This window comes from Pelodiscus sinensis, chromosome 5, assembly GCF_052426305.1.
Source record: "Pelodiscus sinensis isolate ZL-2025 chromosome 5, ASM5242630v1, whole genome shotgun sequence".
Classification (NCBI taxonomy): domain Eukaryota; kingdom Metazoa; phylum Chordata; order Testudines; family Trionychidae; genus Pelodiscus; species Pelodiscus sinensis.
The window spans coordinates 18,095,369-18,156,316 of NC_143056.1; the positions used below are offsets into that span (position 1 = coordinate 18,095,369).

The following is a 60,948-nucleotide window of genomic DNA, read 5'->3' on the forward strand; positions in this document are numbered from 1 at the left end:
ATCCATAATTTTGCAAAACTGTGAACAGATAAATCTGTACAAGTTGGAAAAATGCTTAAAAGTCAACATCAATATTATGCATCAAAATTTAAAAAAAACCCATTGAATTCTCTCAATCCTAATTATGGCCTGTTAACCTTAATTAGTTAACATGTTTAAAAAACCCATGAAAGTTACATATTCAGCAATTATTTGATTGCAAGTGCTAAAACAAAGGCTTTGTCTACATTAACCTCCCCTTTCCCCCCACATGCATCATTCTAATCTATGCAACTTCAGCTATGCTAACAGCATTGCTGAAGTTGACATATTTACCATGCGTGGTGTCTTCTGTGCAGTAAAGTCAGCGGGGGGCTGCTCTCCTGTTGACTCCAGCTACTCTTCTTGTCTTGGTGGAGTACCAGTCTCGACATGAGAGCACTCAGAGATCAATTTATTGCATCTAAGCAGATGCAATAAATTGATTGCCGATAGATCGAATGCTGCAACATTGATCCACTGAGTAGCGAAGACAATGGTGATTTAGACACCATCTTACTATTCATATCGATTTGGTAACATATTGCCTGATTCTGATCTTATTTGCACAAGTTTTACACCAGATTTACACCACTGTAATGATATCAGAATTTTGAACTATACATTTAAAAAATCATGGATGATTTCTTATTAATTCTGAGGAACACATCCATGTACATAAATTGCCTGTGGTATAAGCATATAGTAAATTTTTGTAGGTTTCTTTTGTAAATGTGTTTTGTGGTTCACAGTAAATTATTTCTCCTTGTAATATTTAAAGGATTTCAGTAGCCAGTAAGGGCTTTCAGAAGTACACTATACCCACTTGTCCAGAGGCAGGATACAAAATACTGAAAAGATATCTCTGGGAAACCTAACACTGGTAGAGGACAGATTGTACTGAGGCATGCAACATAAACCATAGTGCATCTGTGAAAACAAGGTTCTATTAAAAACAAGGGCATAACCTCTCTGAACTGCAAATACATTACAAATAGACAATTATAATTTTTCAAGGGAACAAGGAAGCAGGTTGACAGACATTTGGTGAGTCATTTTAAAAAGACATTTTATTTCTACCTTGTGAAAAATGTGTCTGCTGGCCAAAAGTTGCTGCATAAACGTAAACTATGCACTATATATGCTCATGAAAAGTCTTAAGTTTACTGTTATTTATTGCTTATTGGTGGACTCTAAGAGGTGGAGGGCAAATACTTAATTCAGAGTGTCTCAATTTATTTGTAAAAATGAACATCTATAGTTACTAATAACAAAACAGGTATTTTTGAGCTACCTTGAATTTCTTATAAATATAGCGGATCAGAAGTAATCATTATGGGTCAAATAATTCCACCCCTACGAGAGAAGAGTGAGTAGCTGACTTATCTAATTCTCTTGAGTAATTCCTGAATTCATAATTTGGGCCATAAATTAGGGCCCAGTTGCCTCACTCACCCTGCAGTAAAACCAATGTGAAGAAGAGAGGGTATGTCTACACTACCACCCTAGTTCGAACTAGGGTGGTAATGTAGGCAACCGGAGTTGCAAATGAAGCCCGGGATTTGAATTTCCCAGGCTTCATTTGCATATTGCCGGGCGCCGCCATTTTAAAATGTCCGCTAGTTCGGACTCCGTGCCCCGCGGCTACACGTGGCACGAACTAGGTAGTTCGGACTAGGCTTCCTATTCTGAACTACCGTTACTCCTCGTTCCATGGGGCACGGAGTCCGAACTAGCGGACATTTAAAAATGGCGGCGCCCGGCAATATGCAAATGAAGCCCGGGAAATTCAAATCCCGGACTTCATTTGCAACTCCGGTTGCCTACATTACCACCCTAGTTCGAACTAGGGTGGTAGTGTAGACATACCCAGAATTATCCCAGTTTATTCTGTTGAGGGGAGAGAGAGTCTATCCATTTCACCCTATATATATCAGGCTGCAGTGTCAATCTGCAAAACTGGAAGTCCCTCAAGGTCCAATGGTGGCCAGAGCTTTTTCTGTGGAGTCTCAGTGTCTTTGACACTCCTGTTTCTTGGCATTAGAGCTTTACTGGAGCCATGCAACCCATCCCTCTGCCTGGAGAACTACTTTAATGGAGTGCCTACATAGAGGAGAGCTTTTAGAAAGATAACACAGTTGGAAACTATCTTTTCTTTCCATCCTGATTCCTATGGGATCCACTGGGGAGGAGAGGGATTCATGATGTGCCAGTCCACCCACTCTGTAGCTTCTCAGATGCAGAGTGATCTCTGAAAGGCGGTGGCCCTTCCCTTGCCTGGCAGGAGCACAAAGGGGAGAATGTTGGTATAGAGAGGGGATGAGGATGCCCCACTTCCCCAAGGAAGGGATGTGATTGGTGCATACAGTACCACATGTATGTGGATCAGGGTCTCTGTACGGATAAGTAGGACCTGTGAGATTTGGCCCGCATATACAGTCATTAGTGTTAGAAAACAGTTAGGATCAGGAATGCCCTTTATTCAGTATGTTTCTATGAAGTAAAAATTGTTACCAAGTTTCCATGTAATATTTGTTATTATGCCTCCCTCCTTTCTAGTTCCTCAGTCTGAACCAAGATTGGGGTGGAATATTCTCCACTCCCCAGCTGGACCAATCACAAAACAGAATTTTCCCTAAAGAAGGGCTCCTGACTGGGAGCTTCAGCACACAACTCTATTCTGCCTGAGGCAACTCCAGACACACCAGTGCCTAATGGACTGGGCCTTGCTTAAATCAGTTTCTTAGAGGGCACAAATATCGTGAAAATACCACCACACTGTGAATGTTAGTCAATTCTAAGGATGGAATGAATTATACCAGTTAATGATAGTCAATTTCAAGGCTAGAATACACTTTAGTGGTAAAGCTGATTAAATTAGCTTGTAAAATTAATTCTATGCAAACTCAGTGAAATTCAATTCCTAGCCATTTGCATAGTCATCAATTTTTTTTTAAATTGTGATTTACATAAGTCCCTACTTTTGGGGTCTGATGAAACTTCTTTGGAAGCCAGTTACCAGTCAAAACTCATTCCACTAAGAGTTTCATCATACGCCTGGGTAGAATGTGTCAGGGGGTAGCCAAGTTAGTCTGTATTGGAAAAACTTAAAAAGCGACAAATAGTCTGGTAGCAACCTTTGTAGACAAGATCTATCAACTTGCAACAAAAATCTCCCCCATCCCGTTTCAGATATCACCTTTAGTAGATGTACTTACCCGGTCTCTCACTCATCGGATATGGACACTGTAGTAAAAAATCCATTGGTTTTTAAGATATAAAGAGCAATAGAGATTTTCTGGCCTGTAAATCAGGATCCTGAAAGTTCCTAACTCCGTGAGTATGAAGGCCGTATCTTAGAGATTGGCCTTGGTTATAGTAAGTGAGATAATTTTTTCCTTTCTTTTCCCAATAGTGTGCTGTGGATGGATTTCTAATGGTAAAGAACTGTAGAAAGTTAATTGCTCAAGTTTCTTTAAGCAATTTATCATGGAAAGAACTCATTGAGTCAGTCATGAGATGTTCAGTGGGAAAAGTTCCACTTCATGAGAGAAGTGTTTTGTTCAGTCAGGTAGGAATTGCTAGCCACAGGACCCCAGACTAGTGGAGGTAATGGCAGAATCCACACCTGATTTATAACAGGAAAATCACCCTAGCCACTCCTAAGAATATACAAATGAAATACCAATAGTAAATATCTGCTACTCATGGCTAGAAAGATAATACCCAGTTCTCATGCAAAACTGCTTGATAATTGTTCTAAAAGCATTAGGAAACACTCGACTGGTTTTAGGTTTGAAAGTAATGATTTTTGTTAAAAAAAATCTAGAAATATTATTTTAAAGTGAATTTAAATGAGTCTTTGAGGGTAAAATAATAGAATGAGATTTCAAAGTTTTTCTGCAAAATCTACATAGGTGTGTAGGTTTCTATATATACATTTTGCACATTACTTTGAAAACTCTTCACTTTATTGATTTCAATTTATAAAATTCAGCTGGTCAGTGTTGGAAGAGCATATATAGGTCAGTTAAAATATAAGAAAACCACCAAAAAAACTAGCGTATGGTAGAAAGTGTACAATACACCTAATTATAAAGGCCACAATGTGATAGCAAGTCTGACAAAACCTGTCAAATACACGTTTTACCTGAAGGATTTGGTAACTTTTTTTTTTACCACAATCCATCCAACATAATATACTATATTAGTAGACAATTCTCCTTATTCTTCTACCAATACATGTAACAACATGATACAGGAACAAATTTCAATAATTAAAAGAAAAAAACATACAAAGAAAAATTAAATTAGCCACAGTGATTATTACAATGAAATTCCAAGCAGAGGTTCCAATCTAAACTAGTCTGCCACAGGAAACACTGACGATAAATGTATAGTTTACATCAAACACATTTCTGTTACATGTTTGTGTCATCACATAGCCTGTTAAAGACTTTTAGAAATAAAGGCCTGAACCTGTTCACAATGAACACGGTGGCAAAATTATCTGAATTCAGTGGGGGAAGAAACTTGATTTAAAAAAAATCTATGCAATTAAATTAAAGAGACAACAAGGAAACATAAGTGTCACAGGATAACAGTCTGCTGATGTGGTTAAAATTAAGGGCATGAGTGAGCTTGGATGAGGTCCTAAAGCAAAGGCAAAATAGAAAGGCATTTTATAGAAAATAAAGATCTAGATAAAGCAAGAGACATTCATCCTGTGACAATAATACATTTACAACAACTTCATTTTTAATGTACCAAAATGATTTATTTAGGGTTGCTTATTTAACCTGACAGCTGTGGGCACATTGTGAGTAACTGTTACTGTGGTCCTAATCCTATGAAACTGAACAAAACCCAAATAAAATGGCTTTGCACTAATGAAAATGTGCTGAAGACAATGAGCTGAGAGAAAGAATCAATCTGAACCATCTCATAGATGACTTACATGAGAAATGAAACTTGGAACTCCATTGGAAATGAAACTTGATTAGCTGTGCATTGCCAAGAGTGCTTGTGCTTAAACTAATAAAATGAGCTACATTTTACATTTCTCATAATACTTAGCACTTACAGAACACTTTTCAAAAGCACTTTACAGACATTACATAAGGTCTGAATCCTACAGTCCTTACACTGGCAGAACACCAACTATCAAAGGGGGTTTTGCCTAACAAAAGAGAAGAGTAAGTACCACAGGATTTGACCCAATCATAATTAATCCTCAAAAAAATCTATATGAGGTAGGTAAGTAAGTGTTATTATCTGCCATTTTACCAATGGCAAAACTGTGGCAAACAAGTTTAATGACTTGCCACAGGCCACTGAAGAAGTCAGAGTTAGGACTCAGAGGAGCTCTTGTGCTTAAATCACAGGACATAAAGGACTGGACGGTGGTATAAAGCCATAGGTGCCAGGTTATAAGGAATCATGGGGAAAGTAGGCCCAGCCCCGGCACCAGCCAGAGACATGACCAGAATTTTGCTAAGGGTGGCGTGTTGGCCAAATTTGAGTGGCATTGAGATTTAGTGAAGATACTCACCATCATACTCAAATGTGGCCCAGCTGCCCCTGTTATGCCGTGCCACGTCTTGCCTTACTAAGTGTAGGCAGCTCTGCTCCTCAGTCCCCCATCGAAGGCTTTTATCCTCTGACTTCTGGCTCCCTCCAAAATTTTACAAACCCAGTACCTATCCACAAAGCCACAGGCTGTGCTGGATGGGGGTATAAAGAGACTGTATTGCTGCCACAGGAAGGTTCAGAGGGACTGTACCACAAGCCCCAATGCATCTTTATACAATAATATACGTGGCTTGACTACTTCTTTATGTATGCTGCAGCTGTTCCTATATAATATTTACTTTAAAAAAATACAACAGACCATAAATGTTAAAATATACCTAGATAATTGTTAGGAATGGGACAATGTGGGGTAACTGAATCTGGAAGTGTTCAGAGGTCCATGGACAGGTCTTATTTTTCCCTATTCTGTACTAAAGGGTACCACCAAAAGTCAACGTGCTCTGAAAATTCCACAACTTTTGGAATAATTCAATTACTGCAGCATTCTCCCCTCTAACAGAGGGGCTTGGGCCATGCACAGGAGGCAAAGAGCACAGCCTTCTAACCATGCACAACCAGAGGATCCATGAGGAAATCCAGATCCATCCCTGGAAATTTTGGAACCCCTGCTGCACCTTCCTTGCTGCAACAGTTCAGCACTCCCATCAGACCTGCTGCCATATGTTCCCTCCTTTAGCACCAGGTTTCACCGCCTACATTTTTCTGAATGGGGTCAAAAGCTGGGAAAGAGAGTTATGGCTGCAAGTAGCAACATTAAATCATGCATAGGTTTATGCTTGGAAATCCACCAGATTAAAGGGTAGCATGCCACCATACAGCTGCTGCTCTCCAGCGCCTCACCACCCACGCTCCACAAAACCTGGTAGCTCCAGATGTATGGTGTTGGCATGGAGACACATCTCAAATTCAGGGAGAAGGTTCATCATGCTGCATTGGCTCCACTCCCTCCCACCCCCACCACTTTTGTGGCTTTAGGGCCCTTTTTGCTCTTCTTCACTCCTCTGATTTCCTTTATTTTGCACAAGTGAGGAGTATATCACCTCTGATAGCCTCCATGTGGGGTGCCTCTAGGTGAACAGGAGATCTGAAGGAACTACTTAGGTAGCTCAGCTATCTCCAGGTTGGCTCATCCCCAGAAGTTACCTCAATTACTGGCTTGCATCACTCTGTGATACAACCATAGTTGTTTCTCTCTCCCCAACCTCCTTTGCCTTTTTTAAAGCAGGTTGTAAAAAGATCTCAGGCTTCAAGCTAATTGAATTTGCTTTGCTTTGTGTAATCAAAAGGCTTACCTAATTTTACTTATTTTAGGGATTGAGAGGGTCTTCATAATCAGGAAAATTTTAAATGCAATGTATATGTAGTACTGCAGCCAACATACAGAAACAGGAACTGTAACATTTTCCTTTGAAGAACACACCTTCAACTTTTCTAATGCTCAGTAGCTACTGCAAAATGGTCAGTATTATCAGCCTGAAGAAATAATTCCATATGGACATAAAAGTGGCATGGCTCAAGTCGAAGAAAAAGAAATAAAAACACTGTTTTTTTCATTCCTGTTCTTATTCAATTACTGAATTCTTTATGCTTTTGCACATGTGTATAGGATAAAAAGATGATGGCTACCAAACAGATTTTTATCACTTACAATTTGCATTTACTGATAAAAGAAAGTTTACAATATATATATTTGTTTCTAATCGTTTCCTAGAATAATATTTTAGCTTTAAACAGCATTTCCATTTTAATTTAGAAGTAGTAAGAAACAGATGAACATTACATTGGCTTCTTATCACAAAAATTCTTTGTTTAAAATAGCTGGATCATTGACTCTCTTGATTTTCCAACTCCAACCCATTTTACTGGTGAGGAAGAGAAGATGGAGAGAAACAATTAGAACACACGAAGCATAAACAATATAATGAATTCACTTTCATAATTTTCATCTTTTAACATGAAATTTTGGTACAAAATTGCCAACAAAGATCTGAAAAAGTTTCTCTGTTAAATATTTTCTCCAGTTGTATTGCTGACACAGAGTATACTGGAGCACTGAAAGCATGGAGAATAGTGATAGAAATGTAGCCGTGTTAGTCTGGGGTAGTTGAAGCAAAATGCAGGACAATGTAGCACTTTAAAGACTAACAAGATGGTTTATTAGATGATGAGCTTTCGTGGGCCAGACCCACTTCCTCAGATCAAATAGTGGAAGAAAGTAGTCACAACCATATATACCAAAGGATACAATTTAAAAAAATGAACAAATATGAAAAGGACAAATCACATTGCAGAACAGAAGGAGGATGCGGGGGGGTGGGAAGGGGGAGGAAGGAAGGTAAGTGTCTGTGAATTGCTGATATTAAAGGTAGGGAGAGTGGGATGTTTGTGAGTTAATGGTATTACAGGTGATAATTGGGGAAACTGTCTTGATAATGGGTGAGAAAGTTCAAAGACTTGTTAAGTCCTTGTCGGTAAGTGTCGAATTTTAACATGAATGACAGTTCAGAGGATTCCCTTTCAAGTGCAGATGTAAAAGGTCTTTGTAGCAGAATGCAGGTGGCTAAGTCATTTAGAGAGTGTCCTTTCTGGTTAAAGTGGCAAGAAACTGTTTTCTCTTTGTGATCTTGTCTAATATCTGTTTTGTGGGCATTAATCCTTTGGCGAAGTGTCTGAGATGTTTGTCCAATGTACATAGCAGACGGACACTTTCGGCACATGATAGCGTAGATTATATTTCTGGATGCGCAGGAATATGTGTTCTTGATCTTATAACTCACTTGGTTAGGTCCAATAATGGTATCAGCAGAATGAATATGTGGACAAAGCTGGCAACGGGGTTTGTTGCAAGGGAAGGTACCAGGGTTGGTATTAGTGTGGTATGTCCTGTGGTGGTTGGTAAGAATCATCTTGAGGTTAGGTGGTTGTCTATAGGAGACTATGGGTCTGTCTCCCAGAGCCTCTTTGAGTATGGTATCCTGTTCCAATATAGGCTGTAGTTTCTTGATAATGTGTTGGACAGGTTTAAGTTGGGGGTTGTAGGTGATGACAAGTGGTGTTCTATTGTTGGTTTTCTTGGGTCTGTCTTGAAGTAGATGGTTTCTAGGTATTCGTCTGGCTCTTTCAATTTGCTTTTTTGTTTCTCTGGGTGGGTAGTTGAGATTTATAAATGCTTGGTAGAGATCCTGAAGCTTCTGGTCTCTGTCAGTGGGGTTAGAGCAGATGCGGTTGTATCGAAGGGCTTGGCTATAGACGATGGATCGTGTGGTGTGTTCTGGATGGGAGCTGGATGCATGTAGGTAACTGTATGAGTCAGTGGGTTTTCTGTAGAGAGTGGTGTCTAATTTTCCATTGTTGATTTGTACGGTGGTGTCCAGGAAGTGGATCTCTCGTGTAGAATGGTCCAGGCTGAGGTTGATGGTGGGGTGTAGGTTGTTGAAATCTCTGTGGAATATCTCCAGTGTTTCTTGACACATGGCCAAGAAACACTGGAGATATTCCACAGAGATTTCAACAACCTACACCCCACCATCAACCTCAGCCTGGACCATTCTACACGAGAGATCCACTTCCTGGACACCACCGTACAAATCAACAATGGAAAATTAGACACCACTCTCTACAGAAAACCCACTGACTCATACAGTTACCTACATGCATCCAGCTCCCATCCAGAACACACCACACGATCCATCGTCTATAGCCAAGCCCTTCGATACAACCGCATCTGCTCTAACCCCACTGACAGAGACCAGAAGCTTCAGGATCTCTACCAAGCATTTATAAATCTCAACTACCCACCCAGAGAAACAAAAAAGCAAATTGAAAGAGCCAGACGAATACCTAGAAACCATCTACTTCAAGACAGACCCAAGAAAACCAACAATAGAACACCACTTGTCATCACCTACAACCCCCAACTTAAACCTGTCCAACACATTATCAAGAAACTACAGCCTATATTGGAACAGGATACCATACTCAAAGAGGCTCTGGGAGACAGACCCATAGTCTCCTATAGACAACCACCTAACCTCAAGATGATTCTTACCAACCACCACAGGACATACCACACTAATACCAACCCTGGTACCTTCCCTTGCAACAAACCCCGTTGCCAGCTTTGTCCACATATTCATTCTGCTGATACCATTATTGGACCTAACCAAGTGAGTTATAAGATCAAGAACACATATTCCTGCGCATCCAGAAATATAATCTACGCTATCATGTGCCGAAAGTGTCCGTCTGCTATGTACATTGGACAAACATCTCAGACACTTCGCCAAAGGATTAATGCCCACAAAACAGATATTAGACAAGATCACAAAGAGAAAACAGTTTCTTGCCACTTTAACCAGAAAGGACACTCTCTAAATGACTTAGCCACCTGCATTCTGCTACAAAGACCTTTTACATCTGCACTTGAAAGGGAATCCTCTGAACTGTCATTCATGTTAAAATTCGACACTTACCGACAAGGACTTAACAAGTCTTTGAACTTTCTCACCCATTATCAAGACAGTTTCCCCAATTATCACCTGTAATACCATTAACTCACAAACATCCCACTCTCCCTACCTTTAATATCAGCAATTCACAGACACTTACCTTCCTTCCTCCCCCTTCCCACCCCCCCGCATCCTCCTTCTGTTCTGCAATGTGATTTGTCCTTTTCATATTTGTTCATTTTTTTAAATTGTATCCTTTGGTATATATGGTTGTGACTACTTTCTTCCACTATTTGATCTGAGGAAGTGGGTCTGGCCCACGAAAGCTCATCATCTAATAAACCATCTTGTTAGTCTTTAAAGTGCTACATTGTCCTGCATTTTGCTGAAAGCATGGAGTAATTATGCCATAAACACAAAGCACTGAAGTGTAAAGATCTAACTGAAGAGTGAGTAAGGCATGTCAGTTGCATATTCAACTGTTATTACCTTGGGTGATGGGATGTCTGGGTAAACCCAGGTAATCTAAAGCAAGAATTCTGTCAGACTACAGGTTGTGCCTCCCTTAACCAGGACTCTGGGGTCCGGCAACATCCATGGTCTGGCAGGCCCACAGATGTTCCTGGATCACAGAGTCCAGTTATAAGGAGGTCGGGCTGCAGGGCAGGAGCCGGGGCATGACTCAGCCAGGAGCACCATGTTGAGGGAGCAGGGTGCAGCAGGGAGTTCTGGCCCCCGCTGCCCAGTGGTAGTGGGGAGCTGGCAGTGGCTGCAGAGTCTGAGTAGCCACAGAGCCTCAGTCCCGGCAGCCAGAGCAGCCGCGGAGCCCCGGCAGACCCACAAGCCATGGCAGCTTCAGAGCCTGGCAGCTCCAGAAGCCACAGAGCTGCAGCCTGGGGAGCCATGGCTGGGCAGGCAACAGTGGGGCTTGGCTGGAGTCCTAGCAGGGGGCAGCGTGAGCCATGTTGGGAGGGACCTCCCCTTGTTCAGCAAATCCCCTTGTTCGGGACCAGTCAGATCCCGAGGGTGCTGGAAGAAGGAGGTCCAACCTGTGTAAAGTCATCTCGATGTGGACATAAAACCTACGAGACAAACACCATAGCATGGTTAAATATGGAGGCTGTCTCTTCATTTTAAAATGATTATGCAGATGGGATAATTATTCCAACTATCTGGCAGGGTTCACCCAGAGAAGTTCTCCAGGACTCAGGAGTCCCCAGCTGACCCTGGGTTCCAGAGAAGTGCCGCGTGGAACCCAGAGTCAGCTGGGGACTCCCCAGCTGATTCCGGATTTCAGGGAAATGTCGCAGGGAGCCCGGGATCAGCTGGGAATCCTCAGCTGACCCCAGGCTCCAGGGCTGCCCCTCTGAATCTACACAGAGGTGGAGTTTTAAAGGGGCAGCCCGCCACACAACTGATCCCAGGTGCAGCTGCTGCCTTGGGGTTTCAAAGTGCCCTCTGTTTCATAGAGGCCTCAAGGGGGGGCGGAGGAATGACTAGTCAACTAGTCAACATTATTATCCGATAAGCAAATGCTTACTGGATAGTCGACTAGTCTTTAACATCCTTACTTCAGGCCCCATCAAAGCTCTTTGCTGGCTAGCTGGTAAAGTATTCATTCACAGCCTTGTGTACGTGCAGTGGTCTCTCCACGAGCACAGGTGAAAAGACATTTACCTGCCACTCCAACATGGTTTTCCACACATCGAATATAATTCTGTGCTTTGGATGGGAGATCTTCCCATTTCCTTGCTCCAGTTGTGTCAGTCTTCCACCCTGGCATTGTTTCATACTCCACTTCCACCTTCTGCAGTATCTCCTGATTAGCTGCAAAAGCACAATTAGCAACAAGTAAGGATACAACAGCTCCACTTTAAAAATTCATGTCCGCGGAGTTTAAGCAGAAAAACGTTAATGAATATTTTTTAAAAATGAAAAAAATGACTTTGACAAAGGAACGTTTGTAATGTTGGGCTGTCAGTTCACTCTATTTACCAGTACTGTTGTTGACTGTATATCCCAAGACAAATGAAGAGCATGTTTACACTACAAACGTAAGTCGACCTATGTCCACACTACCCTCCTTCTGTCAGTGCTGCACATCCTCTCCAGGAGTGCTTCCACTGACTGCAGAGAGGCAGTCTGAGGGGCTGAGAGCCAGAACATACAGCTCCCTGCCAGGAGCCCAGCTGCCTCCTGGGCTTCTTATCACAGCAGGGAAAGAAGGGCAGCCGCACAGGGCTTATCGCCGCTGGCAGAGATATCCCCACCCAGAGTCAGGCTGGTTGCTGTGCTCCCAGCAGGGAGCTGGGACTGGGAGGTGGAAGGGACAGTAAGGCTCCCAGAAGCGAGTCTGGGTGGCAGCCCAGCGAGGAGTGGAGAGCTGACAGCAGCCTGGCTAGGGACAGCCAAGAGCTGATATAAGGAACATAACTACACCAACATAAGCCTATTGGAGTTATTATGGAATCATAGAATACTAGGACAAGAAGGGACCTCAAGAGGTCATCGAGTCCAGTCCCCTGCTCTCATGGCAGGACCAATTTGTTATTATGTTGGTGTAGTAGGGCACTTCGGGCAAGTCTATACTATATAGAAAAGATGATCTAAGCTATGCAATTTGAATTATATTAGTAGCGTAACTCAAGTTGACATAGCTTAGATCTACTTAACACAGAGCTCACGTGCTGGGTCAATGGGAGAAACTCTTTTATTAACTAAAATGTCTATTGTTGCTAATTATAATATTCTGCAAAGAGATCAAAGCTGTTTATGTTCATATCTCATCTTTTACAACACAATATGTTTTCCATTGTCCACCTTGAATTTGTTTACACTTGTACAAAGCTGTGCAAACTTTAAAATGCTACTATTCTGATTTGGTGGGAGCATTTTACACCACTTTGTTATTGTGAAAATTCCTACAAAGTGCTGGGCAACAGAGAACCAGGTGTGGTTTTTAAATATAAAAAACAGAAGAGAAAGAAGAAGTGATTATCAAGCCTTTAAAAAAAAACATACCTGGAAAATATGGAATTCTTTTTCCAGCTAGTTTGTAAGCAATACCAATTTTAATCTCATCAAGGACATCCAGAATATCCAGTTTTGTTAATGCCAGACTGTCCAGAAAAACAATGGATAAAGTTACGCATAAGTTGAATCCTTCTATCATCATTATCTTTAATCCCTTCCACCTGCTTTTTCTACTCTTGTCTGCATAGACCAAGCTCAGCCAACCCAGTGTAAAGGAAGACATATTAGAATCCGAACTTTATTCATTCAACTTATGTCTTTGTGATGACCAAATTACTGCACTTAACCTCCACATGTTTGCCTGCTCATATGAATAACAGTATATTCAATCACATCCTTTAATTATCAGGCCTGGCTCCTGTACTAATATACACATCTTACCTTAGTCATACTACTGTTTACTCAGGTTATCCCTGCAGAACCAACAAGGCTAAGAGAGAAAGAGCTGAATTCTATTTTGTTGTGCATTAAAAGAATTGTTTAATAAGTTCCAGTTACAGGGCCAATCACTTACCACTGTGTAAACCACGGATGGCATAATTTGGCCAACAGAACCTTTATTAATGCTGATGATATGCAATCAGGAAAGATCCCACCTTGACTTTCAGATTCCCAGTTTAGTTAGTTTATTGAATTGACAGCCTGGGTTCATGTAGAAATCTCCAAGAGATAAACAGTAGAATCTTATGATGCCATTTTTTGCAGTCACTTTTCAAAGCAGAACTGTACTTGAAAATAGTAGCCAAATATGTTAAAAAAATCATGCCTGAGCCCCAGCTGATATCTATAGGTTTTGTTCCACTGATCCTTGCATCAGTCATCTAATGATCTGGCCATATATATGCATGTTTTCAATGTCTGGGTAGATGGAAAAGTCATTAAAAAGTAAAGATTAGTGGAGAAACAATTTTTGAAAGAGATCCACATGGCTGCTGTTCTTTGCTTCATTCATGGTATATAGCAGTGGTTCCAACTTCTCAACCAGGAGTACACAGAGGTCTTTCAAGGGGTATATCAACTCATCTAGATATTTATCTAGTTTTACAACAGGCTATGTGAAAAGCTCTAGTGCATTTAGTACAAACTAAAATTTCATATAGAAAATGAGTTGTTTATACTGCTCTATATACTCTGAAATGTAAGTACTAAAGGGAGAAAATAAGGCATTTTCCACTAATAGTGGGCTGTGATGCTTTTATATATTTATGTCTGATTTTGCAAGCAAGTAGTTTTAAAATGAGGTGAAGTTTTGGGTATGCAAGACAAATCAGACTCCTGAAAGGGGTGCAGGAGACTGGAAAGATTGAGAGCCCTTGGCATATACCTCCCATTCTTGCTTACGTGTCAAGGGTACAGGTCATTGAAAGTATTCAGATATCTAGCTTTCACTGAAATCAATGGAAGTTAGAAGCACAAATTTCTTTGAGGATCTGGGCCAAAGTCTCTAGAATTGACATAGTTTAGTGGATGGGGGAAACAGTAATTACATGTAACTGAAAAGGAAACAGAATATAGTTCTTTAATGTCACTTCCACAGAGAATGGTAATGCACAGGTGAAAGCAACATAAGGCCTTGGATTAATAATAATGTTACAAAACTTTCATATTAGTTATTGCAGAAAGATTGTTTCATATGTTTGTTTCATAACTGATAAAATTCTCGATTTTCATTCCCCTCAGAACATGTCTACACTAGGAAACTATTTTGAAATAACTAAAATTGATTTAATAACTTCTGAAATTCCAAAATCAAAATAACATGTCCACACTATGGGGAAGCCTTGAAATTAGTCTGAGGCAAGCTCCATTAATGTGGACAGACTACCTCGACTTAAGAGCCCCAGGAAGCATTGGGGAGTAATTAGTTCGAATTACTCTGGGGAGTAGTTATTTCAAAATAGCAGTACTGGAGTGTCCACACTACTGCTATTTCGAAATAACTATTTCAAAATTAGCTTTATTCCCTGAGGAAAGCAGAAGTACAGATTTTGAAATAAGCAGCCCATTATTTTGAAGTAACGGGTTTGGTAGTGTGGACGCTCTGCTTATTAATTCAACTAAGGGGAGTTATTTCAAAATAAAACCCTAGTGTAGATTAGGGCTTTTAGAGACATAGTGAAGCTGACTTAAGCCCCAGTATATGCACTGCTATGTCAAAAGAAGAATTCTTCTGTTGAAACAGCTACCACCTTCTGGGGGTGAGGAGGTGGGATTTTCTACAGCATCAGAAAAACACCTTTTGTAACTATAGCGAGTGTCTACATTACCATGCTACAATGGTATAGCAGTAGCTATCTGGGGCAACATGAATGGATCATTAGGACAGTGATTCCCAATCTGTGGGTCACGAGCCCAAATGGGGTTGTATCACCAGCAGATTTCATTGTGGTGATCCCTAGTGTACGGAGGATGCCATTTTGTTCTTCAAAATGGTATCATTCATGCTTTCTGAGGTCCTAACAGGAAATACTTCATTAAAATGGGATTGTGCCAGCAAAAAGCTTTGGAAGTTCTGCATTAAGGACTGGCTGGGATCAACCCATATCAATGGAAGGCCCTAGAGAAGATTGAACAATTGACACTTAACCAGGAGACTCCCAGATTGACTGACTGGAGCACACATGAACTCAGCAGGAAGACAATGTGGTGAGGTGACCAGAAGGGGTTGATAAGAACTAAGAGATTCAGAATTCCCACCTGGGACCAAGGCTATGTCTACCTTACAGTGGCACAGCTGTATTGCTGCAGCTGTGCATTTGTAAGGTCTCCCATGTACCCACTCTAAGCTGACATAATTAAGCCACCCAATGAGCCGTGGTAGCTATGTCAGCAGGAGAGTGTCTCCTGCCAATATAGCAGTCTACACTGGTGCTTCTGTAGGTGAAACTTATGTCAGTCAGGGGTGTTTTTTTCATACCCCGACTGATAAAAGTGCTAGTGTAGGCATAGCCTGAGAAAAAGGGACTGAGATACAGATTGAGATAAAGGAAATTAAGATGGCTCAAGAGGGAGCCCTGGAATTGGCCAGTATGAACTATGCCTTAACATTTGTTTCACTGTGAAAACCTCAAGACCTCCCAATGCTGTGTTTCAAACCACGAATAAGCCCTACTCTGTTTTGAAAATACTACCTGGTGACACTGCAAATTCTCGAGGAGGTGCATTGATCCCTGAAGAGGGTGCAAGTCCCTGAACAAAAGTCTCTGGGACCACGACTGAATGGGCAGAGCACAAAATGAGAAGCTAGAGTGCGGGAGCCCAGAGGCTCCACCTTGGAACTGCTGAGGCCGTGAGGCCTACCCTTAAGGAAAAGTGGGACTTTTAGTGCCTGGCACACTGATGGGATACCTCCAAGGAACCATTTAAAAGCTGAGGCATTACATAGATCCTGTGGATTTTTGTCATGCACTCTACAATGTCTACTAGAGTCAATGGGCATCTTTCCGAATGTACTAGGTAGAGAATGACAGAATGAGGTAGAGAATGAGAGAGGGAACAACTGATGCTACAGCAAACTGCTTCACTGATTCATTCAACATCAGTCATTTGGTGCAGAATAAAATAGACTAATTGTACCAGAATGTCATCATATTACACAAAGTTGCTAAGTCTAAGAATAAACATTTTAGCATTACATGGGCATTTATGTAGCAGTTGGCGATTATTTTCCCTATGACAGCATTCTATTGCATTACAGCTTAAAACATAACATTTAACTGCACTGATATTAACATTACCTACATAATTTATTCTGTGGAGAACAAAATTATCAGTTCCAAATGTAGCGCAAAATCTGTGATGCTTACGCAGTGAATCCATTGATCATGTGAGCATATCTCAAAATCACAAGATCTAACCAGCCACAGCGCCTTTTTCTGCCTGTGGTTACACCCCATTCATGGCCTCGGGACTGCAAGAGGTCTCCAATTTCCTACAGAAGGATAAAGAAACATGGATGGTATTTCAACAACAGAAGTAACAAATCTCAGCCAGTCGAATCAATTTTTTTTAAAGTAAATTTTAGTTCTCTTAAATTAGGGAGACTTCAGTTGAAACTAATGCTCCTATCTTCAGAAACTGGTACAACACAGCATCAACATTATGACTTTTCCCACAATATGCCCTCAGTGTGCTCCGGTATGACTGGTTCTTATTTTGGAGGAACCCATATTCCTTCTTCATATGATAAGAAAATCTTCTTATCAGTTCTTCCAACAGTGGCCAATGCCAGCTGTCCCAGAGGGAATGAACAGAACCAGTAATCATCAAGTTATCTGTATTTATTTATTTGCTTTTGTCTTATATTTAGGCCATAAGCTTTTTGGTGGCAGCAACAATCTTTTTGTTCTGTGTTTCACAGAGCCTAGCACAAGGGGATCTTGGTCCAGGACTGGGCTCCTGGGCATTCTGGTATTACAAATAACTAAATATGCCAGCTGGTGCCCATTGGGATGGCAGCTTTTTTGTTATGTGAACAAAAAGAAAAAAAAACTTTCCATGAGGAACTGAATCTTACCAGCAGTTCATTTCATTGCCTCCATTAGAGAATGGGATTTAGTCACTATAATATTAAAGACGATTCTGACCAACAACCTAGAAGTTTATGGATGTCCATCTCATAATTAATCTGAGTCATCCAGTTCCCTGATATCCACTCTGCATTTTTAATGAAGACACTTTGGCATAATTGGCTGAAGCACATACCTGATCTAGTCTATATCATTCAGAATACATTATATTGTCAATAACACAAGACTATAACCTGCAGTTTCCAAGTCCTTCTTACACAGCCAAAACTACTAGTAAAGCAACTTTAGTTTTGCTTGATGGAGACCTGGAGGCTCTGGCCAACAAAAATTGCCAGTGTAACTGCACCAATAGCCATGAGAAAAAATGGCATTTATACCAGACACACAAGGTGGGTGAAGTAATTTCTTTTATCAGAGCTGCATCTATTGATGAGAGGAAAAGCTTTCAAGCTTACACAGAGCTCTTCTTCAGGTTTGGGAAACTTCAGTGTATCACAGCTAAATAAAAGGTGGAACAGATTGTTTAGTGTAAATAGCTAATACATATTGCAAGAGGCCATTCCAGAAGTTCCCCTTACATACCTCTATAGTCAGGGAGGGAGGGAGGGAAGGTAAAGCAACTGGGGGGGACTATCGTTAATCAGTTACACCTTGTTGTAATAAGCCATAAATCTAGTGTCTCTATCTAGTCCATGATTTTAGTGTCTAGCAAAGTTATGAATTTTAGCTCCCAGATTTATCATATGGAAGTGTTCCTTTGAAGAGGAGGATTGAGAGGTCAGAGTCAGAGTAATCGCTTGTGAGAAATGTTCACCCACAGGTAATAATGGTGTTTTTATCATTTTCCTGTGTGAGTTCATCTGTGTGAGTTCATTATCTGGTTTCAACTGCACAGTTGTTATTGGGACAGTTAAAGTACACCACATGTTGAGACAGGCATTTGTACGACTCATGGAACTTGAAAAGTTCACTGTGGTGGGAGCTGATTTTTGTAGCAGTGGAGATAAGTCTGCAGGCTTTACATTTGTTGTTTTGGCGGGGTCCAGGGCTGGTTTCAGCAGATGTGTCCTGTTCCGTGTGGGATAGCATGCTTCTGAGCATGAGCCTGAAATGATTTAGGGGTTTGAAGACCAGAAGAGGGGATTCAGGAAAGTTTTTTTTCAGAATGGGGTTCCCATAGACTAGAGTATGGGCTGTCGTTTTTTGATACCTCATATGAGCGTGCTAAGCAATCTGTTACATCTTACATTTAACTGTGACACTCTGAGTACATTTCCCAGAACTGAAGAAGAGCTCTGTGTGAGTTTGAAAGCTTGTCTCTCACCAACAAAAGCTGGTCCAAGAAAAGATACTACCTCACCCACCTTGTCTCTCTAATATCCTGGGACCGACATGGCTACAACACCACTGCATACAACAATGGAAAAAATGTCTATTGTCTATCTCTGATTTATTATGACAGCACTACAGACATAATAGAATGTCATCGCATCAGTGATGACTGGTTTGACAATAAATATCGCAGGTTGCTTTCAGCTGAGTTACACTAGGGATGAATTTGGTCCCTTGACGATGTCTTGGCCTTTGTGTGTCAGCAGGAGGCAATTATCCTTAACAGTCTATCCCATTGATCTTATTTCTCATTTACTGTGTAGATTACACTCTGTAATGTTAAACCTACATTTATCTGCTCAGTGGGAAAGGCTCCAATTCCCACTCTCGTAGTGTATGCCTTCACCACACCGTATACTTCACCAATATTCTGCGGAGGAATACCGAGTCCGGTGCACACACCACCCACGGTACAGTTTGATGAAGTCACAAATGGGTATGTGCCTGCCAAAAAACAAAACATCACAACCTTGTTTCAGCGGCGATGGAAAACAAAGGCTGCCTCTGCCTTGTATTAATCAAAGATGGGCTTGCATCTGTATCTGTATCTGGTTACCCTCAGTGGCTAAAACAGGAGAAGCTCTCTCCACACTAGTCAAGGAGGAGGAAGAAATGCTGCTTACCCAAGTCAAGGTGAGGAGAGGTAGCAATTTAGCAGATAAAGCTGAGCTCTGCTCCCCCATTACTCCCACTTGATGATCAGAGAAGCTTCATGTGTATATTTCTTTAAAGTTTACTTAGAAATTGAAAGATAACTTAATTTAAATTTAATTAACTTTACTGACTTGTGCTTCCATAGTATATAAGGAGGCTTTCAGAGTGCCCAAAATGTGAGCTCTGCCACATGAAGAAAACCACAGTTCTTTCAGAAAATGTATCCTGATTCAGAAGGCCCATTCAAGGACATGTAATGCACACAGTCACTTATATTTCATTTATGAATGGCTGTCAGGAAGACAGTCATAAGCCAGCCTTCCATGCTACAATGTGCAATACCTGGGAAAGCAGCTGCTTGGGGGTGTGCCACCCTCCCCACTTAGTTTGGCCTGAAAAGCCACAAAAGAGCCTGGATCGCAAAGCCACATTTATGTGGATCAGACAGTCCCACTACCCTGGAGACTCTCTTGGGGTCTGCCATAGAGACTAAGTGCACAAGTTGACACAGCCCACATCACTGAGCACACATGCAAGCAGCCTTCTGGTTATCATTATCAACGGAGCCAGAGACCTTTGAGGACACCTCGGCAGTAAATCCTGACTTCTCCTGACTAACTGCAGCATGCATGCATGCAAAACTGCCACTGACTAAAATGGGGCCAGGATTTCACCTCTAACCTCTGAAGCAAATCCTGTTACTGGTGCACTGCCCGAGTAACCATGCTGTACACTGTGGATGTTGCCATAGGTCAAGGGTTGTTTTTGTTGCTGACTGACCATTGCCTGATCAGTAATCACCCCAAATCATCGCTGCAATGGAGCACAGGAAACCCCTCAGACCACAATTCCAGAGTACAAGGACATTAGTAACTCTTGGGCAAGCTTGAAGAGGAGGGAAGGTTTGTCCCATGCACGGTATGTATCCTATTCATTCCATGCAGAACTCTGCACCATTAGGGCAGAAAAATCTTGTCTTCAGCCATAGAGCACAAAATATAAAAGATGAAAGAAGATGTGGCAATCTGCAGTCCACATATACAATATTGCTACATCAAACAGCCTTAGAATTCTACCATCCTATGGACTGCTAAGTACACAGACCTATAACAGTACCTAATCTAGGAAGAACAGTTAAAAAAACTGGACATGTTTAATATTGAGAAAAGACAACTAAAGCGGGAGGACCTGTTTAAACAGATTAAGGGCTATTACAAAGAGGACAGTGATCAGTTGTTCTCGATGTCTATTCAAGGTAGGATAAAAAGCAATGCACTTAATCTGCAGCAAGAGAGGTTTCTGTTAGATATTAGGAAAAAACTTTTTAATCTTAAGGGTATTTAAGCTTTGGAATAATCTTCCGTGGGAGGTTATGGAATCACCATATTTGGAGGCTTTTAAGATGTTGGTCAAACCTGTCAGGGGTGGTCTAGAATGATTTACCTGGTCCTGTCTCAGAGGAGGGGTCTCTACTTCAAGACCTCTTGAGGTCCTTTCTAGCCTTACATTTCCATGATTTGATAGTCTGAAGAGGAACCATCACTGTAGTCAGTTAGGTCAACTTGCAGCTCCTCCAACTGTCACAGGTTTAATCAGGCAGTCACACAGCAGATGGAAAGATTAAATGTTAGGGATTGGAAGTATCATTATATGTGACTCCCTCACACATGGTGTTTGACAGTTGTGAAGGCAACTCTCTCCATTTGGCTCCTCAGCAGGATTTGCATTTTGAAGGGATGATATCAGATACATTTCTTCCGGGTTTCTACATATCTTCCTGCTGAGAGGTGAATCCCTTGACATTTTAGAATACCAGAGTAAGAAGCATGGGTTTTTTTCCTGTGCTAAAGCATAGGAGCCAGTTTTGTATCAGTTGCAAGCATCCAACTCTGATTTCAAAGCCTGCAGAATGATATTCTCCAGGGAGTTCCCATTTCATGTTCCTCATTGGTGAAGCTTATTTTGCCACCTTTCTACTAATAGAAATATTGGTGACTATACATATAAGTAGATTTCTCCTTGTTAACTGTAGTGCACCAATCTTTTATCCTTAGAGGTCAAATCACAGGACAGGAAGAGACCCTGAAAGGTCTTCTAGTCCAGTCCCCTGCATTCAAGTTAGGACTAAGTATTATTCAGACTATCCCTGACAGGTGTTTCTCTAACCAGTTCTTAAAAACCTACAATAATGGAGATTCCACAACTTCCCTAGAAAATTTAGTACTTAACTACTCTCACTGTTAGGACACTTTTCATAATTTCCAACCTAAACCTCCCTTACTGCAGTTTAAGGCTTTTGCTTCTTGCCCTATTCCTCAGAGGATAACAAAAATAGTTTTTCTTTCTCCTCCTTGTAACACCCTTTCATATACTCGAAAACTATAGTGTCCCCTCTCAGTCATCTCTTCTCCAGACTAAACAAACCCCTTTTTAAAAATCTTTCCTCACAGGTCCTGTTTGCTAGTTTTTAAATAATTTTTGTGCCTCTCCTTTGTACTTTCTCCTCTGGACTTTCTCCACATCTTTCCTGAAATATGATGCCCAGAAAGTAACATAATACTACAGCTGAGACATTCTCAGTGCCGAGTACAGCAGAAGAATCACTTCTTGTATCTTGCTTGCAACATTCCTGTTAACACATCCCAGAATTATGTTTGCTGTTTTTGCAACAGCATTACACTGTTGACTCATATTTAGCTTGTGACCCCCCCCAGATCCCTTCCCACATTACTCCTTTCTAGACGTAGTTTCCCATTTTGTTTGTATGCAACTGATTGTTCCTTCCAAGAGGAATATTTAGCATTTGTCCTTATTGAATTTTAATCCATTTACTTCACACCATTACTCATTTGTCCAGATCATTTTGAATTACAATCTTATCTTCCAAAGCACTTGCAACCCCTCCCAGCGTGGCAACATCCATAAACTTTGTAAATTTGCTCTCAATACCATTATCTAAATCAGTGACAAAGATATTGAACAGGACTGAACCTAGGACTAGTCTTTGCAGGTCCCCACTTGATATGTCCTTCCAACTTGACTATGAAACACTGATAACTACTCGCTGGGAAGGATTTTCTAACCAGATATGCACGCACCATACAATAGCTCTATCTAAGCTGCATTATGCATTATCCTAGTTTGTTTATAAAGAAGTCGTTCGAGACAGCATCAAAAGCCTTAATACAGTCAAGAAATACCACATCTACCACTTCCTCAAAGCTAATATTTGAATATTGAACCTGATAAAGCTTTCACTTTGATTGGATTTAGGATGACACAATTTCATGTAAGGGCCCACAGAAGCAAAACCACCTCCTTTAGCATATCTTGCAGAATCATCAGCCAGTGAATTTGTGCTCAACTGCTATTTGCCTGAACAGTAATGTTTACTCCAGAATTATGAAAAATGCAATAAAGTTCTGACCATTCTCCCAACCATCCACAAATGATATAATAAGAGGATTTATTTTCTGATTTCCTACTGTTAGAAAAGCTGATGAAAAAGCAAATGGAAACAAGCCATCTCGCAGGAGTTAAACCTACTTTATAGTGTAACTTACCAAAGTCAATGTCAAGTAGTGCAGCATTGGCACCTTCAATAAGAATTTTCTTTGGGGAACCATGAAGAGCTTCATACATAAAATAAACACCATCTCGGACCATTGGTCTTATTTTTTCAGCATATCCCTGAAAGTTTCAATATGTACATTTCACCAAATAATGCTACCAGAATGGCTAGAGCAATGAGCAATATGATAAGCTGTAAAAACTCACAAATAACATACCAACAATTCATTATCATGCCATAGAAAAGATCTGTACTTAGTTACACACACACACACACACACGACTATTACTCTCAAAATGTTGTATACCATTTCTATATTAGTACATCATTACTGCTGAGATACACACTACATCATACTGTAACTGGAACATAATTTAACCAAACTAAGGAATATATGAATGAGACAGAGATGCTGTGTGCAAAAACAGTACTGCAACAGGCCTGGAAGTGTCTTAGATACCTTAGAATTCAGTCACGGGCAGAAGGATGAGAAAAATGACTGCAAGTCTGTATTGCCCAGCTTTCTTTAATAAACATGGTCATTTTATATTGATACATGTTACATTAGAATAAAAACTATATTTTGAACATCTTTTTTATTAAGACTTATTCTTAATACTCCTTACCTGAGAGCATTCTATGATAAAATATAGCTTTTACTGTAATTTCATAGGTTATATGATGCTATCGGTATGTATTTCCTTATTATGATTTATAATTTTTGTAGTTTTACTATTTTTAATAATTTTGATAAGACATAGTTCAGACACGTTTTCAGCTGGATTTATATTTTAACATTTTTCTACTTCGGTTCTTTTTACATCTTTATATATGCAGGTGGTCAGATTAGATGATCATAGTGGTACTTTCTGGCCTTAGAATCTATGACTATATGAATCTTCCCCAGTATTAAATCTTTACCTTTAGTTTTTTCAGTTGCCCTTCTATGTCTATTTCCAATGTGGGAAACATTGACTTGTACTGGTGTGCCAGATTCTTGAACCTGCAAAACATCAAAAACTTGCATATGCACAACCTACAGTAGGTACTGTTTTAAAAATCTTTGGCAACAACTCAGTTGTCACCATCAAATAGGTATGGTAAAAGTTCTCCAGTGAAAATATATACAACTCACATATGAATATAAATATGCCCTTGTTATGTAAACTGACTGGAAGCTGTGAACCACACAAGAAACATCTACTAAAATTTCCCTTCCATCTACTTCCTTAATTTTTTTTATTTGAAGAATTTGCACACCAACTCATACATACTAGTTTAACAATGTCCCCTTACAAAGCCAACTTGTCATCCAACAAGTTGAACTCCTCGATGAACTATTTTAGAATCGTTAATAATTGTACCTTGAAGAAAATTCATCAAAATCTGAAAGGAGGTCACAAATACGAAGGCCTGTTCTTGCAGCTTTGGAAGAATACGTTGGTCCAATTCCTTTCTTTGTTGTTCCAATACTAAGTAAACAAACAAAAAAAGTGTGTCTAAATGTATGTATACAATATTTTATGCTAGTGAATTTTATCAAAACGTTTCTACATTTTAGGGAAATGTTTTGAAATGGAGAAGACTGTTTTATGAATATAGCTCTAATTTTGTATAATGATAGATATTGGAGTAAACACCCTAATTATTGCTACTATGCACTGTGTGCAGAAAAGGCCTCAATCTCTGGGTCTGGCTCAGCTCAGCTCGGTAGAAAGCCCCAAGAGTGTGAGGGATGTGTGTGGAATAAAGGTGCTGGTATATAATTACTTTTTTCCCTCTTGCGCTTGACGCTGCACTTCTTGAAGTCCATCAACTGCCTGATGAAAGTCAAACACTATGCAGCAAAGGAAAACCACAGGAACAAGATGGGACACCAAAGGAGAAAAACGTTTAGAAAACAAAACAAAAAAGACATAGATATCTATAATTTAAGGGCTAAGTGCAAAAGCCTTCCTGATTGCGGAATGTACATTGTTCTCACATGAAGTATTACAAAATATTATGAAAACAATAGTACAGTATATTAGTACAACAATATATTAGGCACTATCAATTCAATTAATATATGATCAGTAAACTTTACTTTTTGCCTATAGCATAAGAAGAAGCAATATTAAATACAAATAATTGCTTTGCAAGGTAAGATTTGAACACATAAGCTGGGCTCTCATTTGCATTTCCTATCAGTCATTTCAGTGCTTTTAATCTTCACTTTGAAAAAATACTTACCAATGTGTGCTCTGTCTGATATGATGAGTCGTTTTTCCCACTCCTTTAAACCTGTCAGAAGGTATATATTAAAAGGCTTAAGATTTGTAATTCTCTGAAGTTGTAAGATTGGACATTTACTTTTAGTTTTCCAGTATCTGTCTTCTCATTCATTTTCTTATTAAATATATTGCAAATCCAGATGTCTAGTTTACTTTAAATTGAATACAAAAAATTTTGGTTAGAACACAATTCCTAAGTCATCATGTTCTCTTAATAAACTGTTTTAATGTCAATTGTTTTCAACTGGACAATACTTTCTGATTATGGTATGGACAAAGATATCGGGTATTTTTTATAATGCCATTACACTGCAGCATACATTCAATGTTGGTTATAATTAAATAAAAAACTATTAACACTACTGTTTAATTTTTTTTCAAACTACTGCTTGTCTATAAAAATGCTTTAATCAAATTTTTTATTTGTTCCCACCAAAACAAAGAATTTGCAATTACAAACATTTCTGCACTGAACCTGGGACACAGAAATCCTTGCTTGATTAAAGTCAATGGATTTTTGCCACTGACTTCAATGGATCCAGGATTTCATCTTATATTTTCTTGCAGCAAATACCTACACCCATGAAACACAGAGACTGTTCTTGAATATTTGTCCATGAGTCTGAAACACTTACACACTGTATTTTGAAAGTCTCAGGCTATGTCTACACTACAGTTTTTTTCATGAAAATGGCTGTTTTTCTGAAAAAACTTCACTTACATCCACACTGCAATCGCGTTCTTTTGACAAAAAATCAAAAGAACAGAGGGGTTTTTCTGACACTGGTAAACCTTTTTCTACAAGGAAAAAAACTTTTTCTGAAAGAGCTCTTTCGGAAAAAGGCGTGTGTGGATGGGGAAGAGGGAGTTCTTTGGAAAGAAGAGGAAAGAGGGAAAAAGCACAGGTGCCCTGGTGGCCACTCCGTCCATAGTAATCACTGCTGAAATGCGAGATAGCGTCCATTCAGTGTGGATGCTATCTGTCAAAAAAGCAGATCGCTTTTTCAATGCACTTTTGCTGTGTGAACACTCTCTTTTGGAAGAAGATTTTTCAGAAGATCTCTACCAGAAAAGCTTCTTCGGAAAGAAGCCTGCAGTCTAGACGTAGCCCCAGAAGGGTAGCTGTGTTAATCTGTAAGTTTAAAAACGAGTAGTCCTGTGGCACCTTACTAACAAAAAATATATGTATAGTAACATGAACTTTCGTGGGCAAAACCCACTTCTTCAAATGAGATGATCTTGAGTGGAGAAAAAAGGGGGCCCCTCAGAATAAGAAGGGAGTGATTTCTAAATTATTTAAAATCTGGAAATTTGTTTTACAGACTATGGTAAGCTGTCAAAAGCTGAGTCTGAAATGTACTTTGATTTAGCTATCATTTAAAAAAGCTTTTTGCCAAGTTACTTAATACAAACCTTTTTTTTCATTTTTTTCAGCTTCTTCAAACAATCCTGGTAAATGTATAACCACCCCATTACCTTTGGGAAAACACAAAAGATTTATTTAAAAAAAAACAGGGATAGAGAATACCCATACTTCAAAATGACTCATGTAAACATATTTTGTACAAAAAAAAACTATTAAAACTTTCCTAGACCTGAAGAATACTCTATGATCATTATTAACTGAACCACTGGAGCCAAATTCACAAGTGGTATAAACAGGTGCAGGTCCATTAAAATGAACAGAATTGTACCTGTTTACATCAAGTCTGAATTCTGGGTTTGATTCAAAGCCAACAGGGCAGCAAAGCCACCTCCCCAGGAGCTAAGCAGGCAAGGGCTGCCCATTCTGCTCCTGAGGAGAAGGCTTTGCTGCCACAGTGTAGCCTCCTCCCCAAGAGCTGGGCCAGCAGGGGCTGACAGCCCCGCTCCTGGGGAGGTTTCCTTGCGGGCTCTACAGTATACAGCTAAGCTTTATAACCCAGAAGGCATTTAAAGTTAATAAAATGAAAATAAAGCTACGCTTTGTACTGCAGAGCTGAGATTTTCAGCAGTAACACGGTTACTTTAATACGCGATTTTTAACACCCCTAACCTTGATTTAAGTTAGGAGAAGAGGAAGCTGCATATCAAATCTGGTGGCCCTAGCTCTTAGAATTTTGGAGGAGGTCTTGAACAAATGGACTCGCAGACAGACACAGACAGGCCACTCTAATATATATCTATATATGAGAGAGAGAGAGAGAGAGATTAAAATGACGCTGAACAAGAAATAACTTGGTGGTACTTATGGCAACCTGGGAATCTGACAGACCAACGGGAAGGTCAATGCTGGCTCCAGGGCTCCGCTCCCAGCTGTCAGGGCACCAGGATTCCATTACCCCAGCTCGCTGTTATTTCCCCGGGAGTAATCCTGCCTGGGAACACCCACAGGGTCACTGATGATGCTGGACCAGCGGTGTGGCTGGACTTGGGAAGTCCAGATTACCGAGGTTCAATTTGCAGAAATAAAAATAAAGCAGCCGAAATCAAAAGAATCTTTACTAACACTCTTTCATGTTTTTGTTCGCTAGTTTTGTAAACCCCTATGATTGCTTTCCGTGCAACATTAACTTTTGAAAAGGACGAGACATTTATCTTACCAATGAACGAAATTGCCTTTGTATTAATTATGCCACTAGGAAAGAGATGAAAATCATATTCCTTCCCATCGACGACGACAGTGTGGCCTGCATTATTCCCACCCTGCAAAAGACAAACATGAACATGATTAAGGACACCATAATGTGTCTCTCCTATTTACCCAAAGATTTGGTAGTTTGATCTTTATTATTTTTGCCCTCATGTCTTGGACAATCTAGTTATATCTCAGAATAGTTTTGAAATAAGAAAACAGGAAATGGCTTTGTTTTGACAGTTCTTGGTCAAACTCTGTTTTGGTTTTTGGATATTTGGACTTGCTCTACAAATGTTTATATGAACATGTTTGTGGCCTGTATGTTGCTCACCAGCTCTTTCCAGTGAAATTATTTGCTATTCGATATTTTCACTGTGTGATTTGTCTCTCGAAACACATTTGATTGAGTGAAAAACTCCAATAGAAAGTCATAGTATGGATAACTCCTCAAACCTAGGACAGTATATGAGAAACTCCTATTTAAGTCACTCTCGTCCTGCAGTTGGAAAATATGGGGGAAATTTTTAAAGATGCCCAAATTACTAAGGAACCTAAGTCTCACTTTCAAAACCTATCTTAGGCAGTTAGAAGGCTAAGTCTCACTGTGAGTGACCCTTCAAAGCTGGCACTAAAATACACAGGGCATTCAAAAATATGAGTAAAGGCCCCGAAATCATGTGACTGATTTTAAAATAATGAGATTGAATAGATAAATAAAAGTTGGGTTCTCTTTTAATTGCCTTCTGGGATTTGAGCCTTTACTGAGCATTCAGATCATATTTGCAAATTTCTCTCTACAACCATGAGGGCTAGAAACTTACTTATTTTAATGAATTCTGAGATTTTCTGGTAACTACATAGCTCTAGAAGTTGGGGTTTTAATACTATTAAGGCTGTTTCCCACTCTCACACTTTGAGTGCAGAAGGTGAGGGCCTGCAAGAAACTTTAAAAATATCTTGCCCCCAAAGAAAATCCCTTTGAGAATCCAGGAAGCCACATTTGGTAATTCCTTCCTGTGAGGTACCCTCAAGCTCTTTTAACTCTCCCTTTGGAAAGAACATAAGAACATAAGAATAGTCATACTGGGTCAGACCATCTAGCTCAGTATTCTGTCTGCTGACAGTGGCCAGTGCCAGGTGCCCCAGAAGGGGTTGACCGAAGTCAATGATCAAGCGATTTGTCTCCTGCCATCCTTCTCTAGCCTTTAACAAACAGATCAGGGGCACCATTCCTTATCCCCTGGCTAATAGCATTTTATGGACCTAACCTCCATGAATTTATCTAGCTCTTTTTTAAACTCTGTTATAGTCCTAGCCTTCACAGCCTTCTCTGGCAAGGAGCTCCACAGGTTGTGCACTGTGTGAAGAAGAACTTTCTTTTACTAGTTTTAAATCTGCTACCCATTAATTTCATTTGGTGTCCTCTAGTTCTTAGTAAATAACTTTTCTTTATTCACCCTCTCCACACCACTCATGATTTAATATACCTCTATCATATCCACCCCCCACAATCTCCTCTTTTCTAAACTGAAAAATCCCAGTCTCTTTAGCCTCTCCTCATATGGGACCCGTTCCAAACCCCTAATCATTTTAGTTGCTCTTTTCTGAACCTTTTCTAATGCCAAAATATCTTTTTTGCGGTGAGCAGACCACATCTGTATTCAATATTCAAGTTAGTTTTATATAGGGGCAGTAAGATATTCTTTGTCTTATTTTCTATCCCTTTTTTAATAATTCCTAGATCTTGAAAACTTTCTCTTAGTAGCATGGCTGTGCAGTCTTAGGCATGTTCACACAGAACTTCCTAGGACACAGGAATCAGATCATGGTTTTAAAAGGGTGATTTTTTTAACCACCAAAAACAAAAACAACACTTGGTGAAACATTACTTGGTTACTAAGTGTTACAGAGCAACTGCGAAAAGGATTGCTTCCCCAGGGTTAAGTTTGGAAAGTTATTGTTTAAGAGGGTAGGTAGTTACACATGCTCAGGATAGAGAAGTTCCACAGACCCAGAAATGTTCCCTGTTCTACTCACATATCTGTAGTTTCAAGACTTAGTTTAAACACTACACTACTTTTTTGGAAAAAGGTACGCAAATTGCACTCTGCAATTTGCGTACCTTTTTCTGATTGTTTTTTGGAAGAGGCTTTTCCGAAATTTGGCCTGACTACACGGGGCCAAATTTCAGAAAACCCTCCTCTTTCAGAAGAGCCCTTCTTCCTCGTGAAAAGAGGTTTACAGGGCCTCCAAAAAAGCACATCTGCTCTTCTGCAAAAAAATGTCAGAAGAGCAGATGTGTTCCCTGGATGCGGCAGAGTTTTTCCAGGATATTTTATGTTAACGAACTTTTATGTATTATTAGTGTGTGTGTGTGTGTGTGTGTGTGTGTGTAATGTTACTTATTTTCATTTGTACGTTATGTGGTATTTCAATAAATTCCAGTCCATAGGTTCCTCTAACTTTTTTTAATAGTCCTGTGCTGCTCTAAAATCATACCTTCTTCATTCTAAAACTTGTCCCTTTTCAGTCATGTGGTCTAAATTTAATGCAGCCTGAGATGCATGTCATATTCTGAAAACAGAGTTTAGTGTATAGGGGAAGTTGTTTTAAGTGAGGATAGATCTACACTGTGGTACCTATAACAGTAGAGCTATGCCAAGATAGCCCACAAGGATAAACTCAGTCTACACCAACAGAAAGAGTTCTTCTGCTGGTACAAGAATGCCATATCCCTAAACAATGTTAGCTATTTTTACACAAGTCTTCTTTCATCATATCTGAGGCCTGGTCTACACTAGGAAATTAGGCCAGTAGAGCTATGGTGCTGAAGGGTGAGAGTTAAACCAACCTAATCCCTAGGGGTATGTCTACACTTGCACCTAATTTCGAAATAGGGATGCAAATGAAGACATTCAAAATTGCAAATGAAGCTGAGATTTAAATATCCTGCACTTCATTTGCATATTCACATTATGGCCCTATTTCGAAATAGCGCTATTTCAAAATAACAGATGCTATTAAGACACGGTTATTTCGAAAGAAAGCCCTTCTCTCAAAATAACTGGTAAAGCTCATTGTATGAGGAATAAGGGTTATTTCGAGAGAAGGGCTCTCTCTCAAAATAACCACATCTCAACAGCGTCTGTTATTTCAAAATAGCGCCATAATGCAAATATGCAAATGAAGCACAGAATATTTAAATCTCAGCTTCATTTGCAATTTCGAATGTCTTCATTTGCATCCCTATTTCAAAATAGGGTGCAAGTGTAGACATACCCTGGGTATAGACAATGTCACATCAATGGGAGAACCTCTCATCTGGGTAGATGGCATCCTCACAGCAGCACTACAGCAGTGTAGTGTGCCACTGCAGTGTTTTAAGTGTAGACAAGCCTTCAATCAAAGGTGCGATTTTTCATACTTCCATCCAATGGAGCTGGGCTGACATTTTTAAGTTTAGATCAGTTTAATTTTCTCATCTTAAATAAGGACATTTTTGCATTATATTAGATGCTTAACAGTCTCTCCATGGTAAGGATCCTATTAAAGGCATGGATATATAGGTACACAGATTTTTAAAAAATATTCAGCACCCAGTATTCTAGTGCCTAGGCTACAAAGGACACAGTATAAGAAATCTCTTAGGTTACCTCATAAAATATGCTGCCATCTTCAAATAGGAAATTTTATTTAAAACTTTTCCACCTTTAAAGTTTAGGCCTCCCTGTGAAGGTATGGGAGGGTCATATACAGGTAGCTTGTGGGGTAGAATGGAAAGATACCTTGGTGCATGCAATGAGCTTGTCTTACAGAAGCCATAATGTGGACAATGCCCTCATTTTGTGTATATTTTTAAACTGTAAGATCCTGAAATAAGAACAAAATGTTTTCATCGCCTAAAGCCTAATGAGCTAATCATGAGCATGAATAAATAGGCACACACAGAGCTCAAGATGAGAGCAAAGCTTCTGGCCTCGGAAAGAATATGTAAAATATTTCTTAAGTTAATATCCTTTACTGCAGCTCTGTATTTTATACTTTGTACTAGTACGATTAAATACCTCTTCGTTGTAAACAGAGGCCCTCTTTGCCTAGGACAAAATACCAAAACTGGGCTGTAGAAGATGGGAAGAAGGCAACATATTCAAAGTTTGCTACAGCCCATTCACTCAAAATCCTACATAGAACAGGCATCCTCGTGAAAATGAGCAGAGCACCAGAACCGAGGAATTAAGACCAGAACGGCATAAAATGTCTGCTCTTCTTTAGCCCTTCTCTTTTGCAGAAGTGTAGTGATGTTCCTGTGGGGAGTAACATGATCCCTGTAACATGAATGCTGCTTTTTTGATAACTTTTACAAATAGCCAGTCACACAATAAATGAAACAAAACAGATGTCACTGGACAAATTTGCAGCTGTTTTCTTCTTATATTTGGATAATACATTTAGTAGAGTTCATAAAGGATATTTAAAAAATTAGGCTTCTTTTAGTAGCTTTGGTAACTTTAAACCTGACCTCATCCTGTATTTATAATCCAGGTGGTCCTGACATGATCTCGCTGGTACCCAAAGGAGAGGCTTAAGTTTAAAATAGCTGTCACCATGTTGTTTTAAATTCTATAATGATATGATGTACCTTATACATATTTATTGCTGCTATGAAGATATGACTTGGGATAAATATCACCACAAACACTAGAATTGCTAAGGAAATTAAATTTACATGTTTATAGCGTGCAATTCCTTAAATGAAGATTAAATTCTTTACAGGGTATAGCTCTAAAAAACAAGTGCTAACAGAAGATGGCACCTTCTCCTTCATGGATTTTAATAGTATTGTAAGCCTGCTGTGTATATCAGCTAGGTGACAGTGCAGGCCACTTCCTCTCTTCTATTCGCTTTCACAGACTGTTATCAAGGTGTATGACAAGGTTGACAAAGGAATCTCTGAGGGTTGGTATCTCCATGAGCTAGCTCACCCTGCATCTCTTCGTGTGATCTCCCCTGGAATTGATAGAGCTGGGTTACTTCATTTGTATTGGTGCCGAACTGCAAAATTGGGTGGTGGTGGAGACAGGCAGCCTCTGTTCTGGCCTTAGCTTTTGCAGGGCTTCTTCCACCAAACAGGCATGGTGGTGTCATAAAAAAATAGAAAAGACGGCCTGTAGGAAAGTGTCACAGTTTGACCATGTTGTGCTCTGTTCCATTAGGGTGAAGCCCACTGTAGGCAGAGAAGAAACAGCCGGCAATATTGGTTGAGAAAACCCCTAAATTATTGGTATCACCATTAAAATAGTCTGGGGGGGATACCGTTGACTCAGGAATGCTGTTACAGCATGTGCCTGTAGTAGTGTTCTCATCCCATAATAAGGCAACCTGCTCTCACAGTATCTGGTGCTTAGTGTCATAATGTGCCAGTTGAGTCCATAACATGGCATTTTCATCAAGTATCTGGGTGGTCTGTACTTGCATCATTTGGTTCTCACACAAGCACACCCCAACATGTGGAGTTCTTCCTGTAGGCTGTCACTCCATTCAGATGCGTCTAAGGTCCCTTGGTTGGAGCATAGTGAGAAAGGGGCAATCCAGCACCTCCATACCTCACAGGGACAGATTTTTCCACAGGTTTAGGATGGTCCATGCAAACCACTAAGATCCTGGATGAAGGAAGGCAGGATTAGTAGCAGTAGTCTTGGATCCTGGAACTGAAGCCAAGGGCCACATCCAGTACCAATGTCAAGAGTTAAGATGGGACCAAACTAGAATCAGGCTGAGGGTAAATAACAGATCTCAGGATTTGTGTTGGGATTCCAGGTGTCAATCAGGAGGCAGAATCTAAGACAAAGCCAAGATCAATACCAGGAGATCAGGAACAGCTAGTAAAGATACATATTGTTACACAAAGACTTCTTGATATGCTCCATGGGCTTATATAGGGACAAGGAGCCAATAAGGGGTGGCTAAAACTACTGTCAATCAGCCCCCTTGAGGTAGAACTTCCTTTTGTATTAAAACTTCTGTGGATTGAGAATTACAGGGAGTAGCCAGGTCAGTGTGGGTGTGGTGGGTTCAGATCCTGCTAATCCTTACATATCAATTCCAGTCTTTCCCCTAGATCATTTTATCTGTTAACATTTCAACATTCACTTGATAACATTTGATATACTTTATCTTTATATGTTGTTCACAAACCCTTCTGACAATGAGTTTGTAAACTGCTGAGCCACAACTGAGAAATAATGAGAGTTTTGGGGATTTATATTATCTATTTCAATTACAACACTTTCCCTTCATCACTAATCTCTCTGTTTACCCATGCCTGACATTTTCTTTACTGTAAAGAAGAGAGAATTCCTAACTGAAAAATAATCTGATTTAGAATCAGGTGATTTCTCTACAATTGTCCTGTATATCTGGAGAATAACTAATAATCATAGAATCACAGAACACTAGAACTGGAAGGGACTCAAGAGGTCATCAAGTCCAGTCCCCTGCTCTCATGGCAGGACCAAGCACTGTCTAGATCATCCCTGATAGATGTCTATCCAACCTGCTTTTAGATATCTCCAGGGATGGAGATTCCACCCTCCTCCCTCCCCCAAGGCAATTTATTCCAGTGTTTAACCACCCTAACAGGCAGGAAGTTTTTCCTAACGTACAACCTAAACCTTCCTTACTGCAATTTAAGCCCACTGCTTCTTCTCCTATCCTCAGAGGCCAAGGAGAACAATTTTTCTCCCTCCTCTTTGTAACATCCTTTTAGATACAGGCAGTCCCCGGGTTACGTACAAGATAGGGACTGTAGGTTTGTTCTTAAGTTGAATTTGTATGTAAGTCGGAACTGGTACATATTGTAGAGGAAACTCTAGCCAAACATTTCTCCAGAGCTCAGTTTTATTCTCCCGCACCTCACTTCCCTCAGTCCTTTATTCTCAAGCTGAGGTGTCTGCTGAGAAAAGCCGCTCCGCGTCTCCCTGGTCTGCTGGGGGGAAGCAGCTAGTGTGGGGTTGCCTCACCCTGTTTGTAAGTAGGGATCTGATGTAAGTCGGATCCATGTAACCCGGGGACTGCCTGTACTTAAAAACAACTATCATGTCCCCTCTTAATCTTCTCTTTTCTAAACTAAATAACCTGTAAATAAAGGCTGAAAGAATTGGGCTTATGTTTTCTAGACTGTTAATTTTTATTGCTCTTCTCTGGACTCTCTCCAGTTTCTCCACATCTTTCTTGAAATGTGGTGCCCAAAACTGGACACAATACACCAAGTGAGGCCTAATCAGCGCAGAATAGAGCAGGAGAATCACTTCTTGTGCCTTGTTCACAGCACTCCTACTAATGCATCCCAGAATCATGTTTGCTTTTTTGGCAACAGTGTCACACTGTTGACTCGTATTTAGCTTGTGGACCATTATGATCCCAAGATCCCTTTCTGCAGTACTCCTTCCTAGGCAGTCACTTCCCATTCAGTATATGTGAAACCTCCTAAGTGGAGTACTTTGCATTTGTCATTATTAAACTTCATCAGACCATTTCTCTAGTTTGTCCAGATCATTTTGAATTATGACCCTATCCTCCAAAGCACTTGCAACCCCTCCCAGCTTGGTATCATCTGCAAATTTATTAAGCGTACTCTCTATACCAATATCTAAATCCTTGATGAAGATATTGAACAGAACCGATCCCGAAACAGACTCCTGTGGCACTCTAATTGTTATACCCTTCCAGCAGGACTCTGAACCATTAATAACTACTCTGAGAATGGTTCTCCAGCCAGTTATGCACCCACCTTACAGGAGCCCCACTTAGGTTGTATTTGCCTAGTTTATTGATAAGGAGGTCGTTGGAGACCATATCAAATGCTTTACTAAAATGCCATGTCCACCACTTCTCCCTTACCCACAAGACTTGTTATCTTAGCAAAGAAAGCTGATTGGTTTGACATGATTTGTTCTTTACAAATCCATGCTGGCTGTTATCTATCACCTTATTATCTTCCAGATGTTTGCAGATGAAGTCTTTAAATACTTGCTCCATTATTTTCCCTGGCACGGAAGTTAAACTGACAGGTCTATAGGTTCCTGGGTTGTTCTTATTTCCCTTTTTGTAAATGGGCGCTATATTTGCCCTTTTCCAGTTTTCTGGTATCTCTCCTGACTTCTATGACTTTTCAAAGATGATAGCTAAAGGCTCATATACGTCCTCTATGAGCTCCTTGAGCATTCTAGGATGCATTTCATCAGGCCCTGGTGACTTGCAGATATCTAAATTTTCTAAGTAATTTTTAACTAATTTTTTTATTTTAACTTCTAAACCTATCCCATTTCCACTACCACTCACTATGCTATGCATCCTGTTACCATCAATCTTTTTGATGAAAGACAAAACAAAGAAGTCATTAAGCACCTCTGCCATTTCCAGGTTTCATGTTACTGTTTCTCCCTTTTCACTAAGCAATGGGCTTCCCCTGTCCTTGGACTTCCTCTTGCTTCTAATATAATTTCTAGAATGTCTTCTTGTTACCCTTTATGTCTCTAGCTAAATTTAACTCATTTTGTGCCTTAGACTTTCTAATCTTGCCCCTGCATACTTGTGATATTTGTTTATATTCCTGCTTTGTAATTTCACCTAGTTTCACTTTTTACACAACTCCTTTTTGATTTTTAGATCATGTAAGATCTCCTGGTGGTCTCTTGCCATACTTTCTATGGGTATGTCTATACAGTACATCAAAGCTATTTCAGGATACCTGTGGTATCCCAAAATAGTTACCTCATGTCTTCACAAGCCACCCATTATTTCAAAATATTTTTCGAAATAACGGGCGCACTGTTTCAGCATCCCAGTAACCCTCATTCCACAAGGGTTAAGGGGTTCTTGAAATAGTCTATTTCAAAATAAACTCAAAATAAGTACTCAATTTGCATAGCACAAATTGTGTATCTTATTTTGAGTTTAGAGTGCAGTGTAAACATAGCTTACCTTTCCTACACAGTGGAATAGTTTGCTTTTGGGCCCTGGATAATGTCCCTTTGAAAAACTACCAACTTTCTTCAGTTGTTTTTCCTCTCAGGGTGCCTCTACACTACACCCTTAGCTTGAAATAAGATATGCAATTGAGCATTTTATTTCGATTATTTTTCAAAATAGGCTATTTCGAAATTTGGTGCATCTACACAGCACCAAATTTTGAAATAACACACTATTTTGAGACATCCCTTAACTATCATGCAACAAGGTTTACAGGGATGCCAAAATAATGCATCAGCTATATTTTGCGATAGCAAACGCATTCAAAGGACGCAGGGTAGCTATTCTGGGATACCTCTGGTATCCCAAAATAGCATTGCAGGGTAGACATACCCTTAGTCTTGCTTCCCTTGCTGGGACCTTACCTACCAGCTGAGTTTATTAAAATCTGCTTTCCTGAAATCCATTGTCTCTATTTTGCTGTTCTTCCTTCTACCATTCTTTAGAATCATGAACTCTATGATTTCATGATCACTTTCACCCAAGCTGTCTTCCACTTGGAAATTTTCAACCAGTTCCTCCGTATTTGTTAAAATCAAATCTAGCTTTCCCCCAGTAGCTCTCTCAACATTATGAAATAAAAAAATTATCTCCAATACTTTCCAAAAATGTATTAGATAATCTGTGCCCTGCCGTATTAGTTTCCCAATGTATGTCTAGATAGTTGAAGTCCCCCATCACCACCAAATCCTGTGCTTTGGATGATTGTTAGTTTTTTTTTTTTTTTAAAAAAGCCTCCTTTATGACACCACCCTTGTTTTTTATCCCTTTTAACCTAATCCGGAGACTCTCACAAGTCTGTCTACTACAACCATCTCTACGTCAGTCCGTGTGTGTACATTTTTAATATACAAGGCAACACCTCCCCCCTTTTTTCCCTGCCTATTCTTCCTGAGCAAGATGTACCCTTCTATACCAATATTCCAATTATGTGTATTATCCAACCAGGTCTCTGTGATACTGTCATAGTTGTGTTTATTTATTGGCACTTCAAGTTCTTCCTGTTTATTTCCCATACTTCTTGCATTTGTATATAGGCATCTAAGATACTGATTTGATTTTGCCCCCCAGTTCTGCCTGGTCCCTCCTTGACCTCTGCTATTATAACCCATGCTCCCTCCCATTTCCAACCCACCTCTCAGGTCTCAATGTTTTTCCACTTACCTGTGGGCTCTGGTCACCTGCCCCCGTTAAACCTAGTTTAAAGCCCTCCTCACTAGGTTAGCCAGTGTGAATCCAAATACTTTCTTCCCCTTCCTCGAAAGGTTAACACCAAGACTACTTAGCAGTCCTTCTTGGAACAGCATCCCGTGGTCAAGGAAGCCAAAGCCCTCCTGGCAAAACCATCTTCGCAGCCAGGCATTCACCTTCAGGATGCACCTGTCTGTGCCTGGGCCCCTACCTTTGACAGGAAGGACTAAAGAGAATACCACCTGTGCTCCAAACTCCTTCACCCGTACTCCCAGAGCCTTGTAGTCACTCTTGATCTGCTCAAGTACTTGCCCGGTGGTGGAAGATTTTTTGTAACCTACAGATTTTTGGAAACTTTTCCCCATTGCTTATGGAACTGGGCTCAGTCTTACAGCAGCCACCTTTCCTACCCTGGAGTTCCATCTCCACTTCTCACTCCTGAAGGAATTCCGACATTAGCTGCCAGGTTGCAGCTATTTTTCAGGAATCTTTTAAGAGTCCTTGCTTCCAGACATCCAGAAGTTAGAAGTGTCATTGATCTCAAAGTATACTGGCTGGCATGGATGGGAAAGGAATAGCAGGCTCAAATAGAGGAGTGAATCTTATCACCTTCTTGAGCTAGTCACTATTGTTGAATCAATTTTATACGTCATTGGGTATGTCTACACTACAAGGAAGATCAAAGCTGTCACTGTCAAACTTTCAGGGTTTGAATTAGCCAGTCTAGTGAAGACACACTAATTCAAATGGAGAAGGACACTCCGGCCGATGCCAGTAGTTCCGCTTCCTCGAGGAATAAGGGAAATCAAAGGGAGAGCATTCTGCCTTTGACTTCCTACAGTATGGACAGCGCCAAAAGTCAAGTTAAGGCACTTCAGCTACACAATTAATGTAGCTGAAGTTGCATATCTTAATTCAACCTTATTCCGTAGCGTAGACATACCCTTTGAGTCTGAAATGAGATGCATAAACTTTTATTACAGTACCAATGTACTGCTATGAAATCTGTGCCACAAGTGCCATTATATTTAATTATTTTAAAAGATGAACATGAGAAGGATTTATCAGCAATATAGGCTCTTTTATCATGAAAACGCATATCTCCTCTACATAAAAAACGTTGGTGAAATTGTTTGTCAACATTTTTTTCTTCAAGTTATTTTGGGGTTATGGAAGGTCAGGTTTGGATCTGAAAAAATTGTTTAGTTGCTAAAATTTGAAAACAGTAAACAATTTTAAGTTTTGGGCAACTGAAAACTAAACAACCATTTTCAGTTTTTCAAAATACCTAAATTAGAAAATGATAATTCTGAGAAACTTATTTGACAAAATAAAAGAAATATTTTTTGGTTGGAAAAAATGTCAGCTAGCAAATTTTGACAGCTCCAATGGCATGTTATGCATCACAGCTGGAATTTTCAAATATTTTCACAGCGTGAAAACACATTTAAACATTTTATTGATGCAAATTATAAGAAAAATGTACGTAGTACACAGGTTGAGAAAAAGAGCTTCTGTACATCTGGATGTCATGCTTGGATTAGCTACAAATATAAGTTTTGCTTAAAGGTAATACAATACTTATAGTATATAATCAGCAATAATTGAGATTTAAGTGTGAAAGTTCGTTAATATCCAAACGAGACTGGTAATCAAGTATTCAGGTACACCACTCATGGAAAGTTTTACAAAGAACTGATGATGGGAAGCAAATAAATCAATGAGTGGAGACTGTCACTCAGTAAGTCAGATTTAGGGTAGACTATCTGTTAGAAAATACAATCCACCGGGGAAGTATCTGAGTTTCTTTCCTGGCTGCACCTCTCATCTCTTCTGGCATTGCCAATGTTTGGTTATGTGTTCTATTTAGATGTCCCTCAACCATCTCATGGACTCAAGACACCATGAACTGCCACATTAGCTAAGCATAGCAATGACAGACTCCAAATTCTCTCAGCACTCTTTCATTGCTAGAGTCCAATGCACCCAAGGCTCCAACGATCAGCAGCGTGTAAGTTTGGATCTCATAGCCTCTAGTTCTCAGAGTATCAGCTGGAGGGGCATATTTCTCCAGCTTGCAAGATCAGGCAAGTTGGGAAAGTTGAAAGTCGGGGTCCTGTTTTCAAAGAGCTCTTTGGCATCCCTCATGATAATCTTCTTCCTGTCCTCAGTGGATGATGTCCATTCACAGTTGGCTGTCTGTCCCAGGAGTTCACAGTGATCTACCCCCGTGGTGATAGGTTATTCTCACCAGGCGATTGTGGATGGCGTTGCATCACAGCTTCCAGACTTCGGAGCAGGGCTTGCAGTTACACAGGATGTGGGTGAGCATTTTGTTGGCATAGCCCCACACAATGGGGCTTATCCCGCTTTTTCTCATATCAATTCCTATAGCTCCATTCAATGGAACACAGTTGAGCTGCAGCCAGTGGATGAACCTCCAGTCTGCAAACTGGGTGAAGCTGTTGCAGGTGAGGAAGTGATTGCTGGCATCCCACCTGCAGGTCAGCTTGAAGGCCTAGCCCTGGTCCAGCTTCCGTTTCATGTTTTTGACATAGTGGCAGTAGAGGGAATCCTTCAGGACCCTCTCCAGCTTGGCTCTGTCTGTCCGGGTGATGATAATGCTCCACCAGGAGTTGTGTGGAGCATTCCAGAGTGAACCAAAGTCTCCCATATCTGCCAAATTTGCCCTCCAAGGAGCCACTCAGGTAGGTGGCAACACCTTGCTTGGAGGGGGTCCAAGCAATTTCCTTCCTGGCAGCATCCCTCATGGCGTCCACCTTTTTGAGAGGTAGCCTCAAACTATGAGAAAATTTCTCACAAACTTCTTTCTATCCAGGATGATGCCAACTACATCACTCATCATTCATGATCATGCAACATCCACGACAACTCTGTGTAAAATGGATAGTAGGTGAAAAGTATCAGAATGTATTGTTAGCTTCCTTGAATTCAGCCTCGCTCCTGAAAACAAGAAAAAGAGCCAGAACCATGTTACTAATCAGCTCACTGCTGACCACAAAGATATTCTCCGTAAAAAATAGTTTTTTCCACCATGGCATTACAAAACCTGTTGTTCTTAACATGACTGCAGAGTAATGGTTCTCAACCAGAGGTACATGTACCTTTGGGGGTACTCAGAGGTCTTCCTGGGGTGCATCAACTTTTAAATATTAGCCTAAGTTTTACAACAGACTACATAAAAAACACTAGCTAAGGCTATGTCTACATGTGACAGACTGCTGGCTAAGCCAAAGCTCTGCCACTGTAGCATGGCTAAAGAGGCTGATGGCAAACAGCTGAGCAAGCCCAGGCCTGAAGGGCTATTAGAAACAGCTGTGGGCTTCATGAGCAGAGGGCTATATAAGGCAGCGGAAAGAAGCTGGGGGCAAGGAGCCAGGGGTGGCTGAGTGTGTGCTTGTGCCCAGGCAGATGGAAGAGCTGGCTGAATTGACTATAAGCTTTGTACATAGAAGGTGGTGGGAACTAACAATAAAAGCGTGAGTGACTGCACCAAAATGCTCTTTGGCTGATTTGTGGACCACAAGGTGCCCTAGATCCAGGGACCTGAGTGAAGACCCTGCCACACTACACTACAGATTTTTTGGAAAAACAGCGATTTTTCTGAAAAAACTTCACTTATGTCCACACTGCAATTGTGTTCTTTTTTTTGGGGGGGGGGGGGTATTCAAACAGAGTGGTTTTTCCTGACATTGGTAAACTTCTTTCTATGAGGAAGTCTTTTTCCAAAAGAGGAAGAGGGAGTTCTTTTGAAGGAAGAGGAAAAAGCACAGGTGCCCTGGGCCACTCCATCCATAGTAATTGCATCTTAAATGTGAGATAGCATCAATGCTGAATGGACGCTATCTGTCAAAAAAGCAGATGTGCTTTGGCAGTGCAGATGCTCTCTTTTGGAAGAAGTTTTTTTCTGGAAGAGATTGTCTGAAAACTTCTTCTGAAAGAAGCCTGCAGTCTAGATGTAGCCTAAGTCAGTACAAACTGAAATCTAACACAATGACTTTAGACTGAAATTTAACTACAGTATTTATATTTGTCCCTATGCATGTAATTATAAAATAATTCAGACTCTGGGTGCTCTGTGGCTGGAGCATCCGGAGAGAAATATTAGTGTGTGCAGAGCACTCACCTATAGCCAAGCTCCCCATTCTGTGTCCCTCTCGAGCCCTGCACCTCTCACCCAGTGGTGGCCCCACTCCTCCTACACTCTCCCAGCACTTCCAAAGCAGTGAAAATTAATTGTAGTTAAAGTTCTTAAACTTACCAGTACATAAAATGCAATTTTGTGCATGCTTCTTTGGGTTTGCATATACAATAAGATTTGCCCAAATATCTGGAAGGCATTTTAATTAAGGGAAATTGAAAACATGTCCCCTAGAATTGTCAATGATTATAGCTAGGTAGCAATCTCTCATGAAGCAAAAAATTGCTGAACTAAAACTAGAAGAGACTTATTTGCAGTATTCTGCAAACTATAGGGATAAAATCCTGGCACAACCAACTTCAATGGAAGGTTTGTTACTTCAATTGGGTCAGAATTTAATACTAAAAATTCATTGTTTTTAGCTCTTCTTACTGTAAAAGTGAGATTTTCAGGAAGTATGCATAAATAAACACACCTGAAACAACATGACCAAAAGCTTGGGACTTAATTCATTTGAAATCTAATATTGCAAAGAGCCATAATTGCAGAATCCAGCTGGCCAATGCACAATCTAATTTTTCTACCAGGATGACTGTAGATTTCCCTTGTGGATATGGAAAAGCAATACCCTGGATGTTCTGCAACTGACCTTCAAAGTTCCTGACTGCCTGCTATCCACTTTTTATTTAGTCCTTGTAACTTCCACTTTAGTTCTCCTGGCTGAGACCTGTATCTGTCACAGATCTGAACTGATAAATCCATACAATAAAAATCCTTATATGTTTGATAAAAATCCAGTTGGAATCCAGGCAATGTATTTGTTAAATTGTTATTTTGAAAGTGATCCTGAACTCACAAATTTGGCCCCAAATTTAAATTATATTAAATAGAATGGAAAATATTTTACAAACCTTAGACAAGAAAATATGTTCTCAGGACATGGATTTAACTACAGCAGAATCAACTGTTTTAAAAGAACTAAACATTCCTCTGCAATCATGAGTGTAGTGGCTTTTTTATTGGCAGGGATGGGGGCTAAAGTTATTCAGCAATAGCTATTGAATATCACTTTAATGAGAGTTTTGTGCCGTAATTAAAATTGACCAAATTTAGTTGAGATAAATTAACTTCTGTTCCAAATTGTTTCCTGTATTTACTGATGCAATCCTGAACAACCTAAGTCTCAGTTGTCTACACCCAGAGCCTGCAAACCAAACGTTACCGTTCTAAGAACTTGGGCCCTGACTCTGCAAACACATGTATAACTTTTCTGCTATAAGCAATCCTTACTGAATTCTCATAAGTACACACATGCTTATATGTTTACAAGACTGGCTCCTTGAATGTGAAACTGACTATAAACAACAGTGAAAAAGATTTCCTTGATTTTCATTGCCAATGCCTAGACATATGCAAATAAAGAAACAAAATAGTCAAAACTAAACAGGATTTTTAACATTCTTTCCATTTTAATTATCTATAGTGTTACTAGTAAACTATGATTTATTTACAATATATGATTAAGTTGACATCTTTTTAAAATGTTATCTAAATGACAAGTTTGTAATACAGATTAACATTTTGAATATTTTATTCAGAAAAGAGACCACTCTGAAGTGAAAGCACATTAGCTGTTATTTCTACTTTTCTGCCACTCAACTATATTTTATTTTTTCCTTCCAAAATGATTAGTCTTCCTTGAACTACCACCCATTAAGGCTCAAATCTTCCAGACACACATACAATATGCTTAATTATTTTACCATCTGTGGTGGTACTATTCACAGTAGTAAAATTAAGCACATGCTTACGAGTTTGCAGGATTGGGGCCTAAAAGTGTCTGTCCAGATCCACTCTTAAGCTTTTCAAGCCAATTCCCTGCCCCACTTTCCTAAAGTGGTTCTAAAAGCATGGCATACACTGTTGCCTATAAAATTTTAGAGAAAACTGTGCAGTAAACTTAAGGATAGTCAGATGAATGCATGTTCATTAATCTTCATCTGTAGGTAAAGCCTCCCAATGTGATTCAAGATCCAGGAGCTTACCATGCCAACTGAAAATACATTAGTCACTTTCTTAATATGTAACTTGTGACAAAGTTTATTTACTTAACCACAAGGACATTTCCTAATTAAATATGTTATCTCAGTTTGAAGAATATCAGAGTTTTCACTGCTTGCCCTCATGCATTTTTAAAACAAACTTTTCATAGAACCTGTTAAGTGATCTGAACTTGTATGAATACAATCAGAATACAATTTATATAACTATTTATAAGAGACACAATTGGGTGACATAATATTTTTATTAAACCAACTTCTATTGGAAAGAGACTAGCTTTCCATCTATACAGAGCTTGTTCCTTAGATAACAAGCATTAAAATCTATATTTAGATAAGCACTTTCATGATTCATGCTTAGATTTTCTTTTTTTTTTTAAGAAATTAAGATTATGTATATTGGATACAATTCTTTAATTTATGCTAAATAATACTCTGTGTGTTCAGCTTCTTTGAAATATATTCTATTTAGTATTCAGACCAAATGAGAAATGAATAAGCACAGCAGCATAAGAAGTTCTACCACCACACACAAATATTTCAAGCAGCTACTTCCTTTCTCTATTTTCAATATCTATGTTCTATTTCAAATAGCAGTTTCAAGCAGCTCTGTAGAGAACAAGACCTGTCCATCCAAAATACATTTTGGCAAAACAGAAGAAAACACCTAAGATTTTAGTGACCAATCTTTGAAGTTGTTAGTAATTTCTTGTAATATTACTCCAGTTATTTTATTCTGTAAAGAGATATTAGGTGCAAGTGGTCAGCTGAGTAGAAATGGCTGCTAGCCCTACACCAGCAGTAAGGAACCTTTTTTGGGTTGGGGGCCACTGACCCACAGAAAAATACATGTTGGGTTCGGGCCACACTCAAGTGAGACAAAAAACCCTCTAATTGATGTGGTCCCTGACAGAGACATTCACCATATTCTCCTTCTAAACCAGAGCCTAGGGGGTCCCAGCCTAGATTTTGTGTGCTCTGTCCTCGTGATAGGGCAGCAGGGGAAGGGGGATGGGTTGGAGGGCCAACGCAAACTCCCCAGATCCAGGCAAGCAGGGGCTGCACTCAGCCCCCTGGCCTGAAGTTCCCCACCCCTTTCCTAAACAAAAGATTTTGGGGCTTGATACATGTAATTATAGATATGAGCCTGCAGAATCTAGATGTATGAATTTTGTAAAGGGGCAGACATCCATAATCATGAGGACACAGTGCAAGGAGGGGAGAGGTCAAGCCACCAGGAAATTCTAGCAGCTCTAGTCCTCTGGTCACCTTCAGCAACTTTTTCTCCAAGAGGCAGTCATCTGACACTTGCTTCATGTATCCCCACCCCCAACTGATGGGCTGCTGTCAGAGGGCAGCAGACGCCTTGCTCAGACACAGCCCATGCCTGTCTGAACCTCCGGATCTTGTGTCTCTTATCATGAAGGGTCAGCTATTTATATTTATAGTACAGGGCTTTTTCTTTTCCAGTGACATTTCAATCTGCAACCAGAGGAGGGGGGCGATTCCCAGCCGTGTCTAGGGGAAGAATCACATCTCTTCTCCTGGAACACAAGGGCAACAAGGGAGAGAAAGTAAAACAGGGAAGGAGATGTGGGGGAAGGATGAGAGAGAAAAAAGTGTGAGCTGTAAAAAGCCAGGGAGAGATGTGGAGAAAGAGAGATGGCAGAATGAAATTGTAGAGACAGATGGTAAAGCGAGATCTCAGAGAGAAGGTCAATGCTTCTCAGGCTGTGGTGTGCAGACCACCGGAGGTCCCCACCAGCTCCATTCATGGACAGTTCCCTCTAAGGTGCATGCCCAGGCAACTGCACACCAGGGAATGAAGGGCCCTCTACCTAATTTGTGGAGCAGAGGAGGCACCTTGCCACTAACAAGGTGCCTGGATTCCAGAGAAGATGCAAGGCGAGGTGGTGACCTTGGGAAAGGGGGGGGAGGGAATAAGGGCAGGTGGGAGGGGTCAGTGAGGTGGGGAAAACAGCAGGTAGGAGGGGAGCAATGGGGTAAGAAGAGGGGGGTGAAGGGAATTCGGAAGGTGCAGACCTGCAGTGGCAAGAGCAAGAGGCAACTTTCCCCAGCTCCCGGGCTGCGGCTGCCCGAGGGTGAGGGCCTCCTTCCCTGCCCCATGTGCTGGAGACCCCCTGGATTAGGCAGAAATCGGACAGACACACAAGCGGAGCGAGAAAGGGGGCGGGCAGCGGAGCATTAGGCAGGCGCCCGAGGAGGAAGGAAAAGGCAGAGGGCAGGGCAGCGCGGAGAGAACGGGGAAGCGGGGGGAGAGGCAATCAGGGGAGGGCACGATCGGGGAAAGCAGGGAGCCACAGGGCCGGGCTGCCAGCAGCCTGCGTGCTGCCGCCCCGGCCCCCGCCGCCCGGCACCCACCTGGCACCGGCAGACGATATCCGCCTCGGTGGCCAGCAGGTCAACCACCTTGCCTTTGCCTTCGTCTCCCCACTGCGCCCCCAGCACCACGGTCACGCGGCTGCCGCCCGGCTCGCTGCGCGCCCGCTTCAGCCCCCCGCCGGGGAGCGTGGCGCGGCCGTTGGAAGCCCGGCTGGCGGCCATGGGGCCTGCCTGGCTCGCTCAGCGCCGCGCGGAGCCGCGCGCTGCCCCCTATAGCCGGCCCGAGTCCGCCCCGCGCGGCGCGCTGACGTGCGGGCCGCTGAGAGGGGGGCGGGGGAAGGAGCCGGCTCCAGCCGGAGCGGCACGGGGCACACACACGGGGTTGTCACTGGGCGCGCGCACACGCACTCACTCCCGCCTGAGGCACCAGGGGCTGTGCCACGGCGCGCGCACACACACACATGCGCACCAGGGGGTATCACTGGACATACTCTCGGGCTAGGCTGAGGCACATGTGGTTGTGTCACTGAGGGGGAAGGCAGATGGAAAAGCACAGAACATGTGAACAGCCTCAATACATAAAGTTCTGCAGGACTATGTAGCACTTTAAAGACTAACAAGATGGTTTATTAGATGACGAGCTTTCGTGGGCCAGACCCACTTCCTCAGATCAAAAGTGGGTCTGGCCCACGAAAGCTCATCATCTAATAAACCATCTTGTTAGTCTTTAAAGTGCTACATAGTCCTGCATTTTGCTTCAGCTACCCCAGACTAACACGGCTACATTTCTATCACTATTCTACATAAAGTTCTGTGTGTGTGTGTGCGTGTGTGTGTGTGCGTGCGTGCACGTGCATGCTGAATACTGAATGCCCCTTGGTCACAGGGACCCACATGACTTTATCTGAGTTGGGGACGCGCATAGCAGCATCACACTTTCTATAGAAATTACAACATTCTTACTGTATTTATAGTTCTATTTAATAGGTAGCAGGTTTAAAACAAAAGGAAGCTTTTCTTCCTTTTCATAGCACACAGTCAACCAGTGGAACTCATGGCCAGAGGATGTTATAAAGACCAGGACTTTTAACAGTGGCATTGGCCACTGTCAGAAGACAGTATAGTGAGCCTTTGGTCTGACCCAGTATGGTAATTCTTATGTTCTTATGTTAATTATTTACTTTTATAAGCATACACAATCTTGTCTACACTGACATTTTCCTCAAAATCCTCCACCACTAATCAGTATTTTAGCTCCATGTTACCTAGTCATGACTCCATTAATTGTGGGGTGATAGCTCTCTAAAACCTAATGAATTATTTAAATCACAGCTCCCTTAACTAATCCTGTCAACACATTCAAGAAAAAAAAGAGGGAGCTGATATGTAAAGATGTACTAAGATATAACCATTTTATGATCATCATGTGTAACCTGGGTCAATACGTATATTGGGGTTACTTGACTTTCTTGTATGAATGCTTAATAGGGGACTGGACAGAACAAACAGGAAGGCAACACAATGTTTTCAGATAAGCAGCCTCACAGCAAACACTGGGGGGAACTTAGCAAAGAATGGCAGGCTTCCAGGCTTTAGGCGGAAGTGACACAGCTGTTATATCAGACAGGGAGGCTAGAGATAAAAAAAACATTGAACAGTTAAAAAACATTCTGAGGAAAAGGAAGGAGATGAGTTTCCATGGACTGTGCAGAATGTTGCCAGTGAACTCTGACAGGGACATAAATTGACAGAGAGGGGGCTCTGTTGAAAAATCTACAGAATGAGTGCTTCCAGGGTCCCCATGCTGTGGAGATAATCACAATTAGTGCCAAGGGACTGCAGTCTAGAGTTAAGTCTGAGAGCGAGAGGATCATATGAGTCTACCTGGGACAAGTGTCTTTTGGGGCACATCTCAACAGCAGGGCTAAAGCTGAAATAAGCTACTCAACTTGAGCTATGTCAATTGTGTAGCTTACATCGAAATAGTTTATTTTGGCTTTTGGCGCTTTCTACACAGCAGGAAGTCCAAGAAAGAGCATTCTTCCTCCAACTTCCCTTACTCCTTGTACAATGAGAGTTACAGGAGTTGGAGTAAGAAGTCCTCCAGCTCAACATTGTTTCGACATTATGTTGAAATAACTGCTTGTAGTGTAGACGTGGACTGTTACTTCGGAATAACAATACAATGTATAACCTTAAAAAACAACAAATAGTCTGGTAGCACTTTAAAGACCAACAAAATATGTAGATGGTATTGTGACCTTTCGTGGGCACATCCCACTTCTTCAGATGATCAGAGTGTTGGATGTCCAGAACCAAAATAAATGCAATGTATACAGTGTATACCTATTTTAAAAATAAATACTCGTTAATAAACAGTCCAGATTGTATTTTGCATTACATACATTTTCTGTGTCTTGTTTCCTGCATCTTATTCTTTGTACTTTTCCCACCAGTATTACACTTGATCATCACAGGACAATGATCAAAGAGCAATTAAGGCATAAGCAACACAACAACATTTCCTTTCAACTGATTCCACCTGCAGCTTCGATTCTTCCACCATTGTAAGTAGCAGATAAGGGTGGACAATTAGTCACATTTCTCCAATGAAGGCAGATGACATTTTTGACATCTATGAGTTTAATATTTAAGGACCAAATACTGAAGTCCTTTCTTGTTGAAGACAATTGGAATTTTTCCCAAGAAAAAGCTGCAGAATTTGGCCCTCGTGATAAATTAACACTACTTAAAAAACTGGCTCGGGGTCTGCTTCTGCAGCTGTTGGAATTCAGTGGCTGGTTTGAATGCACAGAGACAGCAGGACAGGACCTTGTAATTCAGTGGAACTTCTGTATCACTTTTTATCAATTTAATGACATTGTACTTTCTGCTACTAGTTTTTGTATAAAAAGAAGATGAATAAAAGTTACCACCGGATGTTTAAATCAACCTCCCCTCTGTCCTCCATTGTGGCTGTGTGTTGCTTACATTTGTCATTAGACAGTTCTATATGAAAGATATTCTTCTCAATACTGGCAATACAAGACATGTAATTAAATTAGTGCCTATAAAATTCTAACTAACAAGGCACAAAAGAAATAATAGGAAATAATATTTCTTACTTGACTAACTAAAGCAATATAAAAATTTCAGCATCTCCGCACACCACATTACATACAGACTAGTTCCTTGAAGCAAGCTGGTGTGATGTACTTTAACAATGCAATTGGCTGTAACTTCAGATAATGGAAGCTGTAGTAACAGAAACTAAAGAAAAATGAAGCAGCAGAGAAAAAAAAATCTTGTCCATTATAAAGCTTAACAAATAACATAAGTAAAATCACTTATGTCTGAAATTTCAATAGGAGCCTAAAAGATCCAGGTATCTAAATCCCTTTGAAATTCAATGGGAGCAAGCATCCTAACTCCCCTGGGCTTCATTGAAAATCCTAACCTATATCTTTTTTAGCATTGTTTAATAGTTGGATCTGTGCTCTTACCAGTTTCAGTAAGTGAGATTTTGGGAACAATTTCTTGATCAGACTTGTTCCTTGTAGTTTTCCATAGCTGAAGGCCTTTCTTTATATCTCCTAATAAGGCATCAGTGACACATGCTTCTGGTCTCACATCTCCTTTTTGAACTATGAAGAATGAAATTATAATGCATATCAAAATACTTAGATGCAGTGTCCTCTAAAATCTTGAGAGACAACTATAGCTAAGGACTTGTCTGTTATATGCAGATGTGATCCTAAATTATATGCACAGATACAGAAACAAGACACACGTTTGAAGGACCCAGTGACTTAAATCAAAATTTAACGTCCCAATCCTGCAGAAACTTACACACTGAACTTTATACAATATAAGTAGTCTCATTGACTCCAATAAAACTTGTGCTTAACTCTCTGCTGGATCAAGGCCTAAGAATCCTATCAGTACATGCTATATGGATTCCATTTAATTCATTGCTACCCAATTTTTGTTCCTTGAAAGGAAATTAAGTTCATTTACTTAAAAACCAACCAACCAACCAACAAACAAAACCAACACCAACCCAAAAACAAAACCCACCATTCAAAACACCATTACCATGATACTAAAATGTCTGTATACGTAGGATGGGAATTTTCAGAGAAACTTAAATAAAAAAACACACGTAGATTTCTAATTTTATCAGGTCTGATAGTTCCTAAATTTACTTTAATAAAACAATGTGAATAGGAGAATTAGCTAAGAATGACCAGAAGTGCTAAAGTAGCTAGCTAAATATTGAAGAAAAAACTTCAGTCCAGATTCCCTAACTCACGTTTGAGTTATACCCATAGGATGAAATTCATCCAGATGCAGTGGACCATTATTGCTTGAGTCCTTCTTAAATCCAATTTGGAGAACCTAAAATTTGGCCCAGTGTAGACAGGCCAGTTATTATATTGGTTGCAATCCTTTTGGTTCACTATCTTCCGATGGAATCTTCAGAGTCATCTTTGAAATTATAAAGGCAGAGGCAGGTGCCCCTTTAAAGAAACTTTTGAAAATGGAGCATAATATATCATCAACAGATGATTTACAAGCATAGTATGGAAAATCTATTTAGGCAGGTAATGTGAGTCTGACCCATCTCACACTTCCCCCTCCAAGAGATATAAGACATCTCTTGGAAGGTCACAGACAGGTCAGATGAAGGGATATCCCTTTACACCTAGATGGGAGGAGGATCACGAATCCTTTTTCATGGTTAATGTGCAGTCACAGTATGGAAATGTTTGAGAACCATTGGTCCATTTAATTCCCCGAAAGCTAAAACTAAGCCCAGAGTCTAAATACATATACCACTGCAGCATGACATCTTCCAGAAATGCGGAAGAGTTGATTGGCTTTTTTACTTGAAAGCTGATCACATCTCTAAAGAAGAGCAAGGTCCTTTGTATGCATTTATAAGGATTAATAACCATGGGTCCAATCTTACTCTGCTTAACTTAACATAACAGGGTGAAGGCCATCCTACGATTAGAAAACAGATGCAGCTTATACAAAACTAAACACTTTTTATATGTACCGCATATTACTAAAGTAAATAATTCACTATTAAACCATCCTTCATGTCACATTATAAAGAGGGATTCTTAAAGCAGGGTAATATTAATTAAGAGCACAGAGGCAGTCATGTTCCTCATAAATCTGCTTAGCCATACAATGCTGGCCAGGAACTCCCAGAGCTTGAGCCACTGCAGTGGGTATCAAAAGAAGATGCATGTTTGGAACAGCTTTTGCTTATAAACAGCAAATATCTCCTGTCAGCTGTTCTCCTGGGAATTTTTCTCTTAGATGTTTTATTTCACATTGGATGTTTGAATGCAGGAAAACCAAGAAAAGAGGGAACAAACTGCAAAGGTTGAGAAAAGAAAAACACTGCTTGAAGCTAAGCATCAAAAAAGATAATATGGGAAGATCAATAAATCTCACAAAAGTATTTTGGAATTATTTGCTACTTTTAAGGAGACATGTGGATAAATAAATGTGGATGATTTGATCTGTGACTGTAAAAGCATTGATTAATTTTCTGATGCCTTGGCATACTTATTTCATCATATATGGGGACATCTTAAAACATTTTGGAAAAACTTCCTCTTTCGGAAGAGTCCTTTTTCCTCATGGCATGAGGAAGACAGGGCTTCTGAAAGAGCGTATCTGCTCTTCCGCAAAAAATGTCAGAGAGATTAGGCTATCTGCAGCAGTGCACATGCTCAAAAGCAGAAATATAGGCACTTTGGGAACTCTGACTTTGGAAGCATAGACAGCAAGAAAGTTTAGGTGCCTACAGAGTTTGAGGGGAGTTTCGTGTATTGCAGTAGAGCCAAAACTGTCTGTTTTAGGCAGCTATGTCTGGGGTTTATGTGGGTAAGTACCTTTGTGGATCCCACCCTTGAAGATTAAAAACCAAACAGACAAACCAAAACCAGGTCATACCCTGCTGTCTTTGAAACACATTCAGGGTCATTGGGAAGCTGTAGTAAATCCTTGTGGCTTTTTTCATCTTCTTAAATTTTAGGGAAATGTATTTAATTTGTATAGTTAATGTTCTTACACATGTGGACACTGAGATGCTTAATTTTAAAAAGTCAGAACTGAGAAAGTACAGTTGACATGTGTTGAGATAAGTTCTTCCCTATCCATTACCTTAAACAATATTATAGTTGTGAATTTGGGGAGTATCAGCTTATCTGACTCTGTAATGATAATAGGGTAGGGTAAATACTGCTTCTTATAGTAAGCACTACATGCCAGACCCTGCACACTCTTAACAAGAGTCACTTGATACATTGATTTATCACTCAATAAATTGCCCTGTTCTGTTCATTCCCACTGAAGTATCTGACACTGGCCACTGTTGCCAAAGCTCCCATTGTCTTCAATGGGTACAGAAACAGATCTTAAAATGTAAGCAAGGTATGTTTGAAATTAGAACATATTAACATTAGCTGAATGTATTCCTGGAAATATATTACAGGCAAGACTAACTTCCCAATAAGAACTGCAGTGGTACTTCCAAAATATGGTGGAACAAAGTAATACGAGTTTGGTTTGCTTTGGTTTCAGTTAGTTTGAGCAAAGTGCTAATTTTAAAACCACCAGTATCTTCAGTGTGTTTGCTTTATTTTATACAGTATTTACAGAGGAGAGTGGATTTCAGTTGTATTTTCCATACATAAAAATGCAATGATTTAAAGAAGGCTTACTTACATAGTTCAGAAAGTTTCCAGCTTTAAGAATCAACTGACAGAAAACTGTCAGCCCTTGTCTGGTTAAGTGCTTTAAAAAAAAACGGGGGTGGGGGGAGAGGAGAACGGTTTAAATACATTCAATCAGGTGCTTTGAAATTGGATTTTCCTGGAGTTTTGTGCTCTGGGCCACAGTAAATCCAACATATTGCTTGTCTTTTCACATAACAGCATACATTCAATCTACAACTGGTAGCTAAAAGAGCAAGTCAATGCAAGATATATAGGCGTGTTTAGCTGAAGTATGTCTAGCATGACTGTTGCACATTGCTGAACTAAGACCAGCACAAGTGTTATCTTGTTCTCTTAATGCCACCACACCAGATATTTCTCTAATTGGATTAGATTACAAATAAATCAAACCTTCTCAGAGACCACCCACATCATATTGCAACCTCTGCATTGTAATTATAGTAATACAATAATAATGCTTAGTTTTTGTATAACATTTTCCATCAGTAGATCTCAAAACACTTTTAAGATAGGGAAATGAAGGTATAGGGAGGCAAAAGAACATGCCCAAGAGCACCTGGTAGGCATGGGGCAGAGCTGGGAATAGTACTCTTGTCTCCTGAGGCCTACTCCGCTAAACCAGTGTTTCTCAACCTTTTTTCTTTTTTATAAAGTACCCCTTTAAAAAAATTATAAGTACCCCCAGTATCTACATTTTTCAGACAAAAATTTTTTTCTACCATTGCAACACATTTGTTTAAACAACTTAATTGTAGCCATGCAGGCAATGACATTTTTGGGTGTAAAAAGTACAAAAATAATAAAGCGCTGTAAAACTTAAAACAAAAATTCAGTTTTCTCCAAATTTCAGTTGTGTTGACATATCCCTCCCGACTTCTCTTGAGTACTCGTACCGCTGGTTGAGAAATACTGCACTAAACCACACTTTGCCTCTTGTGTGTCTCTAGATGTGGTTTGTGCATCCTCTTTTAAATGAGAGGCAGTATTTGCCAATATGGAAATCCTGAATCCTTCTCAGTGGATTTATAAAAATGTTGGAATAGCCAAGATAGCATTTTAAAGGAGTTACTTTAAAGAAGTAAATAAAATTTGAGACAAATATAAAATACATTTCTACAGCATTTTTCAGAATATTAAAAACAGTGTCTGTGAATGCAAACTAGTAGTCAAACCTTCAGATTTTTTTTTATAGAACACTGAAACAATTTACAACATGTCCCAGTTGTTTTCATAAATAGCACAGAGATGACTGTACATCTGCCAGGCTGCCCAGTTAATTCAGGAAGGCTGCTCCTCTAGTCAGCACTGCATGGCACTTACATAATCCACTATATACACACTAGTGTGTATTAGGTGACCCCTGATAGACGCTTGTGCACAGAAGGAGTCTACTACAGCTTGTAAGTAGATGAGTTACGTCTTAAAGTTAACAGTAGAAGCACATGCTTCTAGTATTGTAGTCTCAGTCCCCAGCAATGTTCAGGCTGACATGCATCTCTCACTCAGACCCAGAAAGTTGAAGTCAATGAAGATTCTCCTTACTTAGAAACCCCAACAAGAAAGCGATAAAATTGGCCTGCACTTGCTAGTTTTGCTTCTTATTTGCAGGATTTCATGCTCCCTGTCTAATCTTATAAATATATTAGAAAGTTTGTTTTTGCTTGTTTGTTTGTTTGTTTGTTTGTTTTTGTCCCAAAAGATCTCAGAAACGGTAAGAGCTAGAAACACAAAATTTTGAACAGATTCTACAGATTTCCTAACTTAAATAACTGGATCAGTTATATCTAGAAATTGGTTCCCCCAGAGCCCCAATTGGGCCTACTGATAATTAGCTCTTAGTAGCGCCTGATCATAGGCATTTGCTGGACTCTTCTGTTAAGTGTGTCACATAAAATGCAACTACCAGATCCTTTCCCTCTGGCTATGAACTAAGTAGTTCATCTTTTGTCCACTAGGCTTCTCTCACCTCTCTTTCTTTTATTTTATCACACAAAAATGGTTATTGTAATCAATATTTCAAAAAATTGGCTTGGGTGATGATAGGCTATGACACAAAAAAACTTACTAAAAATATAAGCTGAAAATATCATAATTCCTGTGGAAAATACTGTTCTTTTAACTGTAATAATTGGATGAATGTAATTATGAAATCAGTATTCCCAATCTTCTAAATAGGGAGCTCCATTTCCGCATGAAACATACTTGGGACTGTTCAATTTGTGCAAGTGAACAGACGTGGATTTTGTTAGAATTGTTGGTACACTAGCTATGTTAATTTCTTAAAGTTATATAATAAAAGAAAAAGTATTTCCAATAAAATATGTTGTGTTAAAGTAATTTATGTAGTTCAGTCACTATACCTTTTGTTATCAAGAAATAAGTTAAATGTAAATGCATTTTGTAAGCACATCATTAGCTATGTTAATTTATTAAAGTAATATATAAGAGAAAAGTATTTCCAATAAAATATGCTATGTTAATGTAATTGACGTAGTTCATTCATCACACCTTTTACTATATTTTCCCCCGTATAAACCAGTTAACACGAATAATGGCATTTAGTTTCCATACTCACACAGAGCCCACTTTTGAAAAAGGACTGCCTGTGCTGCATATGTCTGTGAGTATTTATATAGACAAGGTGGGCAATTGGGCATCCAAGGGCCATTTTGTGAGTGCAAAAAGCATAGACTGTAAGCCATTTACAGCAGAGACCATCTGTCTGTTCTGGATGTTTATGGCCCCTAACACAATGCGGTCTTGGTCAGTGACTAGTAGGGTGGTAGTGGTCAGACGATTTACCATAATACAAATAAATATGAAGAATATACACTCAAGTTAGGTAACAATTTCCCTCCTTATCACTAAAGCCCCTCTGGAAATCTGGCTTCTTTAGAGAACCCCACATTAGCTAACACAGGGGTTTTCAACCTGTGGCCCATGAACACCTGAGGGTCCACAAATTATGTGTAGGGGATTCATGTAAGAGTGTTACTACCACAGAATAATGGTTTTCAACCCATGGTCTGCAGACTGTGTCTAAGATTTCCAAAGAGGTCTGCACCTCTATTTAAAATGTTTTGGGGTCTGCAAATGAAAAAAAGGATTGAAACCACTATGCTAACTTATTTCAACATTATATTAACTCGTAGCCAATTTAAAAGGACCACCTGTGTTTTAAGTGATCGCCACTCTCAATCTCCCAATGTGCTGTTGTCTAATCTTTGTCTCAGTGTCAGACCATAGAATCATAAAACAAGGAGGAACCTTACAAGGTCATCAAGTCCAGTCCTCTGCACTTATGGCAGGATCAAGCACCATCTAGATCATCCCGGACAGATGTTTGTCTAACCTGCTCTTAAAAATCTCTAACGATGGAGATTCCACAGTCTCCCTAGGCAATTTATTCTAGTGCTTAACCACCCTGACCGTTAGGAAGTTTTTCCTAAACTCCAACCTAAACCTCCCTTGCTTCAACTTAAGACCATTGCTTCTTGTCCTATTCTCAGGAGTTAAGGAAAATAATTTTAGGTACTTGAAAGCTGTTACGTTCCCTCCCAGTCGTCTCTTTTCCAGACTAACCAAACCTAATTCTTTCAATTGTCTCTCATAGGACATGTTTTCCAGACCTTTAACAATTTTTTATGCTTTTCTCTGGATTTCTTCTAATCTGTCCACATCTTTCCTGAAATGTGGCACCCAGAACTGGACACAGTACTTCAGTTGAAGCCTAATCAGCGCAGAGTAGAGCAGAAGAATGACTTCTCATGTCTTGCTCACAATACTCCCACTAATCCGTCCCAGAATGATGTTTGCTTTTTTTTTCAACAGTGTTACATTGTTGACTCATTTTTAGCTTGTAGTCCACCATGACCCCTAGGTTCCATTTACTTTTTCCTAGGAAGTCATTTTCCATTTTGTATGTGTGCAACCGATTGTTCCTTGGAAGTGGAGTACTTTGCATTTGTCCTTATTGAATTTTATCTTGTTTACATCACACCATTTTTCCAGTTTATCCAGATCATTTTAAATAACAATCTTATCATCCAATGTACTTGCAATCCGTCCCAGCAAGTATCACCTAAAAACTTTATAAGACTAATGTCTATGCCTTTATCTAAATCATTAATGAAGATACTGAACAGATCCAGACCCAGAACTGATCCCTGCAGAATCCCACTTGTTATGCCCTTCCAGCATGACTGTGAACCATTGCTGACTACTTTCTGGGTATGTCTACACAGCAGCGTTATTTCGGAATAAGCTATTTCAGAATAAAAACTGCAAATGCCCATTGAAGTAGCACTGAGCTATTTCAAAATAGAGCATGCACACTGATTGGAGCTTGAATTGCATTTAAGACCCCCCGGAAACACTCAGGCAGGGCATCAGGATAGCAGTTACTTCCTGGAGCTGCTTCCTGAGGCTACCTGAGGCTTGTGCTTAAAGGGACCCCCCTGTATAGTTATGTCTCAGGCTCCTCTCCTTTGCCTACCTCCTTGAGGGACAGCAAACCTGTTCCACTTCCTGCACTAGTTACCCTTGCGGACACCACAGCACTTCTGCCATGGAGCCGGGCCTGCTGCCAAGCAGCCTCCAGCTCCTGAACCTCATGCTACACCTCTGGGTGCAGTTTTTGCAGGCTGCCCTCATGGCACTGTGGAACCAGGATCCTGTGGGGCACCTGCTCTCCTCTCTCCATGTGCTGCTCATGCAGCACAGCTCCTCCCACCCTCTCCTGCACACTGTGTACTGCCGCTTCTGGTGATTGGACACTAGTTCCTACTGGTGAGACAGGATCGTCATGGAGCGTTGGGACAACCAGTAGTGGCTCCAGTATTTCTGCATGTGGAAGGACACCTTCCTGGAGCTCTGAAAGTGGCTCACCCATGCACCGGCGACAGGACACCCACATGAGACCTGCCATCCCCCTACAGAAGCAGGGCTATTTGGAAGCTCGTCATGCCGGACAGCCACAGCTCCACTGGGAACCATGTCATACAGGTAGGACTCTTTTATTATGCTATTGGGCGGGTGATGAACTGCTGGAATGGGGTTCCCTAGAGAAGTGGAGTGGTGGTGGTAGAAGCTCCCTCCCCAGGAGGTTTTTCAGTCCTGGCTTCACAAAGCCCTGCTAGGGGATGAGGTTCTTTGGGGTTGGGCCTGGTGTGTGGGGAAGGGGAGGGGAGTTGGGCTCAGCAGCCTTTGGGAATTGGGTTTGGGAGCCTGTGATTCTCTGTTTGTCTCTTTCTCCAGGTGGTGAGGGCCATTCGCACAATACTGTTGCGTAGGCTCATCTCCTGGGCGATGTGGACCCCATTGTCACTGGCTTTGCCACCATGGGATTTCCCAACTGTGTGGGGGCCATTGACAGCACTCACATCCCTATCCAGGCCTCCAACAACCAGGCATCCAACTACCTCAACCAGAAGGGGTACTTTTCCATGATCTTGCAGGCTGTCATGGACCACTGTGGCTGCTTCATGGACATTATTGTCAGGTGGTCGGGGAAGGCACATGACACCCATATCTTCAGGAACTCCAGCCTCTACCAGCAAATGCACACCGGCACTTTTTTCCCCAACCGCACCATCATGGTTGGGGATGTGGACATGCCGATGTGCATCGTGCGGGATGTAGTCTACCCTCTGCTCCCCTGGTTTATGAAGCCCTACACTGGACACCTGGACCCCGCCAAGGAATGGTTTAACGCCAGGCTCAGCAGGGCCCGCGTTGTGGTGAAGGGCACCTTTGGGTGTCTCAGAGGTAGGTTCAACTGTCTTCTCATCTGCCTGAACTTTGGCAAGAGGAACATACCCCAAGTGGTGACAGCATGCTGTGTCCTCCACAATATTTGTGAGAATATTCAATTACCCGATATTTAACATCCCTCCTTGTTAACCTCTCAAAAAAGTGATCAGGTTGGTTTGACACGATTTGTAATTGACAAATCCATGCTGACTGTTACTTATCACCTTATTATCTTCAAAATGTTTACAAATGGATTCCTTAATTATTTACTCTATTATCTTTCCTGACACAGAAAATCTTGCAGTCGGCTTCACATGGAAACATACATTACTCCTTAGAGCAAGTTTGGATCCAGTTGTAGAACATGTCCCATACAATGTGAGCTCTTAAGAGCTGAGACTGTGATTTGGCCTGTATTTTATACAGAACCAAGTACACTGTAGCTGTGTAAGAATTAAGAAATAGTGTCACTACCTCATGTTTTTCAGACAATAGCTTAATTAGCTGCTTCAGAGTGTCAGACTCAGCATCAAACTTGGTCCTGTCCTCCTTTCTCAATCATTCAAGCTGAAGGAAAAACTTAGAAGCTACAGTATAACTAGGAGGAATATGCCAAAAATAAGAGGAACTGATTTTACAGCTAACATTGCATCATTAGTAATTGATCAAGGTCAAAATGGAAGTTACTGTTACTTACCTTTATTTCTAGAATCATAGGCATGCTTGAAAAAGAGGATGACAATTTCTCTCTTAATATCAGTGTAGGTCCTTGGTACATTCCAGCTTAAATTATTGAATCTGGAAGCATCTTAGAAGCCTAAGATAGTTGTCACTGTTTATGTTTCTTAGCAACATCTTTAACTTCACTTGGTTTGCACACTGAATCTAGAGGGCTCTATTTTTAGTTTGGTTCATTTTTCAGCATCACAGGGAAAGATTCTCACCTTGCTGGCTTCCTCCTCTTCCTTCTCCCAAAGCAAAAGACAATTCTTCTCCTGCTGAAATGAAGACATTTCACTTGTTTGGGATGTTCCCAGAGAGAGGGCATTAAGAACTGCTAGAGACAAAAAAGTATGGAGATACTTCCTAGATTCCTTGGCTACATAATAAACTTTAGCAGTCGTCTTCATCACTAAGCTTAACGGGAAAGCAGGTGGAAACATGGCCTACTGCACTTCAGAGCGGGAGGAAGCTAAGATCTGTAGGCAGTGGGAAGACTTTTCCAAGGATTGTAGGTAAACATCTTCCCCTTTAAATAATGTATGTAGCCGCAATAGCAACAGGTCTGATCATGCACATAACGTACAGGCTTAATTTACATGTCCGTACAGTAGCTCCATTGACTTTAATGGCACTCTGAGAAAAGTTCTCAGGCATGTTTGTTGGACTGAAGCCTTAGTATTTCTATAATGCTTCATATTTCCGAAGTTCTGGATTAACATTAATTAATGAATTTAAAGTGATTTGCAAAGAGCTACACAAGTCAGTGATAGGACTGGGATCAGAACCAGAAATTACTGGTTTCC

At 40.4% G+C, this 60,948-nt stretch overlaps 1 protein-coding gene across 1 annotated transcript; it reads right to left on the reverse strand.

Moving 5' to 3' along the window:
• Window positions 1-7,169: 7,169 nt before the first annotated feature.
• On the reverse strand, window positions 7,170-47,216 carry ADSS1 (adenylosuccinate synthase 1). The gene is made up of 13 exons (XM_006132418.5): window positions 46,953-47,216; window positions 28,093-28,195; window positions 26,924-26,986; window positions 25,470-25,520; window positions 25,008-25,074; window positions 24,602-24,709; window positions 24,159-24,240; window positions 23,230-23,356; window positions 19,302-19,456; window positions 16,898-17,022; window positions 13,080-13,177; window positions 11,736-11,885; window positions 7,170-7,472 (listed from the first exon to the last, which is right to left on the reverse strand). The coding sequence occupies exons 1-13, from the start codon at window positions 47,133-47,135 to the stop codon at window positions 7,420-7,422; spliced, it is 1,365 nt and encodes a 454-aa protein (XP_006132480.1). The 5' UTR covers window positions 47,136-47,216; the 3' UTR covers window positions 7,170-7,419.
• Between the last annotated feature and the right edge of the window lie 13,732 nt (window positions 47,217-60,948).

What these genes read in the sequence shown, in the direction of transcription:
- ADSS1 (XM_006132418.5), bottom strand. Translation starts at nt 47,135, where the DNA reads ATGGCCGCCAGCCGGGCTTCCAACGGCCGCGCCACGCTCCCCGGCGGG. An exon ending in TGAAAAAAATGAAAAAAAAG is followed by an intron (nt 25,521 to 26,923) that starts GTTTGTATTAAG and finishes ACCTTCTGACAG; the next exon opens with GTTTAAAGGAGTGGGAAAAA. An exon ending in TTCCCACTGAGCAGATAAAT is followed by an intron (nt 17,023 to 19,301) that starts GTAGGTTTAACA and finishes ATCCTTCTGTAG; the next exon opens with GAAATTGGAGACCTCTTGCA.